The sequence below is a fragment of the Oncorhynchus mykiss genome, chromosome 9 (assembly GCF_057628025.1).
Source record: "Oncorhynchus mykiss isolate SJ-2025 chromosome 9, ASM5762802v1, whole genome shotgun sequence".
Classification (NCBI taxonomy): domain Eukaryota; kingdom Metazoa; phylum Chordata; class Actinopteri; order Salmoniformes; family Salmonidae; genus Oncorhynchus; species Oncorhynchus mykiss.
This window is the reverse complement of record NC_143030.1, coordinates 54809898-54876747: the sequence shown is the minus strand read 5'-3', so window position 1 is coordinate 54876747 and position 66850 is coordinate 54809898. Positions and strand designations below refer to the sequence as shown.

The 66850-nt window shown below is 43.0% G+C and overlaps 4 protein-coding genes across 13 annotated transcripts; 1 reads left to right on the top strand and 3 right to left on the bottom strand.

Moving 5' to 3' along the window:
• Positions 1-16838: 16838 nt before the first annotated feature.
• Positions 16839-33450, top strand: LOC110532296 (myosin-1). Of its 10 annotated transcripts, none has more exons than XR_005053275.2 (42): positions 16839-17149; positions 17355-17458; positions 17844-17987; positions 18222-18378; positions 18555-18582; positions 18919-19012; positions 19549-19641; positions 19745-19808; positions 19910-20008; positions 20162-20265; positions 20408-20546; positions 20666-20784; positions 20926-21075; positions 21216-21386; positions 21502-21681; positions 21815-21947; positions 22042-22118; positions 22741-22828; positions 22954-23071; positions 23379-23502; positions 23728-23864; positions 24906-25161; positions 25383-25625; positions 25830-26006; positions 26121-26266; positions 26483-26573; positions 26924-27313; positions 27477-27603; positions 27706-27824; positions 27951-28147; positions 28274-28457; positions 28574-28739; positions 28900-29024; positions 29182-29301; positions 29426-29618; positions 30798-31001; positions 31149-31274; positions 31393-31563; positions 31947-32051; positions 32398-32493; positions 32617-32760; positions 32926-33450. XR_005053275.2 is itself a non-coding variant. In XM_021616060.3 (42 exons), the coding sequence occupies exons 1-42, from the start codon at positions 17050-17052 to the stop codon at positions 32935-32937; spliced, it is 5811 nt and encodes a 1936-aa protein (XP_021471735.3). In that variant the 5' UTR covers positions 16839-17049; the 3' UTR covers positions 32938-33450. The 10 variants fall into 10 exon arrangements, 7 of the variants coding, with proteins under 7 accessions (XP_021471735.3, XP_090040669.1, XP_090040670.1 ...); XM_021616060.3 differs by having other exon boundaries at positions 29186-29301; XM_090184543.1 differs by lacking the exon at positions 32926-33450 and having other exon boundaries at positions 29186-29301; positions 32617-32908.
• A 1125-nt stretch (positions 33451-34575) lies between these two features.
• On the bottom strand, positions 34576-41644 carry LOC110531195 (short transient receptor potential channel 4-associated protein). Its single transcript, XM_090185812.1, is given in 12 exon segments — positions 34576-35954; positions 36132-36338; positions 36521-36616; positions 36759-36848; positions 36850-36885; positions 37743-37883; positions 37989-38079; positions 38170-38253; positions 38355-38456; positions 40473-40528; positions 41238-41366; positions 41591-41644. Coding segments are annotated over 12 exon segments (1221 nt in total). The 3' UTR covers positions 34576-35819.
• Positions 41645-43118: 1474 nt separating this feature from the next.
• On the bottom strand, positions 43119-58345 carry edem2 (ER degradation enhancing alpha-mannosidase like protein 2). Its single transcript, XM_021616057.3, has 11 exons — positions 58097-58345; positions 55339-55449; positions 49295-49334; positions 49078-49183; positions 48825-48950; positions 48454-48665; positions 48149-48290; positions 47918-48042; positions 47691-47835; positions 47477-47598; positions 43119-47351 (listed from the first exon to the last, which is right to left on the bottom strand). Exons 1-11 carry the CDS (start codon positions 58201-58203, stop codon positions 46875-46877), a joined length of 1713 nt encoding a protein of 570 aa, XP_021471732.1. The 5' UTR covers positions 58204-58345; the 3' UTR covers positions 43119-46874.
• A 152-nt stretch (positions 58346-58497) lies between these two features.
• On the bottom strand, positions 58498-65882 carry LOC110532294 (src-like-adapter 2). The gene is made up of 8 exons (XM_021616056.3): positions 64374-65882; positions 63202-63338; positions 62266-62365; positions 62041-62127; positions 61840-61943; positions 61578-61727; positions 60009-60141; positions 58498-59889 (listed from the first exon to the last, which is right to left on the bottom strand). Exons 2-8 carry the CDS (start codon positions 63290-63292, stop codon positions 59775-59777), a joined length of 780 nt encoding a protein of 259 aa, XP_021471731.1. The 5' UTR covers positions 63293-63338; positions 64374-65882; the 3' UTR covers positions 58498-59774.
• Positions 65883-66850: the final 968 nt, after the last annotated feature.

The following is a 66850-nucleotide window of genomic DNA, read 5'->3' as shown; positions in this document are numbered from 1 at the left end:
ACAATGATCACACCTCCCAGTCAGATGTTTCCCCACCAATTTCAATGTACTTTTGAGCCTTGTGTGTCCGTCTCAGCCTTGTGATTACACTTTCCTCCATCTCTCTCAGTCTGAGGACCTCCCTGCCCCCACCTTTTCCTGGATCTTGCTGTGTACAGGTGTCTTCCCTTTCTCTCCCTGTTCCACAACTCTTTCCATTTATTTTTAACCACTGTTCTTATCAACCCCTTGGCTTTACTGCTTGACAATTCCATCTCACCATTAGGATGTTTAGAGCCTGCTTGGCGATAACATCCACCTCCTCATTCCCCTCTACTCCCACATGAGCTGGTACCCAAAGGAACATCACAAATACCCCCGGTCTCACCCTATACAAGCACTGCAAACCCCCATACAATACATAATGTCTACTCTGTGACACAAATGTATTTAAGCTCATCAGTGCTGTACAGGAGTCAGAGCAGATGACTACTCTATCTGGCCTCACCTCGTCCACCCACTCTGCAGACAATAGGTATGGCCATTGTGTAAACGGATAAATGATCCGTTGCTCTTTTTGTCACTGCCACCTTAAACTCAGGAATACTGAAAGCTGCACCTGTCCTCCCTGTTTTAGGGCCCTTAGATCCATTTGTGAATATATTCAAGAAAGCATAGTACTGTGTTCTTAAATGTTCACTTACAACTGAATCTACTCCTTCCTCAACATCTCATACCCTCTCAAGCAACCCTAGATCTATCACTGGCCGAGGGAGCAACCAAGGTGGGATAACAGGAAGAACCACAGAGGGGCTAAACTCCCTCCCAAACAACACCATCTCTCTCCATGCCATATCCTATCCACCCAAAGCTTGTATTAAGATTTTGTTCATGTTCCCAGCACTCTAGGAGTACCTTTTTGTAGGATGCATAACTGTACGTCATTGTAGATTTACCCAATATGTCATGGCTAGCTGTTGTCTTCTTAACTTCAACAGCATCTCATCCAGCATCGCTGCTACCTGGGCGGCCCTAAGGGCTCCACAACATATTCTTAGGGTTTGGGCCTGGATTACATCTAGCTTTTTTAAAGACGTCTGAGCGGCTGATCCATCTGCTATACCTCAATAATCCAGTGATGACTTTAACAGTGCTGGGGCGGCAGGGTAGCCTAGTGGTTAGAGTGTTGGACTAGTAACCGGAAGGTTGCGAGTTCAAACCCCCGAGCTGACAAGGTACAAATCTGTCGTTCTGCCCCTGAAAAGGCAGTTAACCCACTGTTCCCAGGCCGTCATTGAAAATAAGAATTTGTTCTTAACTGATTTGCCTGGTTAAATAAAGGTAAAAAAAATAAAAAAACAGTGCTCTATATCGCATTTTCAACACCAGTCTATCTGCCCCCAACTCCATTCATGACAAGCAACGCATCACATTCAATATTTTCTTTGCTTTGACAGCTACTCTGTTAATATGCTCCGCCCGTGTCATTCGAGTGTCAAGCCAGACCCCCAGGAACCTAAAACCGTCCCACCCTCACCAGATTCCTTCCATACAGCTTAAAGTATATTTCCTCCCCAACCTTCCTGCTAGAAAAAAAACACAGTCTGTATTTTCTCAACTGAAAACTTGAAGCCCCACCTGAGGGACCACTGCTCAACTTCACTAATCACTAATTGAACTCTTCTGGCTGTATGGGTAACATTTATCCCTCTCTATCCACAGCGCCCCATCATCCGCAAACAATGACCTCCCAATATCAGGTCTCACCTGGGAGAATACATCGTCAATCATAATGGAGAACAACAAAGGACGAATGACACTTCCCTGGGGTTACCATTATCTACCTCATAGCTTTGTGACATAGAGCTCCCCACCCTCACTTGTATTGATCACCCAAAAAGAAAATCCTTTATCCAGTCAAAATCCCTTCCTCCAACCCCCATGTTATCCAGCTTGATAAGTAGGCCTTCCTTCCACATCATATCATAAGCCTTCTCTACATCAAAGAAAATGACAACCACCACCACCTCCTTATTTGCCTTTCATATGACTGACTCAAGGCACAGCACAGGATCCATAGTTCCCCTGCCTTTCCTGAACCCACTTTGATCTGGTGACATTAGTCCTCTACTCTCTAGAAAGTAAGTCATCCTTTCCATAGGTTTATATACGTGAGATGTCAACGCTATCAGCCTATAGCTTGAAGGACTGGTAAGGTCTTTCCCTGATTTCCGTATCGGCACCATTACAACCTGCTTCCAACTTTCAGGCAGTTTCCCTTCCTGCCACACCTTATTGTAAAGGCCCAATACCTTCCCCATTGCAGTGTCACTGAGATGAGCCATCATGATGTAACATGTCTCATCCTTCCCAGGAGATATTACCCCAGTTTTAGCTAATGCTCTCTTCATCTCAGCCTACATAACAGGGCCATTCAATGCATCCCCCACCATTTCTCTCTGATCCAGGACCACCGGATGTTCTCCTCTGACCCTCTCTCTCTCCCACTCTGACCCTCTTCTGTCAGATTATTTGAGTTGTGCAGCTTCACAAATGCCTGGGCTAACATCTCTACCTTCTCCATATCTCTCACTGCAACAATCTCCCCACTTTTCAGCACAGGGAGACCCCAATCTCATCTGACCCCACTGATCCTCTTAACCATCCCCCATACCTCTCTCACAGGAGTGGTACTGCCTATGTTTCCACAGAACCGGCGCCAATACTCCCTCTTAGCTGTCCTAACAATCCTCCTTACTACTGCTTGTGCTTGTTTATACTGAATCAGGTGCTGGTAATTATGGGACCTTTTCAACATTCTGAAGCCCTGTTCCTACACTTCACTGCTTCTCTACACTCCTCAGTCCACCAGGGAACTGCGTTACTCTTTCTCCCCCCTATACCATTAGGAATCACCTGCCTTGCCCTTTCTCGCCCTGTACCCATAGTAATCACCTGCATTGAGGCCCCTACTATTGCTCCTCTCACTCCATCATTAGCTGTTTCTATATCTGAAATGATATCAACCCGAAACAGCTCCTGTTCACTCAACTCCTGAAACTGACCCTTCTCCGCTTTCCCAAATATCCATCTTCTCAATCCATCCACTACTGAATCTTCCTCCCTCAATCCTACACATGATAGGATAATGTACCGTACCCCTATATATTCCTCCAAAACCTCCCAACTACGTCTGCCTGCCATTGAACTTGAGATCAAGGTAAGATCCAGAGCAGATTCCTGTCAATCCTGGTTCCCCGGCCTTCATTAAGAGACTCACAAGCCCTTTCTCATCCAGTAGTTCATTTACATCAGTCCGTAATCCTCCCCAGAGCTTAATATGAGCATTACAATCCCCAAACTACATTATCTGTCTCCTATCTTGACCTTCTACATTCCCAAGGGCAATCAACTCTAGCATCTTACACAGGTTGTAAAACTTCACTATTACCATATTCCCCCCTCCCAACCACTACATACTGCAGTTATTCTTCTTCGTAGTAGTAGTAGTAGTAGTTTACAAATTGGGGAAAAAAAATTATACAAAAAAATATATATTTAATTTTCTTGGGGAGTAGATCAGCTTTAATACTGCTGATAGATTGTAGCTTCCATCAATGTAATTGTCTATCATTTCCAGTCCCCCATATCTTTTTGGGTAAATATATAGACATGAGTATTATTATATTATTGATCGATTGACGATTACTTTTCAAATCACCCAGAAGCGCTATCTGCAGAGTTAGCTCCAGGTAAATGTTGCACTTCTTCAATCATTCCTGGAGCTGCGACCAAAAACAAGCTACATATGGACAGTACCAAAAACTTCACTATTGAAATTCAGTCTCTTCGCAGCAAAATCTGCAGAGCTGGGATGGTTGTATCCTCCATATATACAGTTGAAGTCGGAACTTTACATACACCTTAGCCAAATACATTTAAACTCAGTTTTTCACAATTCCTGACATTTAATCCTAGTAAAAATTCCCTGACTTAGGTCAGTTAGGATCACCACTTTATTTTAAGAATGTGAAATGTCAGAATAATAGTAGAGAGAATGATTTATTTCAGCTTTTATTTCTTTCATCACATTCCCAGTGGGCAGAGGTTTACATACAATCAATCAAATTTATTTATAAAGCCCTTCTTACATCAGCTGATGTCACAAAGTGCTGTACAGAAACCCAGCCTAAAACCCCAAACAGCAAGCAATGCAGGTGTAGAAGCACGGTGGCTAGGAAAAACTCCCTAGAGATGCCAGAACCTAGGAAGAAACCTAGAGAGGAACCAGGCTATGAGGGATGGCCAGTCCTCTTCTGGCTGTGCTGGGTAGAGATTATTTCAGAACATGGCCAAGATGTTCAAATGTTCATAGATGACCAGCAGGGTCAAATAATAATAATCACAGTGGTTGTCGGGGGTGCAACAGGCCAGCACCTCAGGAGTACATGTCATTTGGCTTTTCATAGCCGATCATTCAGAGTATCTCTGCCGCTCCTGCTGTCTCTAGAGAGTTGAAAACAGCAGGTCTGGGAAAGGTAGCACGTCCGGTGAACAGGTCAGGGTTCCATAGCCGCAGGAAGAACAGTTGAAACTGGAGCAGCAGCACGACCAGGTGGACTGGGGACAGCAAGGAGTCATCAGGCCAGGTAGTCCTGAGGCATGGTCCTAGGGCTCAGGTCCTCCTCCAAGAGAAAGAAAGACTCAATTAGTATTTGGTAGCATTGCCTTTGAATTGTTTAACTTGGGTCAAACGTTTCGAGTAGCCTTCCACAAGCTTCCCACAATAATTTGGGTGAATTTTGGCCCATTCCTCCTGACACAGCTGATGTAACGGAGTCAGGCTTTGTGGTGGCCACTCCAATACCTTGATTTTCTTGTCCTTAAGCCATTTTACCACAACTTTGGAAGTATTCTTGGAGTCATTGTCCATTTGGAAGGCCCATTTGCGACTAAGCTTTAACTTCCTGACTGATGTCTTGAGATGTTGCTTCAATATATCCACATAATTTTCCTGCCTCATGATGCCATCTTTTTTTGTGAAGTGCACCGGTCCCTCCTGCAGCAAAACACCCCCACAACATGATACTCCATGCTTCATGGTCAGGATGGTGTTCTTCGTCTTGCAAGCCTCCCCCTTTTTCCTCCAAACATAACAATGGTCAATATGGCCAGACAGTTCTATTTTTGTTTCATCAGACCAGAGGACATTTCTCCAAAAAGTACGATCTTTGTCCCCATCTGCAGTTGCAAACCGTAGTCTGGCTTTTTTTAATGGCAGTTTTGGAGCAGTGGCTTCTTCCTTGCTGAGCGGTCTTTCAGGTTATGTCGATATAGGACTTTTTTTCATTGTGGATATAGATACTTTTGTACCTGGTTTCCTCCAGCATCTACACAAGGTCCTTTGCTGTTGTTCTGGAATTGATTTGCACTTTTCGCACCAAAGTATGTTCATCTCTAGGAGACAAAACGCATCTCCTTCCTGAGCGGTATGATGGCGGCGTGGTCCCATGGTGTTTATACTTGCATACCATTGTTTGAACAGATGAAAGTGGTACCTTCAGGCATTTGGAAATTGCTCCCAAGGATGAAGCAGACTTGTGGAGGTCTACAATTTTTTTTCTGAGGTCTTGGCTGACTTCTTTTGATTTTCCCATGATGTCAAGCAAAGAGGCACTGAGTTTGAAGGTAGGCCTTGAAATACATCTGCAGGTACACCTCCAATTGACTCAAATGATGTCAATTAGCCTATCAGAAGCTTCTAAAGCCATGACAACATTTTCTGGAATTTTCCAAGCTGTTTAAAGGCATAGTCAACTTAGTGTATGTAAACATCTGACCCACTGGAATTGTGATACAGTGAATTATAAGTGAAATAATCTGTCTGTAAACAATTGTTTGGAAAATTCCCTGTGTCGTGCACAAAGAAGATGTCCCAACCGACTTGCCAAAACTATAGTTTGTTAACAATATATTTGAGGAGTGGTTGAAAAACGAGTTTTAATGACTCCAACGTAAGTGTATATAAACTTCCGACTTCAACTGTATATAACATTCTATTGGTTGCAAGAATGTTGTATAATTATTAAAATTGAACAATTCTAAGTTTTGAAATTGCCATTGTTTTACATATCAGTTTATAAGCCATGTGCCATGGAATCAGTACATCGAAAATCTCTTACAACTATTTTGCAATCTATATGGCACAGCTGTCCTTTTTTTTTGTTCTTAAATGAAACTGGTCTACTTTTTAATTTATCACAATTTTCTTTAATCAACTTTGGTCTTTAATGCAGGGCCGACAGACAAGTTCCTTACTTTCTCCTCCTTCCACCTGCCTCTTTTGCGGCAATGCTGCAATTAGTTGGTTGTATTTTTGGGTAGAGCAAACATTTCCATATATTTTTGTTAGCTGCATGTGTGACATAACTCCACCAGTCCTATTTATGATATAATTTACAAAGATGTTTGTGATAAATAATGTTTTAAAAAAAAATCAATTTAGTATATTTGAGTTTAACCATAATATTTGTTGTATTATTTGTCTTTTCTGGTGGATTTAACTGAAATTGCAACCAACGTTCAATGGCTTGTTTCGAAATAGCAATATTTTGGATAGTAACATTAATGCTAATAAAATTATTTTAAAAATTAAATACAAAAATAAAATAAAAAGTACAACAATTCCAACTAACCCTACACTCATTAAAAACCCACTACCCCAGTCCACTACTTTGACCATATCTGCTCATGTACCATGCCAACAGCCTGGGAGGGCAGGACACCACAACTCAACACACCCTGTAACTCTTCTGTAGTCAAATCTCGTGTACCCAAATATATCTCTGCAGTTGCCACCCCAACATACACTACAGTTCAAAAGTTTGGAGTCACTTAAAAATGTCCCTGTTTTTGAAAGAAAATCACATTTTTTGTACATTAAAATAACATAAAATTGATCAGAAATTCAGTGTAGACATTGTTAATGTTGTAAATGACTATTGTAGCTGGAAACAGCAGATTTTTTATGCAATATCTACATAGGCGTAGAGGCCCATTATCAGCAACCATCACTCCTGTGTTCCAATGGCACGGTGTGTTAGCTAATCCAAGTTTATCATTTTAAAAGGCTAATTGATAATTAGAAACCCCTTTTTTCAATTATGTTAGCACAGCTGAAAACTGTTGTGCTGATAAAGAAGCAATAAAACTGACCTTCTTTAGACTAGTTGAGTATCTGGAGCATCAGCATTTGTGGTTTCGATTACAGGCTCAAAATGGCCAGCACTTTCTTATGAAACTCGTCAGTCTATACTTGTTCTGAGAAATGAAGGCTATTCCATGCGAGAACTTGCCAAGAAACTGGAGATCTCGTACAACGCTGTGTACTACTCCCTTCACAGAACAGCGCAAAATGGCTCTAACCAAAATAGAAAGAGGAGTGGGAGGCCCCGGTGCACAACTGAGCAAGAGGACAAGTACATTAGAGTGTCTAGTTTGAGAAACAGATGCCTCACAAGTCCTCAATTGGCAGCTTAATTAAATATTACCCGCAAAACACCAGTCTTGGTGTTGCGAGAGGAAATCCAGACTGAGTTGGCGTGCCGAGAGGACACCCTCTCCTTGGACGTATTTATTGTGATGGCCATCCGTCTGGATAACCTTCTGCGGGAGCGTCGGTACACCATCCCCTCTCTCCCTCCTTCATTAATCAATCTGAGTCAGAGCCTGAAACCATGTTGGTATGGGCCAACCCAAATCTCCACGGCTGAGTGACACCGTCAGAGACAGCTGGCGCTCTGTCCCTATTATGGACAGGAGGGGCACAAGCTTCTGCAGTGTCTGATATGTCCCAACCCGGGGTCCACAAGAGCAGAGGGATGGTCCCGGGATCATCCGTTTCCTGGGTATTCCACATCCTAATTTTCCATCAAACCCTTTCTAGTATCCATATCACTAGCTGGCTGTATCTACTGCTCTAGTGGACTTCGGTGCCGCAGGGAATTTCATTGACGAGGCCCTTGCCTCCTCACTGAACATCCCCTCACATCTGGTCTCCACTCCATTTCCGGTTCAAGTGTTGGATGGTCGACCACTGGGATCCGGGAATGTCACACACATCACTCACCCTCACTGTGGGACCTATGCACCAGGAAAGCTTTCCCTTCCTCATCATCACTGCAACCACGCACATAGTCATCCTCAGCATCCCGTGGCTTCAACGTCATAACCACACCATCTCCTGGTTAAGAATGAGAATCACCGCCTGGGCACCAGGATACTGGAGGACCTGCTTTCCCTCACATTGTGGTTCCACATCTGTTGAGAGTCCAGGTAGCGCCCACCAGCCTCCTGCCTATCCCTCCCTTATCGTTGCCCCCCATGTTTTGGGATGTAGATGTGGACATCTGCCTTGCTCTGGAGAGGGAACCCACGCCCTCTACCTGCCCTCCTGAATGCATCTACGTCCCCTCGAAGATAAGGGATAGGCTGTTGACCAGGGCACACACATCCCTCACCACTGGACACCCAGGTATCACTCACACTATTCACTCCATCTCTGAGAAATACTGGTGGCCCACCTTATCAGAGGACGTGGCTCACTATACCAACTCATGTTCAGTATGTGTCCAAACAAAATCCCCCCGGCACGCTCCAGCAGGGAAGCTCGTTCCCCTTCCAATGCCTCAGCGTCCCTGGTCTCATCTGTCCATTGACTTTGTGACCAATCTCCCCTCCTCTGATGGTTTCACCACCATTCTGGTGGTTGTGGACAAGTTTATTTCTCTCTCTGGTCTCCTTACCTCTCTCAAGGTCGCTGAGGCACTGTTCCAGCAGGTCGTCTGGCACTATGACCTTCCGAGGACATCGTCTCCGACCGTGGCCCTCAATTCACGTCACAGGTATGGAGGGCTTTCATGGAGAAACTGGGGGTCACGGTCAGCCTCACTTCCAGGTACCGGCCTCATTCCAACCGGCAGGTTGGAGAGGATGAACCGGGAGCTGGGGAGGTTCCTGAGGAGTCACTGCCCGGACCGGCAAGGGGAGACAACTTCCCTGGGCGGATCACGCCCAGATTTCATTACGTCACTCCTCAACCGGGCTTACTCCCTCCCAGTGTGTCCTGGGTTATCAGCCAGTCCTGGCTCCGTGGACTCTGAGCCAGACCGAAGCCCCTGTGGTGGATGAATGGTTCCGACACGCAGAAGAAGTTTGGAGGGATGCTCATGCGAAGCTCCAGCGTGCTGTCCATCGCCATAAGGAGAAGGCGGATCCCGTGTTCCTTCCTGGTGATCGCATCTGGCTCTCCACCAGGAACCTCCCACTCTGCTTGCCCTGCAAGAAGCTGAGTCCCTGGTTTGCCGGGACGTTCAAGGTCCTCCGGAAGGTCAACGAGGTGACTTATAGGTTACAGCTTCCACTAACTACCGGATGGCACCTTCTTTTCATGTTTCTCTTCTCAGGCCGGTGGTTCCTGGTCCCCTGGCTGAGGCCGTTCCCCACAACACCCCTCCGTCTCCTCTGGACATTGAGGGAGGTCCCACCTATGCTGTCAGATCCCTTCTGTACTCCAGACCGGGAGGGGTACTGTCCAGAGGAGCGGTGTTGGATTCCGGTGGACAACATTCTAGATGCCAAGATCATCCGAGAAATCCACCTCCACCGTCCGGACCGCTCCTCGCTCTAGGGGCCAACCTCCTGGGCAGTGGCGTCCTGCGGCTGGAGCTACACGTCGGGGGGGGGGGGGGGTCCTGTCATGTCTACTCCCACTGTCCCTCTCCGGCGCTCGACATCGCCTACTTAGAGACAATAACACCTGACGGGAAATGACAACAGAGCGCTATATATAGGGGGAGTAATCAGGGAAGTGATAAGGTCCAGGTGTGCCTAATGATGAGATGCAGGTGTGCATAATAAAGGGTTGCCAGGTGTGTGTGTGTAAGTAGACAGGCAATGTTCTCATGTCCAGACGCTTCTCTTGTTTTTCTATTATTACGTGTTAATTTATATTAAACTCTCCAACTGCACCTGCTTCCTAACGCCCCGCATCTCCATTACAGATATAAGGTACGGCGGAAGATTATGCTGGCAAGCTTAATAAACAAAAAGGTTGCAACCTTACTTACTACTGTTTCTCACTTTAGTTTTGGTAACACTTGAGTACAACTTTAGGCTACAGAATATTACTTTATCTTTCCCTGTTTGAGAGTTTCTTAAATGTTGAGACAAGGTTAAGTTATCTCAGAGATAATGGAATTTGATTGCATCACAATTAAATGGAAATCTCTGGATAATTACATGATTCCTAACAATTTATCATGGGAAATAGAGGGACATTTTGGGGGAAATGAATACACAGTTTTGTAGCTGACGAATGAGCTTTTCCCCGACAAACTGTTTAGCGTCTGACCACCCTGTGTCCTGTTAAGTGGTATGTAGCACTGTAATCTGTGCAGTGAAAGAGGACTACAGTAGCAAATGGCAGCTCAAGTGTCTTGCCCAACACCAGATATTCTTATGTCTCCTCGCAATGTGTCATGCCCATCACAACAGGCAAACCGCCCAGGCACAACTCACGCAAGCTCTTATATGGCCTTTCTACATCCGTGAGAGCAAAGGAAAGGTAGAAAGGAAAGCGAATGATGTTATGTTTCCGTTTCAAAAACATGATCCTCTCAGACAGTCTGGTTTTGTGCCACCACTGCCACGTGCACATATTCTACATGTCTACCACACCATCATGATGCTAAATTATAATTGACATTTGGCTTTAAACGTTTCTGCATCATGTTTCCAATGTCCTTGGTGACCCCATCCTAGGCTTGATGCCCAAAACATGACAAAGTGACAAATGTTTTTTGGGTTTAGTGTGCATTTCACTGTTTTAAATGTTAATGTTGAATGTATGTGTGCATACATACACGCATGTGTGTGTCGGGGTGTGTGCGTCCATCTGCATTTGTATGAGTGTGTATGTGTGTGCACATGTGACAACTGCCGTGATAGACAGGTGCTAGTCTGTCTCATGGGGTCTTGAGCCGCAGAAAGGCTATCACATACTCCCAGCATTCCCTGGTGCTTTAATGTGGAGCCTCACTGGAATGCTGTTCATTGTTAACAGAGATTTCAAATGTAAAGATTGCAGGAAGGCGCACTGCCATGGATAGCCACACAGAGCCACTGTGTTCCATGTCTCTTATTGTCACGGTTTTCTAGGTGTGAAAGAGAGTCAGACCAAAATGCGGCGTGGCTGTTGCGATCCATGTTTAATAGGACAAAGTAAACACAATCAAATACAAAAACAAATAAACGCACCACGAAAACCGAAACAGCCTAGTACTGGTGCAAAGTAACACAGCGACAGAACAAGGACACTAAGGACAATCACCCACAAAACCCAACACCAAACAGGCTACCTAAATATGGTTCCCAATCAGAGACAATGACGAACACCTGCCTCTGATTGAGAACCATATCAGGCCAAACATAGAACTAGACAAACTAGACATGTAACATAGAATGCCCACCCAGCTCACACCCTGACCAACCAAAACATAGAAACATACAAAGCAAACTATGGTCAGGGTGTGACACTTATTCTATAGGCCATCGGAAGAATTTTGATAAGATGACACATTCTCAGTTTATTGTGGGACTCTGTATTGAAGGAAAATCACAGGGTAACACATATCATGCACATCATCGCAGTGCTTTTGTGTACATACTAAGAAGGTATTCACAGTCACCCACAAACCTTTTTCTGCCGGTTTTGGGGTAATTTACCATTTTTATTATCCGAAAGCCTAACAAAAATGTTCAATGACTTGTGCAAGAGAAGTCTATGCCAAACAAACCACTCACCTGTCTCCGCACCAAACAACTTACCTGGGATCAAACAACTCACTCAGACACTTGCTACAGATTTCCATTTATATTTTATATGAAGCAAGGACCCAGTGGCTAGGTTAGAGAAATACAAAAACTAATGAAATGTAATCATTGTTTTGTCCTTGTATTAATAGGTACATTTCCTTCTGTTTGTTTTAGCCGCTGTTGACCCAAGGACTTGTTAACCCTGCTTGTCCTGCCTGGGCTTACTGTGTGGCAGCAGAAGGATTGAATGGGGAATAGCTCTGGTATTCTGTAGTCTGAGTTTTAAAAAAAAGTTTGTAATGTTTATGTGAGCGTGTGTCTATTGTTCTGGACTGGGCGTCGCGGGTGGGGGGGGGGTGGGGGGTAGAGGCATGCCGCTGTCACAGCATGCTCCAAAATAGAAGGACAGCTGTGGGTGCCCATATTAGAGAGGGAGAGTGGCTGGCTGGCTGGCTGGCTGGCTGGCTGGCTGGCTGGCTGGCTGGCTGGGAGGAGCAGTCATGGGAGGCAGGCAGTGGGGATCTGAGGCCAGGACTCAGCACACCCTAATCTTAGATAGGCCGGCCCCTGACTGGAGCTTTAGGAATAATGCCATTGGAATGGTACAGTATCTCCACCAGCCGAGTCATGAAAAGACTGATTAGCTCATGTTATTGCTGCCTCTGAGAGAGTTGGTGATGTTGTGGGGGTAGTGACAGTGGGAGATTAAGACCAGGAATGGAAGGTGGAATTAGCCAGAGTCTGCCCTCTCTGCATATATGGGTCTCTATCTCTGTAGCTGATGACTGATGGGAGTCTTTTGAGGCTGGAAGGGTCTTACTTGCTGTCAGTTAAAGATCAGGAATCATTTCAAACTAAAACTTATAAATTGCATCAACATCAGGGCAAAGCCAGGGGATTCTAGCCAATAGGGGTCCTCTGGCCTCAAGCTTCTGCTTGGCTCATCAATCAAAAACAGACTAGATTAACTGTAGGTTGTGTTTCCATTGGCACAAGGAAATGATTCATTAACAGGTATTAGTATTGGTGATTTTTCATGTTGCTGCTGTATGAAAGTGGATGTACTAGGCCCCATCACGGTATGTTTCCTGGATCAGCACTTTAGCTTAGCAAAGAGGTATGTGCTGCGTATGGCCAACTAGAGCAACTGTAATCTATGAGCAGAAATACACAATCCATTCCTGGAATTCTTGACCAGTAGTATTCCCAGAGGTTCACCCTGGCTACCTAAAAGGAGACCATTGTATCTGTAGCCAAAAATGACTTCGTAGACAAAGTAAAAGTCCAAACTGACACACACACAAAAGTCCATTCTTGAAAATCTCCCAGTCTGCTTTGCTAGTGACACAGAACACAAGACAGTCCCCTCATCTGAAGCACTCAACTCTTGTAGAATAGAGCTGATAGAAGTGGCCTGTATCTAATCAATGTACTTTTGAATTGTGCATTCAAATAACATGGTAATTTCTCTGTGTTGGTGGGAACTGAGGGTTCAATTGACTTTATCGTCTATTATGATGGAATAATCAATCAACGTGTATTTAGAGGTTGACGTATATTCACTTTATTTTCTTTAGTAGTTGTGTGTCGGCCCGGCGGGGGGGTTCTAGTGCCCTTCACGACAGCATCCTACCTCTTTAACTGTGAGCCCTATGTCAGACTGCGGAATGTGGGCTATTGAGAACAGGAGTTGTATTCCGGTCTATTTCTGGGTGCTGTGCTCTGGCCTGTGCACACAAGGTCACTTATCTCCTCTTTTGTTCTCAAGGTTGTGAAAGGGCTTATCCACAACGCTGACAATCAGCCTCTGACCTAAATAACGCAAACACAATCAAACCCAACTACCCTTATATGGAAGGAAATACGATATAAAGTAAGTAATACTACCTCTGAGACTTTTGCACTCATTTTGTAGCTTTGGCTTAGTAGTGGAACAGGTGGAACAGGTATCCTAGATATTTCTATAGGTCCCTTTCTGTCTGGTGCGTGACTTGTTGACATTGTATAAAGTGTACATAGGTGTACTGTACATTGGCACTGCTTGTTTAAAAAATATATATATATATATTTATAATATATACTGTATATATATATATTTCACCTTTATTTAACCAGGTAGGCTAGTTGAGAACAAGTTCTCATTTACAACTGCGACCTGGCCAAGAATAAAGCAAAGCAGTTCGACACATACAACAACACAGAGTTACACAGAGAATAAACAAAACATACAGTCAATAATACAGTTGAAGAAAATCTATATACAGTGTGTGTAAATGGGGTAAGATAAGGGAGGTAAGGCAATAAATAGGCCATGGTGGCGAATTAATTCTAATATAGCAACTAGACACTGGAGTGATTGGTGTGCAGAAGATGAATGTGAAAGTAGAGATACTTGGGTGCAAAGGAACAAAATAAATAAATAAATACAGAATGGGGATGAGGTAGTTGGATGTGCAACTTGCAGATGGGCTATGTACAGGTGCAGTGATCTGTGAGCTGCTCTGACTGTCACGTTCTGACCTCTATTTCCTTTGTTTTTTGTATTTATTTAGTATGGTCAGGGCGTGAGTTGGGTGGGCAGTCTATGTTCGTTTTTCTATGTTTTGGGTCAGTTCTATGTTTTCGGCCTAGTATGGTTCTCAATCAGAGGCAGGTGTCATTAGTTGTCTCTGATTGAGAATCATACTTAGGTAGCCTGGGTTTCACTGTTTGTTTGTGGGTGATTGTTCCTGTCACTGTGTTTGTTTTCACAGGATAGGCTGTATAGGTTTTCACGTTCCGTTTGTTGTTTTTGTAGAGTTAAGTTATTTCATGTATCGTTCAGTTTCCATTAATTAAAGAACATGAGTAACCACCACGCTGCGCTTTGGTCCGCTTCTTCTCCTCCTATAGACGAACAGCGTTACACTGACAGCTGGTGCTTAAAGCTAGTGAGGGAGATATGAGTCTCCAGCTTCAGTGATTTTTGCAGTTCGTTCCAGTCATTGGCAGCAGAGAACTGGAAGGAAAGGCGGCCAAAGGAGGAATTGGCCTTGAGGGTGACTAGTGAGATATACCTGCTGGAGCGCGTGCTATGGGTGGGTGCTGCTATGGTGAGCAGTGAGCTGAGATAAGGCAGGGCTTTACCTAGCAGAGACTTGTAGATGACCTGGAGCCAATGGGTTTGGCGACGAGTATGAAGCGAGGGCCAGTCAACGAGAGCGTACAGGTCTCAGTGGTGCGTAGTATATGGGGCTTTGTTAACCATATCCAGACCAATAGGACCATCAAGAAACAGTCACTTCAAAGAGTTGGCGTCCTGTCACACCATTTTACCCACCTGCTGTTGATTAAAGATAAACATATTTTCTCTTTTGGGGGGATGGTAGGTACACTGAGATCAAAAGTCTTTCACCTGGAATTTGTTAGGCCTTGGGTCAAGCTCCTTAAGTGCTGATAGGCAGATATGTTTGGAAGCACTCCAACCAGTGGTGAAAAAGCACCCAATTGTCATACTTGAGTAAAAGTATGAGATACCTTAATAGCAAGTTACTTGAAGTAAAAGTAAAAGTCACTCAGTAAAATTCTACTTGAGTAAAAGTCTAAAAGTATTTGGTTCTAAATATACTTAAGTATCAAAAGTAAAAGTAGTATAAAGTATAAATAATTTCTTAATTTAAGCAAAGCAGACAGCACCATTTTCTTGTTTTTAAAATGTATGGATACCCAGTGGCACACTCCAACACTCAGACATCATTGACAAAATATGCATTTGTGTTTATTGAGTCCGCCAGATTAGAGGCAGAAGGGATGACCATGTGTTGTCTTGATAAGTGCGTGAATTTGTCAATTCATCAATTTTCCTGTCCTGCTAAGCATTCAAAATGTAACGAGTACTTTTGGTTGTCAGGTAAAATGTATGGAGTAAAAAGTACATTATGTTCTTTAGGAATGTAGTGAAGTAAAAGTAAAAGTTGTCAAATATAAATAGTCAAGCTACAGATACCCCAAAAAACTACTTAAGTAGTACTTTAAAGTATTTTTACTTAAGTACTTTACCCCACTGACTCCAACCCACCATATCCCCACCCTGCAAACTCCCACTGGCTCAGTTTTTCCCCATCTATTTTCACACGCCTACGTCCAACATTACAGTCATCCCCCCTTTCACTGACATATAGCCTTGTCCATTCCTATTTGAAAACCAAATGGTATCATCATGAATTGTCTTTATTGTACAGATTTGATTTAAAAAAAATGTATGCCACTTGTAGTCCAGGTCAATCACTATATGAGTTAGTGGTCAACTTTAATCTGTAACATGGAACATCTTGACAAGCTATATTTTCTAATTGCCACAACAGTGACAGTCAACTTCTGAAGCTCATACCAATTACATTGTGCACCCTGCAGGAACACTAAACTCCCTGACCCACCGAACACATTTCAGCGCACCATTGGATTTAGGGAAAAGTTGGGTGTTACAAAATACGTCAATTCCCTTACTTTGATCACTTTTTTCAAACATTTTTTCCACATTGATTCAATGTCATCACATTAAATGTTTGTGTTGAAATTACGTGGAAAAAACCTTGACTCAACCAGTTTTTGCGCAGATGGGGGCCTTCTGCACATTCAGAAGTTTGTTCCAGTCAGATCGTATTATGTTTCCTGATAAAGACAATCAAATAGAATGAAAACATTATGTTTCATGGCATGGACAGAAAAGAACACCGCTGTTCCAATTGATTTACAGTGCACATCTTCTGCACGTTGAGATGACTATGTACAGTTTATGATTGACAGAATGAAGTCAAACATTGACGCAATCCTCTGTAAAACAATGCCGTTTTAAAAATAACTGGCCTACTGTAGGTTTGAGAAGAGATAAAAATGCAGATTGCTATTCGTGACCGTCCGTGCACAAGGTCCGGGCCAATAGGCTGCTGAGGAAGGGGACACATGGGGATGTCTGACATAGCTCCGCTAACCCTGACCTTGAGGAGGACAATAAAAGAGACGTTAACAGTGCGTTCAACGGTTAGTATACCAGATGCACCAACTAACCATAATTTTCTAATAATAGGCCTATTGATAATCACATTTTACAATTCAAATTGTCTCCGGCAGTTTTGAGCTTGTCTTCAATGTGTTTAAGTTGTTGCTCTTATTCATTGTAGGTGCGTTGGTGCTGTTTTTTCCTGCGGATTTGTCACCATGTCTCGCTTTAATGAAACTAAAGATTTCGGGGATGCAGCCTCGTTCCTACGTCTCACCAATTTGGAGGCTTTGGCCGCCAGGACCCTGGCTTTTGATGGTAGGATAACTGTCAGAAATGCACATCAGTTCAACAATTGTATTTGTCTTGCCATACACTACTACCCATGGACAAAACAAAAACAAGAACATATGGAAGCCGACCATTAGATTTTCTACAGTTTTGCAAGTTTTGATGGTGCACATTTTTTTTGTTGAGTTTTTGCCCCTCTAAATGCCCATAAACGTTCTATTATTTTGCTCAGGTACTAAACGAGTCTGGATCCCGAATGAGAAGGAGGCTTATATCGAGGTGGAAGTCAAAGAACTGGATGGTGACAAAGCCACTGTGGAGACCAAAGATGGAAGGGTTGGTAGGCTAGTTGTTGCAGTTGAATACAACATAATAAGGATAGTTTTAGCACTTGTCTTGTAGTTAATATGGCAGAAAGTGATATCATAATACTGACTCTTCAACACTTGTTGAAACTGACCTCATTAAGTCCATGATATACAGTAGCTAAATCCAAATATACTTATCTTTGTTCTGAAGTGCATGGACTGTTATATATTTTTTCATTTAATAGATTTGCAGACCTAATAGAATGTATATGAAATGTTAGTACCAAAAGTTGAATATGGTGTGGTACAGTGGTGCTTTAAGTCCCTTGAATTAAGTGATATATTATCACCTACCTATTGTATGAATTGACTATAGACTTACACTGTTGTTTTTTCCCCCCTCTCTTTCAAAGACTTTGGTTGTGAAAGAGGATGACATTCAGCAGACAAACCCTCCGAAGTTTGACATGATTGAGGACATGGCCATGCTGACTAACCTCAATGAAGCCTCTGTGCTTTTCAATCTCACCAGGCGCTACAGTATGTGGATGATCTATGTGAGTCACGGTTCTGTACATCACACCATAGAGGGGAGGATAAACTGAGGCTATTCTGAACCAGTGAGACTCTCCCTGTGTCTCACACTACATGTGGCCTATTTGTTTTTGAGTTTCACGATACTTTGACCTTTTATTTATTTAATTTCCTTTCTGTTTAACTCTCTGTCCTTGTCTATATCTCTCACACAACCAATTTGTCTCATCTCTTTCTTTCTCTCTCTCTCTCTGCAGACCTACTCTGGGTTGTTCTGTGTGACAATCAACCCATATAAGTATCTCCCCGTCTATTCGTCTGATGTGATCGCTGCCTACAAAGGCAAGAGGCGCAATGAGACCCCGCCCCATATCTACGCCATCGCTGACAACGCCTACAATGATATGTTGCGCAGTAAGTCTCAACCAATACAGTCTTTGGTCTCAATACAGACTCTAAACATAGAAGCTGTGTCATGTTGGAATTAAGAATCCATGTTCTACATTTAGATAAAATATGTTCAGTGCTTACACAATGCCTAAAAATACTTATTTTTTCTGCTAACTCTGTGCAATATGTTCTCTTAATAGATTGTGAGAATCAATCCATGCTCATCACGTAAGTCAAAGCCCTGCTCCATTTTAACACGGCCACTAGATTGACGCCTGTATTTGTTTTCAAATAACTGAAAAATGTGTTTTCTACAAATTTGTAATAATTCTAATCAATTGTTACAATTCACACAAAAAGCATACAATTCACACTCCCACCAAAGCCTTTATTTGGCGCTTATTATTTAGGTTTCGACCCCTTCCAAGGACCTCTTGCATTACAGTATTTACTGTGCTGATGGAAACAGTTCATTTTTGTCGCTCTTGTCAGAGTGAGGTACATACATTTTTCATTATAATTATGTTGATTTTTTTCAAATACATTTTTGTCTACCACTCCCAGCGGCGAATCCGGTGCTGGCAAAACAGTCAACACGAAACGTGTAATTCAGTATTTTGCCATTGTAGCAGCCCTGGGTGATGCAGCCAAGACAGGAGTAAGGCAGAGAGCTCCCCCCACCCTTTTTTTCAACCTAAACCCCTTTTCATCTTTCATTCCTTTTTTTTTTTTTTTTTTTTTTTTTTTGTTGGACAGGCTTGTTATATTTGGACTATTTGATAACTACTGGTTGTGTGTATTTTACCTGTAGGTAGCCTAAAGCCTTTTCCCCCTGGCTTTCCCTGGTTTGCAAAACAAAGAGTTACCTTTGCCGTTTGTCTTCCTTGTCCCACAACATGCCTGTTTTTTGTCATCCCTTTTTATTCCATCCTTTTTGCCCTACTTTATCAACTGTCTTTTTATTTTATACATCTAAGTTGATACCCTATTTTGTTTTTTGACTTCTACCCAGATGTGTTTTTATCCTCCTTCCATCATCGTGTTACACATTATTCCTATTATGAAGTCCATCCCTCTAATACATTATCTCTTCACATGACAATCAGTGAGAAACATCACCTTGTGCTTTCCTTAAAATCATGTTGCCATCCTTACAGCAATTGGCATCAAGTCACACATCTTTTGCTTCCCCAGGGTACCTTAGAGGACCAGATCATTGCGGCTAACCCCGCCATGGAGGCTTTTGGTAATGCCAAAACACTGAGGAACGACAACTCCTCCCGTTTTGTGAGTGCCATATAATTTATCACTACACAGATGGACTCAACATCTCTTCTGAGTAGAATGGATAAGAATGTGTGTTTTGTGTTATGAATCTCTCTCGACTTAGGGCAAGTTCATCAGGATCCACTTCGGTCCTACAGGGAAACTGGCCTCTGCTGATATTGACATATGTAAGCTGTCTGACATCACACCATGTAGAATTGAGTTTTTCACATCCAACAGTAATCCTCCAGGCCAATGCAAACCTCCTCTGCACTGTCACCATGTGTAGATCTTCTGGAGAAGTCCAGAGTAGTCTTTCAGCAGCCTGAAGAGAGGAGCTACCATATCTACTACCAGATTTTATCTCACAAGAAACCAGAGCTTCAAGGTATTGGAAGGCCACAACCAAAGATCACAGCCAAGGGCATATTTAGGAATGGATACATTAAATGAGACAATATCTATCCCAATAGTTTTATCAGTTCAGAGTTCTCCAAGTGTCCCATGACTTTAACATGATGTCTTCTCGTTGATCTTCCAGACATTTTGTTGATTTCCACCAATCCCTTCGACTACCACTTCTGCTCCCAGGGTGTGACAAAAGTGGAGAACATGAATGACGAAGAGGAACTGTTGGCCACAGATGTAAGCTCTGCCTCTTTCTACGAATGCTCTTTCCTTCTCTCTGCTATGTTGAGTTCCATCTCTATTGTGTGTCTCTCTATCCTGTCTGTTTTCTCCTAACTCACTAGTCTCTGTCTCTCTCCCTCCCTGACCCCTCCCTCAGCATGCTATGGACAGTCTGGGCTTTACTCCTGAGGAGAAGTATGGCTGCTATAAAATAGTGGGGGCCATCATGCACTTTGGCAACATGAAGTTCAAGACGGTTCAGAGAGAGGAGCAAGCAGAAGCTGACGGCACTGAAAGTGAGTCCTCAATTCCATTTACTTAATGGAACATGAATAGAATATATTTACTCGTAACAGTGTCAATATAGGACACCACCCAATACATACAGTGTGTATGTATGTGCTTTGCTCTTCAGGTGCTGACAAAGCCTCCTACCTGATGGGGATCAGTTCAGCTGACCTCATCAAAGGACTGCTGCACCCTCGGGTCAAAGTGGGGAACGAGTACATTATTAAGGGCCAGACTGTTGAGCAGGTGAGCTCTCTTTCTCTGTCTCTGTAAAACACCCGTAGAACAAGAAGGTATTATAGACTTAAAGGAAAGATTATTCACATGACCAATATTGTTTTCTGAGTCTGTGATATACTGTAACAGCTATCTGTTTCCTTTGTGTAGGTGAACTATTTAGTTGGTGCCCTAGCCAAATCCACCTACGACCGCATGTTCAAGTGGATGGTGGGCCGGATTAACAACAGCCTCTACACGGCACTGCCTCGGCAGTTCTTCATCGGTGTGCTGGACATTGCAGGGTTTGAGATCTTCGCGGTAGGCCTACACATTATAAAGCCTGCTTCTGACCAAACTCTGCATGATTTGATATGGTCTTTCTCCAGACTGTTTCAGCTCATAAACCTGTCCTTCTTTTCCACCCCTCCCCCTTCCCCATCTCTCTGTTCTCCGCTCAGTTCAACAACTTTGAGCAGCTGTGTATCAACTTCACCAATGAGAAACTGCAACAGTATTTCAACCACCACATGTTCATCCTGGAGCAGGAGGAGTATAAGAGGGAGGGTATTGACTGGACCTTTATAGACTTTGGCCTGGATCTACAAGCCTGTATCAACCTCATAGAGAAGGTATGTGTCTCTTGTCTCAGCCATTCAAATAAGGGGCTAGATCTGAGGAAACTGACGATGTTGGTGGGGGGTTGTATGTGTGTGTGATATTATACTGTTTGTGTGTTTCCTGCAGTCCATGGGCATACTGTCCATCCTGGAGGAAGAATGCATGTTTCCAAAGGCCACTGATGTCAGCTTTAAGACCAAGCTGTATGACAACCACGTGGGCAAGTCTCCCAACTTCCTCAAGCCACGGCTTGACAAGAAACGCAAATATGAGACCCACTTTGAGCTGGTGCACTATGCAGGAGTGGTAAGTCTTCCAGTCTATGCTGTTGTGTGTGGAATGGGTGTGTTTCTACCCACGGTTCATTTGAGACATTTACTTTTATACAAATCTATTGGATGTCATCGTTGACCCTGCCTCTCTCTCCGCCCCTCTCCAGGTACCATACAACATCAGTGGATGGCTGGACAAAAATAAAGATCCCTTAAATGAGACAATAGTTACCTGCTTCCAGAAGTCATCTAATAAACTGTTGGCAAGCCTCTTTGAGAACTTCATCAGTAGTGATGCAGGTATTTTATTTCAACTTTATATCCTCACATATTTGAAAGTGACTACAGTAAATGGGGAAATGAAGTCCTCGTGATCCACGGTTTGATCTTCCAGCTGCTGATCCAAAGACCGAGGCCAGAGGAAAGAGGAAGAAAGGGGTCTCCTTCCAGACGGTGTCACAGCTTCACAAGGTGTGTATAAGAGGGAGGTAGAGACAGACGGGCATTATAAGAGTGTGTCTAAGTGGCGTATTGTTTAGTAAAGATCAGAAGAAGTGAAGTAGTTAAATGTGCTCTGTTGTTTTCCTGATGCCACCGTGACGTGCCTGAGTTGAGAGGGAAGTATTTAAATGTGCTCTGTTGTTTTCCTGATGTCACAGTGACGTGCCTGAGTTGAGAGGGAAGTATTTAAATGTGCTCTGTTGTTTTCCTGATGTCACCGTGACGTGCCTGAGTTGAGAGGGAAGTATTTAAATGTGCTCTGTTGTTTTCCTGATGTCACAGTGACGTGCCTGAGTTGAGAGGGAAGTAGTTAAGACTTGCAGTGATGTTTAGGTAACTCAACTCATGAACATCACTTTAAGTCTGTGCTACCTCCACTCTTTCATGCCTCTGAGAACGAGGATGAGGTAAGACACACCTTGGAGAAGAGCACCCTCACTTCCTTAATGTAATGTTCCATCAACACATTGTTGTTTTAGGTGAGGTACAGGATTGGATCAAAAGGATTTGTGGGATTTATCACCTAAGACACTTTTACTTGCTGATTGAATTATAAATCATATCCACTTTCTGCCAATCTGCCCATTTGCAGGAAAATCTGAACAAACTGATGGCCAACCTACGCAGCACCCAGCCTCACTTTGTGCGATGCATTATCCCCAATGAGTCAAAGACTCCAGGTAATGGATTATGACATATCTAAAGCTTTAATACAACTGACTTCACCTTGTCACCGTTGGCTCCATCTCTGCTGCTAGGTGTCTCAGTGCTGCAAGGTTGATTCTTTCTGTCCTCTTTATCCCAGGGGGCTTGGAGCCATTCCAGGTCCTCCACCAGTTGCGGTGTAACGGAGTACTGGAGGGAATCCGTATCTGCAGGAAGGGCTTCCCTAACCGCATCCTATATGCAGAGTTCAAACAACGGTGGGCACAGCACCTCTCTGGACAATGTTGAACTTTAACATACAGAGACACAAAGGCTGTATTTAGACAGGAAGCCTAATTCTGATCTTTTTGTAACTAATTGTTTTTTTTTACAAATCAGATCAGCTCTGAAAAAGATCTGATGTGATTGGTCAAAAGACCAATTTGTGGAGAAAAACAATATCAGAATTGGACTGCCATTGTGAACGCAGCAAAACACGTGTGGACCGTCTCGTTATCAAGATGGCAATAATGCAGAATAAATGACTTTCTTTGTCTTCCCTGCTGTGTGTTCTGTCCTGTGCAGCTATCGTATCCTGAACCCCATGGCGATCCCAGAGGACTCCTTTGTGGACAGCAGGAAGGCTGTGGAGAAGCTGCTGGGCTCCCTGGACATAGACCACACCCAGTACAAGTTTGGAATCACCAAGGTGGATACTGTATGACTGGCACTAGTGCACCTGGATGAGTTTGCAGCTGAGAGATACCCTTGTGTTTTGAGCTCTCATCTCCAGGTGTGCCTTGTGTTGGGGCTGAAGCTTATAGTATGGCCACTCCTCATCGGTTGTTGACAAAAACAGACAGTATGTTCATGTGTATTGGGGCAGACTTAGAGAGATCCACTATAACTGACAGTATGGTCTGGGTGTCCTCAGGTGTTTTTCAAGGCAGGGCTGCTGGGCCTGCTGGAGGACATGAGGGATGAAAGGCTATCGGAGATCCTTACCATGCTGCAGGCTATGCTGCGGGGCAAACTCATGAGAATGGAGAGACGCAAGATGATGGACAAGAGGTAGGTAACACAGGTCAGACGGTTCCACTGGGACTGCCGTGTCTTGAGTTTTCAGGCCCAACCCAAAACATTTTTATTGACAAGGTTATTTAGTAGTGTTTTGTGTGGGTTACTGTGTGTATTTGCCCTCAGGTTTGTTGGTATGTACATGGCATGCGTGGAGTGTGGCGAGCGTGTGTCAGCACTTGCTTGCTTTACATTGTGTGTGTGTGTGTGTGTGTGTGTGTGTGGTCCTTGTGGAAATAGCCCGTTATAACCTCCGGGTGCAAATGGTGCTTACAAAAACAGGAGGGGTTGACACATGGCCCTTAAAGATCAGTAACAGCAGCTGTCATGTCCTCCAGCCCAGCCTCATATTAATAATAACACATTCTCCCCCAGCCCCCTTTTGTCCATGGAGCCGGGAGTTTAGAGCCCCCACATAGCTGGAATAACTGGTCAGGTGATAAGGGATTAAGTCTTCGGTTTCACAGAGGGCTGGAGTTTCATATAATAAAGGACCTCTACCTGACCTTTGTCTGGCCCACAGTGAGTCTCTGCCTTGCTTTTCCTGGGATTCACTATTGATTTATTTCCCCGTCTGGAATGCTTGCTGTGTCATAGCACCCGCTATTGTAAAGCAAATGATCCAATGACCAGTGCTCGCTGGGCCATATTTGGTAAGCAGGGCACACACAGATCTAATTTAGAACAGGAGGAAGGGAGGAATCTGGACCACACCACCAGCCCACCAACATGACCAGTTCATTGGACACAAGTGTAAGGGTGGAAAGCCATAGGACAAATAATTATAGCTACCTTTATGGTCTACTGCTTCACAGCCCATTTCCAAAAAGCTCTACTAATACACACTTTAAATGTGTTATCCTCTCACTTCTCTATCCCTAATCAAATCAGGCATATGTTGAAGCATTTTCCCTTTCCCGTTCAGTCTCAAAGGTCATTCGGAAAATACAACTTACTTCATCACCTTAGTGCACACAAATCATTCACCTCATTCACCTGTGTAACCCTGAATGCCTTCCCCCTCTACCTCCACAGAGAGGCTATAGAGGTGATCCAGTGGAACATCCGTGCTTTTGCAGCGGTGAAGAACTGGCCATGGATGATGCTGTTCTTCAAGCTCCGGCCTCTCCTGAGGAGTGCCACGGCCGAGAAGGAGCTGGCCGCCCTCAAGGAGGAGTTTGCCAAGCTGAAGGAGGCGTTTGGCAAGTCAGAGACCAAGCGCAAGGAGGTGGAGGAGAGACAGGTGGCCCTGATCCAAGAGAAGAACGACCTGGCCCTGCAGCTGCAGGCAGTGAGTGTTTACAAATTAGATCAGAGAACACACTGTACAACGGAATAACATTAAGATGAGGATTAATGAGACAGGATTAGTAAAGATGAAGACAATATGATGAGACAAGATTAATGTAGACTTAATAAGAATCGACCAGAGACGATTAGGCAATAAATCAAGATAAGAGATGCTAAGGGGAAGTACTAAACAGGAAGTCTCTGTGTCACCCCTGACCTCAGGAGCAGGACAACCTGGCGGATGCAGAAGACCGCTGTGACCTGCTGATCAAGGCCAAGCTGCAGCTGGAGGCCAAGATCAAAGAGCTGATGGAGAGACTGGAAGATGAGGAGGAGATGAACGCCAGCCTGACTGCCAATAAACGCAAGCTGGAGGATGAGTGTGCAGAGCTGAAGAAGGATATCGACGACCTGGAGATCACCCTGGCCAAGGTGGAGAAGGAGAGACATGGCACGGAGAACAAGGTGAGCAGGGGAATGGTGGCTCACTGCTTGCAGAGACATTATTCAGCATTCCTGTAAACCTCTTGGTTTTACCTGGGCAGTCAATTTACTGTACCGTGTATATTATATTTCAGAGATTATTTCTCACATTGCTGGTATATTTCCTTCCTTTTGTTCTGATATGTTATTTGTTCCACATTGTTTGTTCCCCCTGTCTTTCCTCAGGTGAAGAACCTGATGGAGGAAATTGGTGTTCTGGACAAGTCCATCCTGAGCCTGACCAAGGAGAAGAAGGCTCTGCAGGAGGCCCACCAGCAGGCCCTGACTGACCTGCAGGTCGAGGAGGACAAGGTCAACATGTTGAACAAGGCCAAGATCAAGCTGGAGCAGCAAGTGGACGATGTGAGTAAAGTTACATGAAAAATACACACTTTCACCTCAAACAGTAACCTAACTATCTCCTTAGTTAAGCACACAGCGATATGAGATATCTTATACTGATGTAACCCCCCCAAGTTGGAAGGTTCCTTGGAGCAGGAGAAGAAGGTGCGTATGGATCTGGAGCGGATCAAGCGTAAGCTGGAGGGGGATCTGAAGCTGTCCATGGAGTCTGTCATGGACCTGGAGAATGACAAGCAGCAGCTGGAGGAGAAACTCAAGAAGTGAGAATCATCTCTTCAATCTGTTAGTTAATAAGGCCTTTATAAGTGGTCTGTGAAATCCTTGTTAACTGACCAAGTATAAATAAACTACTTACTGACTGTCAATTAGTGTGCAAATGAATCACTTATCGGCATTTTACAGTGAAATGTTTATCTATGTTAAATATTTTTTGTACCGTCTATTCCTCTGACTCCTCACTATCTCCCCCTGTACAGAAGAGACTTTGAAATGAGTCAGTTCAGTTCGAAGGTAGAAGATGAGCAAGCCCTAGTCATTCAACTCCAAAAGAAAATAAAGGAATTGCAAGTATGTATATCTGCCTCTGTTTTCTCTTCTTTTGTAAAGTTAGTTAGAAAAACGTATTAAAGCATCACTCCACAATGATACAATAGTTGACCATACCAACAAACAAAAAAAGATTTTAAAAGCTACATTGTAGACCACCAGTTTTTCCACACTAAATGCGGTCATAGTTAAACGTGGTATTTCCTTTGGAGTCATCTATAATGCATCACATCTATGTACATCTATGCGTAATCAAAAACAACAAAGTACAGAAGATAAAAGGACATTTAGCACTTATAAAGACATCTCCATTGGAAGATAAGGTATGTTACTAAATTGCTCATGTAAATGTTCCCCTGCCTCTCCCTCAGACTCGAATCGAGGAAGTGGAGGAGGAGTTGGAGGCGGAGAGGCTGTGGAGGACCAAGGCAGAAAAGCAGCGTGGCGACGTGTCCCGGGAGCTGGAGGAACTGAGCGAGAGGCTGGAGGAGGCAGGCGGGGCCTCGGCTGCCCAGATCGCCATGAACAAGAAGCGCGAGCAGGACTTCCTGAAGATGCGGAGAGACTTGGAGGAGGCGGGGCTTCACCACGAGGCCACAGCGGCCGCCCTGAGGAGGAAGCACGCTGACAGCGTGGCAGAGCTTGGCGGGCAGATTGATATGCTACAGCGTGTCAAACAGAAGCTGGAGAAGGAGAAGGCGGAGTACAGGATGGAAGCAGAGGACCTGGATTCTAACCTGGAGCGCCTCTCCAAGTCCAAGGTGAGGGGGTGAGAGGGTTCGCCTGGTCACTGAGATGTGGTGGTCTCCTCAGTGTCCCAGACACAAGGCTAGTTGGGATGGTCTGAATTGCAACAGTATGAGAAGTTAGAAAATACTGAGTTTTATGTAATGTATGCTAAGGCAGAGTTTTGCTTGATAACAGGCTACCACAGAGAAGATGTGTCATCTGTATGAGGATCAGATGAACGAGGCCCGGGCCAAAGTAGAGGAGCTCCAGAGACAACTGACTGACATCAGCAACCAGAGAGCCTGCGCTGTCACTGAGAGCTGTAAGGGTCACACGGGCCACGGCATGGCAGAAGATCAACCGACTTTGGGAAACTCACCAAATGTATCTCTCTTTGTCTCTCTCTCTATCTCTCTGTGTGTAGCTGAGTACAGTCGTAGGCTGGAGGAGCAGGAGGCTATGGTCAGTCAGCTGCAGCGCACTAAGATCTCCTTCAGCCAGAACACTGAGGAACTGAAAAAACAGCTGGAGGAGGAGAACAAGGTCAGAGGTCACACTTAAGTCAAATATTAAGTGATCAACCTGATATGTAAAAATATTAAAGGCTTTTTCCTGTCAGACCCCATAACAAGAATATGAATGATGTGATTTCTTCCTTGTCTGTCCCAGGCTAAGAATGCCCTGGCCCATGCCCTCCAGTCCTCCAGACATGACTGTGACCTGCTTAGGGAGCAGTATGAGCAGGAGCAGGAGGCCAAATCTGAGCTGCAGCAGGCCCTAGTCAAGGCCAATGCTGAGGTGGCTCAGTGGAGGACCAAGTATGAGATCGATGCCATCCAGAGGACTGAGGAGCTGGAGGAAACAAAGTAAGTCTGATGCTCTCAAATGATCTGTTTGTCTACATAAATTAGCGTGAAAAAAGCTTTTGAACAATACTGGCTTATTGCTCTTCTGATAAACTTTCATGTTAACCCCTGACTGTGACCTTAAAGGAAGAAGCTGGCGGTGCGTCTGCAGAACACTGAAGAGGCAGTGGAGACATCTCATGCTAAATGCTCCTCTCTGGAGAAAACCAAGCACCGTCTGCAGACCGAAATCGAAGACCTGATGGTGGACCTGGAGCGCTCCAATGCTGCTGCCCTTGCTCTGGACAAGAGACAACGCAACTTTGACAAGGTAAGCAGTGAGCCCATAGGCATTATTAGTTAGTAAGTAAGTAAGTCGTCGTTGCATGACAACCCTTGTGCACAATAGGTCCTAAACATGAGTACTGACAATGTAAAATGCTGCAGGTGCTGTCAGAGTGGAGGCAGAAGTATGAGGACTGCCAGTCGGAGCTGGAGAGCTCTCAGAAGGAGTCTCGCAGCCTGAGCACTGAACTCTTCAAGTTGAAGAACTCCTACGAGGAGGCCATAGACCACCTGGAGACACTCAAACGGGAAAGCAAGAACCTGCAAGGTAAACACTGCTCTAAATAATACCAGTAAACCATTGTCGTTTGAGGAACGAGCGTGGTTGTAGGAGTGACGCCACCTGTTTTAAGACAATGCTAATAAACGTCACAAGAGTGAACACAAAGGCCTGTCTATCTAACCCATAGTGTTATTTGTTTCCCCAGAGGAGATAGCTGACCTAGCTGACCAGATCAGCCAGGGTGGGAAGACCATCCATGAGCTGGAGAGGATGAAGAAGGTTCTGGATGTCGAGAAGAGTGACATCAAGGCTGCTCTGGAGGAAGCTGAGGTGAGCACACAGAACTGACTGTGGTTGGAAAGTGTCTATTCTTACCACAAGGGTACAGAGACACCAGTGGAAACCTGAGAGGAGTGATCTGACAGGGGTGTTAGGTTGGTGTGACCCTGTAACTCCGCTAAATGTGACACTGTTCTATTGCTCCGAGTCAGGGCACCCTTGAGCATGAGGAGAGCAAGACCCTACGTGCCCAACTGGAGCTGAACCAGTTCAAGACTGAGGTCGACAGGAAGATAGCCGAAAAGGACGAGGAAATTGACAGCCTCCGGTAAGGACTAATGATCCATGATAGTTTTCCAGTATGCTTTTAAAAGCAGCACAGATTTGTCATTATTCATGATGGTGTTATAGGCTCCTCTCTCTAAGCAGCCTTTTTGTCCCTTTCCCTGCAGCCGGAACCACCAGCGCTCCCTGGAGTCCCTGCAGACAACCCTGGAGACCGAGGCAAGGTCCAGGAACGAGGCAGTACGGCTGAAGAAGAAGATGGAGGGAGACATGAACGAGATGGAGGTCCAGCTGAACCATGCCAACCGCCATGCTGCAGAGTACCAGAGACTACTGCACCACCTGCAGGGCCAGATTAAGGCCAGTGGAGAACTAACACAATTCATGCTTTTAAATGATCAACATTGTCATAGATTTTTCACACAAACACGTGTAAGGAAACACAATTCATACTTAGGGTAGATATTTAACATTTTAGACATTAAATGCTCTTATCCAGAGTTACTTACAATTAATGCATTCATCTTAAGATAGGTGAGACAACAAGTGTTGGAGTGGTTCAGCTAGTAATTTAACTACATTCTGCAGTAGCTTGGTGGAAGATGACAGTGGTGGAAAAGGACTCAATTGTCATACTTGAGTAACAGTAAAGATACCCTAATAGAAATTGACTCATGTGAAGGTCACCCAGTAAAATAAGACTTGAGTAAAAGTATTTTAATCCTTAAGTCTATTGATGCACCCATGTCTCAATCTAAGTAACATAATAAAGAAATCCCCATCAATATCTATCAGTTTAAAATGGAGATATCAGTTTTTTTTTTTTTTGCATGGGCTGCGTCTCAATCCACCACATCCTACTATGTCATCCTTCCACATTTTCGGTGCAAGGTGGCCGAGCTACAGCGGTGTTTGTCAGACCATGAGACATCCCAAAATACGGTCTTCTCACAAAAACGTCTGTAGTGTCTGAACTCTATGGACAGGGAAGACTCTCACAAACACGATGGTGTTCTCCATTTTGCTCTACGATTCCCACAAATGTCACGGGACTCATCTGAACGTAACCCATACGAACAAATCAAAGGCAGTAGGGATGACAAAACGTTATATTGATAGGTGCGTGAATTGAACAATATGGCTGTCCTGCCTGAGCATTTGAAATGTAACAAGTACTTTTGGGTGTCAGGAAAAACTGTATGGGAGTAAAGTACATATCCCAACATATACGTATGGGAATAAAAGTTGTAAAAAATATAAATAGTACAGACCCCCAAACAACTACTTAAGTAGTACTTTAAAGTATTTTCAATTAAGTACTTTACACCACTGGTAGTTGAACTCAAATCAAATCTAGGTAGTGTTTTCAGTAGTTTGTTTTTTGCCATGTAGCTGTGTAGCTAACTACTGGAACTACACATTACTTTTTTAGCAAAAAACTAAAGAAAAAATGTGTTAAGTAGGCAAGAATTATGAATCATTATTAAGAAACCATTTGTTCAGTGACCATTAACCAATGTTGTCTGATGGGGTCTACAGGACCTGCAGTTGGAGCTGGATGGCCGCATCCACCAGAATGAGGAGCTGAAGGAGCAGTGGGGCCTGACGGAGCGCAGGAACAACCTGCTGGTGGCCGAGGTGCAGGAGCTATGCATCATGGTGGAGCAGACTGACCGCGGACGCAAGATGGCCGAACATGAACTGCTGGAGGCCACTGAGAGAGTCAACCTGCTGCATGCCCAGGTAGGAGACGCCTCAGGGAACTGGCTGGTTAGGGCCTGACATGGGATGGATTAGAGGACGAAAGGTTTGAAGGATGTACATTGTTACAGGATTGTTGGATATATCTTAGCCACATAGAAACCCTAGTATTTTATTCTGCTTGAACAGAACACAAGCCTGATCAACCATAAGAAAAAGATGGAGTGTGACCTGTCCATGCTGGCTGGAGAGGTGGATGAGGCAGGACAGGAGTGCCGTAATGCAGAGGAAAAAGCCAAGAAGGCCATCACAGATGTGAGTTACCTAGACAGTAACCCCTGATCTCACAATATTCAATGCTTTAATTGTATGATGGGGTAACCAGTCCATTTTGAAACTATGGTTGTGATAATTCCCCTCATCTCCTGTCCAGGCGGCCATGATGGCAGAGGAGCTGAAGAAGGAGCAGGACACCAGCTCTCACCTGGAGAGGATGAAGAAGAATATGGAGCAGACCATCAAGGACCTGCAGCTCCGGCTGGATGAGGCAGAGCAGATCGCCCTCAAAGGAGGGAAGAAACAGATCCAGAAGCTGGAGATCAGGGTGAGGTTCACATTAAAGTGAATAAGCCATGCAAATTCAATTAAATGTCTTCACTTCTGAAATTGTCAACATTTTACTGAAAAAATTGCACAATTAAAGCAAAAATAATGTCCTCATGCTTCCAGCAGAAAGATGCACAACTTAATCTTTGATTATGGCTGAACTATGCATCTTCCAGCCTTCCCAAGAGGCTAAAATCTCATGATTAGGTTGCAAGGCTTCTATAGTATTTTAACAAGGTCTACTTTTTGGGGGGGTTCGCTTGCCTCACTTTTCAAAAAAGTGAATCCCTTAAACATTTAATAAAATGTATATTGGAGTAATGGATTTCACACAGCACAACATCAATGAATGGCTAACTGACCGACCTCTGTGACCCACAGATGAGGGATCTGGAGAGTGAGCTGTTGTGTGAGCAGAAGAAGAGTGAAGAGTTTCAGAAGGGAGTACGCAAATATGAGAGGAGGGTCAAGGAGCTCTCCTACCAGGTAAACAACCACAGCAGTCAGTGCCCACCCGTGGAGGCTGCTGAGGGGAGGACGGCTCATAATAATGGCTGGAATGGAGCGAATACTATCAAACATGTGCTGGATACTATTCCATTCACTCCAGTACGCTCCACTCCAGCCATTATTATGAGCTGTCCTTCCCTCAGCAACCTCCACTGCTGCCCACCTACACAGTACCCCCATTTCATAGCAACATGTTGTTGATGAACCAGAAGAATAAAAGCAGTTGTGGACCACTTTCACTGCATCAACAGATGATTGGGGACAATTAAGGTAGTAGATGCCTTGACAGTCCATTATTGAGTGTTTGTTGCTGTTTGTTCAGGCTGAGGAGGACAGGAAGAACCTGCTGAGAATGCAGGAACTCATTGACAAGCTGCAGGCTAAAGTCAAGAGCTACAAGAGGTTGGCTGAGGAGGCGGTGAGTATTATAGGTTATCTTCAGTCACACACAACAGCCCATCTGAACCAACAATCTCTTACCATGACTGAACAATAAATTGACATTTTGTAATATTAAGTAATTTCCCTCTCTCCCCACTAGGAGGAGCAGGTGAACTGTAATGTCACGAAGTACAGGAAGATGGTTCATGAGCTGGACAATGCAGAGGAGAGGGCAGACATGGCAGAGACTCGGGTCAACAAACTGCGTGTGACTGTGCGCACCCGGGACCCAGGGCCAGCCAAGGTGAGCCCTGATTTCAGTTTAGTTAAACTCACTTTATAATGTGTTTATGTCCATGGCTAGCACTTCAGAGGGGTTGGGTTAAATGCGGAAGACACATTTCAGTAGAATGCATTCAGTTGTACAACTGACTAGGTATCCCCCTTTCAACCTTGCTTGTCCTTCCAGATTGCAGAATGAAATGGAAGCCTGGTAGTGTTCCTGTACGAAACTCTATCAGATGACTGCAATGTGTGTTAAAGGTCCAACGCAACCGTTCTCTCAATATCAAATCCTTACTGTGTTTGTTTCCAATTCAAATTCCTTATTGGTCTATTAACTACTTTACCGCCTGGTGATGTCACCACGCAGGCCAAAACCTCATCTGACCAAAACAGGCTGTAATTTCAGGTGGCCTTTTCAAACAGCTCCTACACTAAAAGGGACATTATCACAATTTCACAGCATTATTCCATTCACAGTGTGGAAATATATTTAAAAATTTGACTGCACTGGGCCTTTAAGTGTGTTTTGACTAGTGTGTGTTCAAATAGCAAAAATGTGTGATAGACCAACACAAGCCAATGCCTTGTTGAAATACTGAAATGTCCTTTAACATGACTGTTCACTGTCAACAATAATACATTGTATAACCTACATCCATGTAATGTAGTGCGTAAAAGCACTTAAATAAAGAGACAAGACAGATTCAAAGTTGTTCTGTTTTTTTCTTCTCATTCGCTTAACAAAGTGAAGTTAGAGGGTGGCAGTGATACCTGTGTATTAGATGAACAAACACCCTCTCTGAGCAGGGCTCAGACAGACCAGGGGTTTTTCTGGATCAAATTGGGGCTTAGGTGGTGGGCGTGCTCAGTCGCTAACCGGAATTTTCTGAGGCCCTCTTGCTAGCAATGTTGCAGTTTTTAAAGCTAGTGGTGCTCCCATGTCATAATAAAAATACTCATGAAAGAATATTTTTATTTTAGATTGACTTGAATTTATATTTGTGATTTTGTAGTTCTCAAAGATCATTTAAAAAAAATATATAGGTCCATTATCTTTTCTACATACTTTCTGCTTTTTAATTGTTTTAAGTTTACACTGAAAACATTTCACCATCCTGATTGTAAAAATATTTATACTGTTTGGTCAGCCCAAGACTTTTCTATGCAGAAAAAAACCCGGTGGGCCCAGTGTCACATTCAGACCCACACGTCCTGAGAACGGACACAACGTTTAGGAGCCTCATGCTGTAAGTGTAGCACCTTTCCTAACGTTACTAAGGATGCCAGTCAGGACTCCTGTGTGTGTTGGACATAACTGATTGATTCATCTGGTGAGTCCTGAGCCTTGTGTCCAGCTCGTCCTAAATCCTTTGTCATTTACAGGAATCATGTTATGATGGATTTCTTTAAATAGCCTCTTTTTAGAACAAAATAAAACTATTGCTTGTCCCTGAAATATTGGTCTTCTATTAAGGACTCTATTAAATTAGATCCACAGTGGTTGTTTTCTGGTCAGTGGAACTGCGTTAAGAGCTGTCAAATCCACAAGCGGCTCCAGACATTATACCTAAAGCGGACATTGCCATTGGCTGCACGGAGTCCCACACAGCCTTGTTTAAGTTTGAGCACTGGAATGTAATCTACACCTCCATTAAGCAGATAGACATCCTAATTTTGGTGAATGATTTTCAATGTGAGCGTCGTTATTTCTATATAGCCTACACGTTCTTGTTCTGAACATTAAAGCAAGTGGGACGTTGTGGCTTTGTGACAAGTGTCGTGGAAATTTCCTCTATTTACCAAATCATGAGAGCAAACCACACACAAGTCAGAGTTAGTTATCACAAAAGTCCATCTTTAATTATATGAGCTCTATCACAACCCTGTGACTCTCAGATCAATTCAGTGTCTATCAATCAATTCTCTGAGAGTCCCTTACACATTGTAACTGAGATCCTTTATAGCAAAGACACACACATAGCCAGACAGCATAGGCATAATTTATCGTTCAGCTTTGTCTCCTAAACTATGTTATTTTCTCAAACTCAGAACCATAAACCAATCCTCCATATCAACAGGCATATATCAAATCCATCCTATCTTCACAAGATCACAGAGACACACTGACTGGCACACAGACATTGTGGAGCCAAGAGATACACGCTTGACCTCTCCCCGGCCCAAGTAACTTAGTCTTGACATAGAACAGATGACTGCAAACCCCGCCACAGTATTATACAAAAACAACATTCTGATGAGAAGTAACTTACAAACATATGATGAATATAAAACATCTTACCTATGTTACCAACTAATTCTGATTATTCCCCAACACAAGGATCACAAGAGCACCAATTTGACAGCTTCAACACAGTTACACCTCCCAAAGAAACATCAGCCATCACCGGTTAACACTCGATCTGATTGAATCTAGGTCTCAATGTCCCTAAAACATTAACATACTGGTATGGTAATGCATTTCTTTCAGTCAGTGTACTTACACATCATGTTCGTGTGACTGCACATCAAAATGTAATTACATGCATTACATTGGCATACAAACTCAAATTGATTGTTATAACCTTTCCTTACTGTAGAACTATGACACTAGACAATTTGCGAATCTCTGAAATTGTGCCACAAAACAGTATACCAGTTGTAACTACTATGCACAATCTGCCAATGTAATTACCATGTACATTTTGGCGACACTATGAAGTGGGTGTGGGGGTTTGTTTTTTTAACCAGAGGGTAGGAGAGATCCTATCCATACTATTAGTGAAAGGCTGAAGGAACCTCAGTCCTCTGGGGCTGCCGATTGGCTGACTGTTTCTCCTCCACAGCTACATGGAAACTCCAATTCCGGCATGTTATACACCCCAACACGGCTCCATACACACACACACACACAACACAAGTATCCACTCCTACACCTAACACACACACAAGCCCAAAACTATGCACACGGTCATTCTGTAGACCTAAGGATGTGGAGGAGTGAGAGCTCAGATCTGTTCAGCTTGTAGGTGAATGGAGACATTGACTCTCCTCTCTTCTCTATCCATCCATCCAGAAGCATTAAACTTCCAGAAAGTTTTTGCCCAGATCCATGTAGGCCTCGATGTAGCTGGCTATGGCACATAGTGAAGTCGAGTCAGAGTCCAACAGAACCGACACAGTCTCCTTCCAGTAGGTAAATGATATACAGGGACTCTGATAGAGAATAGGAGAGATACAACAGTGACATAAGTTCCCTTGAAAACCAAATAGGATGGAGAATGGTCCAATGTACAGGTGACCCAATACAGAAGTACCACCATAGCAAGCAATACAGAGTAGACAGCATTAAAAGTAACAACGGGGTGTGTGTGCATTGTCGAGGACACTCACGTTCTCCAGACAGGTGCTGTCCTTGTCCTTGTTGAGGTAGTGGCGCTGCCAGAAGCACAGCAGGTTGTGTAAGTTGTTGAGCAGGCAGCCGGGGTATTTCTCAGCGTACTCCTCCTCCCTCAGGGCGTTGAGACAGAAGGCCAGTTTGTCCCGCGTCCTGGCCAGCATCAACACCACCAGGCTGGTGTTCAGACAGCTCACATTCTCCTAACATTAGGTTCAGCCACCATCAAACAGGCAGGATCACAGTTAGCCGATTATGCACATGAAGACAAGTGTACATGTCTGAATATGAGAAACAAGTACAGGAATTTAAAGTCTATATTAGCTAGCAGGATGCCATCAGTATTACAGTGAAATGGTCAACAGAGCAGAGGATCTCCTTTTGCCTGAGTGAGTATCTGCACATTGATGACGAGCCTAAAGAGGAAGGCTTGTCTCTTCTCCACGCGGGCCATGTAGGACAGCAGACTGCACCTCCACAACTACAGCATAGAGGGGGATGGGAGAGAAACATGGAGGAGTCAGAGGAGGGTAACTAAGACTACCGAGAGTAGAAATGACCAAGAGCAGCCATATTTCACTACCATAAAGCCACCAACAAAGCAGCCACAAACGTGTGTTAACCAGAAGGCCTCAGCCTATTTCTATGGACCTACCGCTCTCAAAGCGATCCAGGGACAGGATGATACAGCACACCAGCATGTTGGAGTCCACCCAGAGAGCTGTTGATCTGGGTCATAAACGTCTGGAACTAACACAGGAAGCAGAAATGAAACCAAACACGTAACAGGACTTGAAGGTTGTCCATCGAAAGGGATAAGGTTTTAACTGAGGGCAGTTCCAGTGCAGATGGGTCATTTGCATCTGCACTGTTGAAGTGTTTTAACATTTTCTGTGGAAATTGTTAAAAGTAGTCATTGCGCATCGAGTTGTATGGTCTGTTTAACTTTGCAATCATTGTTTTTTTGTTTGACATGCACTACCGTTCAAAAGTTTGGGGTCACTTAGAAATGTCCTTGTTTTTGAAAGAAAAGGCCAGCATCCCGGAGTCGTCTCTTCACTGTTGACGTTGAGACTGGTGTTTTGCGGGTAGTATTTAATGAAGCTGCCAGTTGAGGACTTGTGAGGCGTCTGTTTCTCAAAGTAGACACTCTAATGTACTTGTCCTCTCGCTCAGTTGTGCACCGGGGCCTGCCACGCTTTCTATTCTGGTTAGAGCCAGGCAATTTTTCACATGGAAGAGCCTTCATTTCTCAGAACAAGAATAGATTGACGAGTTTCAGAAGAAAGGGTTTTGATTCTGGCCATTTTGAGCCTGTAATCGAACCCACAAATGCTGATGCTCCAGATACTCAACTAGTCTAAAGGCCAGTTTTATTGCTTCTTTATCAGCACAAGTTTTCAGCTGTGCTAACATAACTGCACAAGGGTTTTCTAATGATCAATTAGCCTTTTAAAATTATAAACTTGGTTTAGCTAACACAATGTGCCATTGGACCCTTAACATGGAATTGCCCCGGACTGACCATCTATTTATATATACTCTCCTTGCTTCTCAGTGGTTTGAAGTCTTGACCCTAAACCCTCTGCCCTGTCCACTGACCTTACCTTCTCCTCGGTGTTGACGTATTTGTTGAACTTCTTGAAGGCGTCAATGTTGAACTTCATGAGTTCCCCCAGCAGGTCAAAGTAGCTCTGCAGCACGTCCCTGGATGTACAGCCACTGTCTATGATGCTGAACAGAATGTGCTGGAGGGACAAAGTAGAGGGATTATTGGGAGGTTTTAAATGAATACTAGAAAGCTGTTATATCATAGGTGTGTCCCCTCACTGGCTTGGCAACAGCCTCTGTACCTCCAGCAGGCCTCTCTTGAGCAGGAACACCTGGTCAGCGTAGGTGGTGGCCCCTCTCAGGAAGCTCTCCACCGCCCCCGCCTGCCAGAAACTACAGACAGAGACTGGGGTTTCTCCCTCTTTCTATACCTGTAGCATGATGTTTCACTCATTAACTCCTGGAGTAAACACACACACTCACCTCAATGAGGATTCAGCCGGTTCTTTCTTCATGACTGAAAGTAGCCGTGTCAGGAGGCCCTTTTTACCACCACAGATTAGATTTCTATATAGTAGAGCGAAAAAATAATGCAAAATGGGAGATTTTGTCAAATTCAGAACAAATTGTCCTCCATCCCTGTGCGTCAGCCTAACTATGCGCCCTACCTGTCCGTGTTGACAAAAGCCTCCACCTCAGGGATGCTGGCTTTCAGAGAGATGGCACTGAGTTAATTCAGCTCCTGAGCGTTCAGGAGGAGATACTTGTTCCTGAGGAGAAAAGATCAGACATGACCCAAATGGCAGATTCACTGAGATGGTACCAAACTCCATTCCCAATGTCTTACGAAAAAATAAAATCGAACTCAAGTCCTATAAGGGGCCTGATTGGTGTCACACTTTTGCCCAAGCCCCAGCTAACACACCTCACTCCAATCAACTAATCATGATCTTTTTTAGAATGAAAATAGTTTTATCAGTTGTGTATGCTATGGGAAAAAAAGCTTGACACCACTCTGGCCCCCTGAGGACTGGAGTTGCCTATCCCTTTTTTACATACACTGAATGTACAAAAGATTCTAAACACCTTCCTAGTTGTTCCTAACAGCTTAAATTCATTGGGGCATGATCTACAAGGTGTCAAAACAGTTCCACAGGGAGGCTGGCCCATGTTGACGTCAATGCTTCCCACAGTTGTGTCAAGTCGGCTAGATGTCCTTTGGGTGGTGGACCATTCTTAATAGACACGGGAAACTGTTGTACGTGAAAAATCTAGCAGCGTTGCAGTTCTTGACACACTCAAACCGATCACCATACTCTGTTCAAAGACGCTAAAATATTTTGTCTTGCTCATTCACCCTTTGAATGGCACACATACTCAATCCATGTTTCAAGGCTTAAAAATCATTTTTTAACCTGTCTCCTCCCCTTCAGCTACACTGATTGAAATTGATTTAACAGGTGACATCAATAGCAGGGATCATAGCTTTTCACCTGGTCAGTCAGTCATGGAACGAGCAGGTGTTCCTAATGTTATGTACACTCAGTGTATATCTTATCTGACAGCGTTTTCATGAATTTGAAGATATAATCTTGAAGTCCTTTCAAAAACAGTATGTGATATGAGTCAGGAAGTAGGCAGTACTTTCATCGTGTATATCAGGCGATGTGTTAACTTCCCCAGCAATATAGTTTCTTTCATACACCTAAGTTGTGTTTGAATACGTATACTAACCGTACTATTTGGGAGGTGACTAGAGTAAATAGTATGCTTATTGGTCATAGTATGGATATAGTTAGTATGCCAAAAGTTACCTGGTGGCGTACTAAATGCGACAAAATACGAAGTATACGTTCAGTGGACACTATTTTCATGCTTTTAGGGCCCATAATGCATTTCTTCAGAAAATGGGCGTGGCTTCCTCGTTTTTCAGATTTTAAGAAAATGGCCGAAAATGTGGTGCCGACGTGTGACTAGATAGCGGATATAAATTCATTGCTTGAACTAATAATACATGTTAAGAAATGTAATAAAGTAATGACTTTTCAAATAAGTTACATTACACGGTATGTTGGCTTTTGTTAGCTACGCTATCCTTACAGTATTACAGCAGTACTTTACCTAACATTTTACCTAACATTAGTTAGCGATTAATACATTGAACCTGCCAGGCAGTATATTAACTACTCAACGTTTATTGACTTGATTATTCACAATTCTTAGCTAAGTGGTATAGTTGTGCAATTCAATGGACTTTGTTGATTCTGGCTATCTACGCCGATTTCAGAGCACTCGCGCAGAATAACTGATCAATTTCCGAACGTCGGCAAAAAGCGCAATTGTTGCCAGCAGCAGTTAAAGTCACCAACGCTTTGCTAGGACAAGTAAAATGGTCAGTGTGAGGTGTTCTCTCATTTGTGTCTGAAAGTAGCTAGCAAGCTAACCAACGTTAACCAGTTAGCTTGGGTGCTTCACTGCCGTTGTGAGGCCAGAGCGCTCGGATCAACCCTACTCCTCCGCAAGGGCGTCCAGTGTGCGCTCTGAACACCCCGAATGTACGAACGCTCAGACCACACCCAGGCACTCCTGTTTGAATTTACGAACACACCCGGAATCGTAAAATGTTTAGCTAGTCATTTGTTATGCTAACAAGCTAGCAAGAGGTTGCATAGCAACAGCATCAACTCCCAGTAGACAGGCGAAGCTATTGTACGTCAACTAATAGTATGTAGTATACAGTATGTTAGTATGGGTATTCGAACACAGCTCTCGTCTAATGTACTCACTCATGATGGTTGCTGAAGTTCTGGAGTAATCGTACAAACTGGATTTTAAAGGAGATCTGTGTGTGAGAGACGATGATCAATAGCAGTGATTAGTGCTACAGTGCCATTGACACATTCGGCCCTTTCACACGGCATCTTAGCCCCAGGCTAGACTGGCCCTGGGCTAGCTTTTCCTGTGTTCACACAACAATGTGTTAACCCTGGGCTAAAGATTCACACTTGTATTCCAAAGCACTGGGCTAACGGACAAACAACCAAATGTTATAAGCAATAAGACATTTAGTAACATTTATTTCCTCTTGATTCTGGTCTAGCATGTTAATTCCAACAGTGATGGTTTGTATAAACCTAGCTTGTCTGCCTGTCCGACATTGAAAAATGTTTAAACTTTTAAAATTCGATCTCATCGCTGTGCAGAGAATGCTGTTCCAGGCGAAATCATGCAACAATATCATCTTCATGGATATATGCAATGAAATGTCAATAGAAAAGCTATGACAATTAGGAAAAATTAGCTTTTGCTTCCCTTCCAGCAGTAGAGTTTGTAGCTTTTTTATCCTCAGATGGAAGGATTCAATATTACGAATTGAATTAATGTGCAGAACGCATTACAGGCATCACAAGCATATGTAAATTAAGTGAAAGTGATGCTTTTCACATTGGCTATTTTGGTACCGAGTTTCTGGTGCTAATCCTGCTCTTAACCCTGGCCTAAGGTGCAGTGTGAACGTGCCCATTGACCCAGTCCCAGAGCGGAGTTCTTACCGGGCTGCAGTCACAGTTTTGGTTCTGGCCATGGAGGACATGGGAAGATGTTTGCTTTCTCCAGATCAGCTTGTCAAACAGGTTGTTAAGTCCTGGAATCAGTTTGAACTCGGCCAGCATTTTGTGAACCTGTTTACAAGGCACGATACGTTTACGAATCAAATCACATGTATTTGATAATGCCCTTTTTATAACAGCAGTTGCAAAGTGCATTGTAGATACCCAGGCTAAACCCCCAAAGAGCAAGTACTGCAGAAGCACAGTGGCTAAAAAAACCCGAATTGAACTAATTTACTAATTGAACCCATTTTTCCAAACCAACTGTTTGTAAACTCCAGATACCTGGCTCTCACCTGGTTCCTCTGGCGGCCAATGAGTAGCACACAGAGCACCTCCACCTTGTACATGATCTCATGAACAATCTTCACGGACTGGGGCAGACGGTGTCTGAGAGGGCTTGGTGGCCAGATAACTCTCGTCTGAGGACTCTGAGAAAGAGCACAGTGTACGTAACAAACTGAGATTATGACAACATATGGTACTGTACACAGGGCCCTATGCCATCAGTTTTATTTTCTGCCTTACTCAGTTTTTTTTTCCAAAATTCCATTATGTTTTGTTTTTCCAGGTGTCAAATTGTCCTTATTTTTTCAGGTTGTTGGGTCTCAAAATCACACCTAATTAAATAAAAAATAATTAAAAAGGATATTCTAAGTCAACAACAATTCCAGAGACCACTGAAAGATCTGGGAAAAATATAATACAATTATATTTTTGGAAGTAGTTACCCTTTAATGTAAGTGCCACCAGCAAGAGACTGTTTGGTTAGAAATGTTTTCCGTAGCAGTCATGTGATTTCAGAGTTTGGAAAACAATTGGCCACTGGATTGATGCAAATCATTATGATATACCAGGTAGGCAAAGGTTACTTTGTAGTTAACATTTAAATGGAGGTTATCATTAGCATCATCGCTGACAGCTACACAAAGTGTAGACATACCACGCACCACACACAGGGAGGGGCATTCCTTCACCGTTTCAGAAAGTTGCAGGAAAATACAAATAACTATTGCATTTAGTTTGTGTCTTATGATTAACTAAGTTCAATACATTTAGTTGACTTAAATCCATTTTAGAATATTATTGAATAATGTCTGGATTCTGTGACCCTGCAGATTATATAGGGCCCTATATACTGTCTCACTCTGAACCTTATTACTAAAACGATGAACAGTCTTTTATACTGTAATCCATGGAGGGCCTAGTGTCTGCGGGTTTTTGGTTTTTCCTTTCAAATAAGACCTAGACAACCAGGTGAGGCAAGTTCCATACAAATTAGTGACGTTAATTAATCAATCAACTACAAGGGAAGAGCGAAAATCCGCAGACACTCGGCCTGTGTAAGTAATACATTTCCATGCCTAAAATGACTGGAGCATGACGTGCGTTAGGATTGAATGGCGGGAACCTGGTTACCGAGATTTACCGCCCAAAACTAGAGGTTGACCATTATGATTTTTTTCAACGCTGATACCGAATATTGGAGGGCCAAAAAAAGCCGATACTGATTAAATCGGCCGATTTTTATATATATTTGTAAGAATGACAATAAGAATACTGAATGAACACTTATTTTAACTTAATATAATTCAATAAAATCTATGTAGCCTCAAATAATGAAACATGTTCAATTTGGTTTAAATAATGCAAAAACAAAGTGTTGGAGAAGAAAGTAAAAGTGCAATATGTGCCATGTAAAAAAAGATAAGGTTTAAGTTCCTTTATGTGAATTTGTGCAAGTTGATAAGAACCGCAATTCTCCTTCAATAGCGAATGCCACCATGAGTTTGGACTTCTGAACCATACAAAAACATTGAAGACTACCATTAAGTATTTTATTAGGCCTCAAAAGGAACGAAAATACAATCACGTTGACCCACTTTTATAGACACTATACCAACGCACTGCGCAAATAAAAACAACCCTAGCAAAGTCAACTGTAATTACTTGGGTCATTACTGAACTTTGTTGAAAAAAAATATTTGAATGGGAAGAGACTGTCACTGGCAAACATGGTTACAGGCCCAACAACATATAGTATTCGCTCCTCGAGGAGAAAGGCACAAGAGCTAATTATAATACACAAAGTAAGCAAAACAATGAAATAATTCCAGCACTGCCTAAAATGATTAATAAGATAGACCTATATGAGCAATATAACAATTGAGATGTACAAACTATGACGAGGGAAGAATGAGCGGATAAGATGCAAGCCGTACATTTCAATTAAAACATAGTGCATTCAGTATTCAGATCCCTTGACTTTTTCCACATTGTTACGTTACAGCCTTATTCTACATTTACATACAATACCCCATAATGAAAGTAAAAACAGGTTTAAAAACTGAAATATCACATGTACATAAGTATCTAGACCCTTTACTCAGTACTCTGCTGAAGCACCTTTGGCAGTGGTTACAGCCTCGAGTCTTCTTGGGTATGACGCTACAAGGTTGGCACACCTGTATTTGGGGAGTTTCTCTCATTTTTCTTTGCAGATCCTCTCAAGCTCTGTCAGGTTGGATGGGGAGCATTGCTGCACAGCTATTTTCAGGTCTCTCCAGAGATGTTTGATCAGGTTAAATTCCGGGCTCTGGCTGGGCCACTCAAGGACATTCAGAGACTTGTCCCGAAGCCACTCCTGCATTGTCTTGGCTGTGTGCGTAGGGTCATTGTCCTGTTAGAAGGTAAACCTCTGCCCCAGTCTGAGGTCCTAAGCACTCTGGAGCAGGTTTTCATCAAGGATCTCTCTGTACTTTGCTCTGTTCATCTTTCCCTCGATCCTGACTAGTCTCCCAGTCCCTGCCGCTGAAAAACAGCCCCACGGGATGATGCTGCCACCACGCTTCACCGTAGGGATGGTGCCACCGCGCATCACTGTAGGGATGGTGCCAGGTTTCCTCCAGACGTGATGTAACGCTTGGCATTTAGGCCGAGGAGTTCAACCTTGGTTTCATCAGACCAGAGAATCTTGTTTCACATGGTCTGAGAGTCTATAGGTGCCTATTTTACAAACTCCAAGAGGGCTGTCATGTGCCTTTTACTGAGGAGTGGCATCTGTCTGGCCACTCTACCATAAAGGCCTGATTGGTGGAGTCCTGCATAGATGGTTGTCCTTCTGGAAGGTTATCCCATCTCCACAGAGGAACTCAGGAGTTCTTTCAGAGTGACCATCGTATTCTTGGTCACCTCCCTGACCAAGGCCCTTCTCCCCCGATTGCTCAGTTTGGCCGGGCAGCCAGCTCTAGGAAGAGTCTTGGTGGTTCCAAACTTCTCCCATTTAAGAATGATGAAGGCCACTGTGTTCTTGGGGACCTTCAATGCTGCAGAACTTTTTTGGTACCCTTCCCCAGATCTGTGCCACAACACAATCCTGTCTCAAAGCTCTAAGGACAATTCCTTTGATCCCATGGCTTAGTTTTTTCTCTGACATGCACTGTCAACTGTGGGACCTTATATAGTCAGGTGTGTTTCTTTCCAAATCAGTAGAATAGAATCTACCACAGATGGACTCTAATCAAGTTGTTGAAACATCTCAAGGATGATCAATGGAAACAGGATGCACCTGAGCTCAATTTCGAGTCTGAATACTAATGAATACTCAATCGCACTCCACACTGCCCTCTCTCACCTGGACAAAAGGAACACTTACGCGAGAATGCTGTTCATTGACTACAGCTCAGTGTGCAACATCATAGTGCCCACAAAGCTCATCACTAAGATAATGACTCTGCAACTGGACCCTGGACTTCCTGATGGGTCGCCCCCAGGTGGCAAGAGTAGGCAAAAACACGTCTGCCACACTGATCGTTAACACTGGGGCCCCTCAGGGGTGTGTCCCCTCCTGTATTCCCTGTTCACTCACGACTGTGTGGCAAAGCACGACTCCAACACCATCATTAAGTTTGCTGACGACACAACAGTGGTAGCCCTGATCACCGACAACGATGGGACGGCCTATAGGGAGGAGGTCAGAGAACTGGCAGTGTGGTGCCAGGAAAACAATCTCTCCCTCAATGTGAGCAAGACAAAGGAGCTGATCGTGGACTATAGGAAAAGGCGGGCCGAACAGTCCCCCATTAACATCGACGGAGCTGTAGTGGAGCGGGTCGAGAGTTAAGTTCCTTGGTGTCCACATCACCAACTATCATGGTCCAAACATACCAAGACAGTCGTGAAGAGGGCACGACAAAACCTATTCCCCCTCAGGATTCTGAAAAGATTTGGCATGGGTCCTCAGATCCTCAAAAGGTTCTACAGCTGCACCATTGAGAGCATCCTGATCGGTTGCATCACTGCCTGGTATGGCAACTGCTTGGCATCACTGGGGCCAAGCTTCCTGCCATCCAGGACCTATAAAATAGGCGGTGTCAGAGGAAAGCCCATAAAATTGTCAGAGACTCCAGTCATCCAAGTTATAGACTGTTCTCTCTGCTACCGCACGGCAAGCGGTACCGGAGCGCCAAGTCTAGGACCAAAAGCCTCCTCAACAGCTTCTACCTCCAAGCCATAAGACTGCTCAATAATTAATCAAATTGCCACCAGACAATTTACATGGACCTCCACTCTTTTTGTACACTGCTGCTACTCGCTGTTTATTATCTATGCATAGTCACTTCACCTACTTGTACAAATTACCTCAACTAACCTGTACCCCCACACACTGACTCGGTACCGGTACCCCCTGTACATAGTCTCGTTATTGTGTTACTTTTTATTATTACTTTTTATTTTAGTCTACTTGGTAAATATTTTCTTAACTCTCCTTGAACTGCACTGTAGGTTAAGGGCTTGTAAGCAAGCATTTCACGGTAAAGTCTACACTTGTTGTATTCGGCACATGCCAAATAAAGTTTGATTTGATTTATATAAATAAGCTTTGTTTTCTTATTTATTCTATACATTTGCAAAAATGTCTAAAAACCTGTTTTCGCGTTGTCATAATGGGGCATTGTGTGTGGATTATAAATTTTAGAATAAGGCTGTACTGTACCAAAATGTGGAAAAGTACTTTCCGAATACACTCAGTAATCAAGAGTTTATATACATCCTTGGTTCCATCACTTGAGTATGAAAATGTTTAATGCATACTATTATTTATTCATACCTTTCCTAACCACATGCCTATATTACAATGTATTTTAGAAACCAAGCTCAATGCCATGAATCAGAAAGCATTTTGTATAATGGAAACCACAGTAAATAATCTTTAATTTTCAGTGTTCAGTTAAAAGCTGGATACTTCAGGATTTTGGCAATGATGCCCTTTATCCACTTCCCCAGATTCCGATGAACTCGTCAATACCATTTTTATGTTTCTGTGTCCAGTAAGAAGGAAGTTAGAGGTAGTTTCGCGAGCCCATGCTAACTAGCATTAGTGTAATGACTGGTCTATGGGTAAAATGAAAATAGTAGCTCAAACTTTCTGTATATCCTGTTACTATCATACATAGAATATCTGCTCCCCATCTCTGCTTCGTTGACAAAAACAAAAAACAACCGTGGTTCAGACAGAGGCGAGATGGATTCCATCTTTAAGTGTAATCTTCAAAAAGTGAAAACATTTGTAAGTCCATGTCATGTGCCGTCTGTGAAGACTTGACCCATGACAGCTAGCCGTGCGCTGAAGGGCTGCATAGGGCAGGAGAGGAGAGGGGCTTTCCTCCTGCTCCCAGGCTTCAGTGCTATACTTTCTGAAGGATCCATAACAGGTGGCTCGGTCTCACTGTCTGTCTCCTGTGATTGGGTATCCTGTGGACTGGCAAGGGGTTCTGATAGGTTAAGGAGGATGTCCTGCAGCTCTCTGCGTTCCTCCTGCTTGCGGCTGCAGCAGTGAAGGGCAGCAGGGTCCAGCGGGTGGGCCTCTGTGTTGAAGATGTAACCCCCTGCCCCCAAAACACAGTCCTCACTGGGGCCAGTGCCCAGCTCAAAGTCCAGGCCACTGTTGTGAAGGAAGTTATCTGGATCGAACAGGAGGTAGAGGTACTTGATGGTTTCTGCCAGGAAGAAGGACTCCATGCGGTTGTCCAGCTTGTGATCTCTGATGTCTTTCACCTGAGGGAGGAGGTAGTAAAACAAAACAATTCTCAATCACAAACAACTTCTGTACGGAACATTCTGAATAGTCATAAATAAGTATTTGCTATCCAGCGGAGTCTTGAGGAGCGTGAACCACTCACACTGGCATAGCCACAGGGGACCCGTGTAATCTTCTCAATGGACTCCACAGCATCTCGACCGAGCTGCAGAAAGGTGTGGTCACCAGTGGCTTTGTACAGGTACATGGCACTCTCTATCAGCTCTGAAACAAGAAAAGGAGCAAAATACAAATACCAAGAAATATTCAGTATGACCCTTATACACTATTGTAAGTGAGCAGGTTTTGTCTGGTACCTGGCCGTAAAGGGTATCCTTCTCTCTTGTCTACAGTGTACCCCTGTGGAATACTGTAGAATTCCGGGAGTCCTCCAAATTGTCTCCACACTGTGTAGTAGTTATGGAAAGTCCTCAATGCACTGTCCAGCTCACCGATCAAACTCTGAAACATTCACACAAACAAATTATATTTTCTCGGTTAAGAGGGAATACAGTAGATAAGCAAAATGAGAAATGTAGTTTACCTGTAGCCCTGGCCAGAAGGCCTCCAGTGATTGGAAAACAGGCATAGAGACCGTTCCCTTGTGCATCTGGACCCACAGGTACCAGTCATCAAACTTGGTGTAGTTTTTAATTGCCTTGTCATACTCTGTGGATGCCCAAAAATATAAACATCTATTACTAATGTGCTTGCAATGTAAAATGTGTATCCATCTACCACATGATCAAGTGGTCTGATGATAAACTAGTAATACCTAAGAACATTGATAGCAGTTCCTCATCTTGTAGCATGATAGAGCCCTTCACCAGGTACTCAAAGTACGAGTCCACACCGGCCCCTATACCTGCGTCCTGGGCCACCCATTTCTTGGAGAGCACATCAATGTGGTTCCCCACCTGGAAAAAAGAAACAGCTCCTAGGTCACTGGGTCTGACAAAGTGTACCAAGCAATCTAAATGTTTCAATAAATCTACTGTATGAATATTACACAAATCATAAGAGGACAGCATAAAACAGATTGTCACAGGACTAAATCGGCAGCTCTTTTTGCCGACTCACCAGTCCTATCTCAGAGCGAGTCTTCCACAGTGACCGGAGGGCCTTGCGCGCCACGTCCTCAAATACGGGGTCCCCAGTGAGCCGGCTAAGGGCTGAAAACTCCAGGATGAAGGTGCCCACCCCAGCAGTACAGGTGACAGGGGTCTCTGTAGGGTTCACCCCTCTAAGCAGGTTCACCGTGCCATAGGGCATCCCTGTGGGCGTCTGGAACGCTGCAGACGAAAATAAAATATGAGCCTAAGTCTGGTCATATACAGAGCCAGGCAAATGCAATGTCAGAGCCATATGGCCATATGTTAGTGTGCATATGTATGTCCTGGGCATCTGGAAGATGCAATAATAAAATAAATCAAATCATGTAGACGGCCCACCAGGGAGGAGTTTTCGTGCTGCGTCCTCAGCCATCCTGAGGAGGGGTCCAGAACAAGGCCAGCCAGGCTCCACCTCCATCCCAGCACGCTTAGACAGCAGGTGGGCTGAGAGAAGACCACCCACCACTGCACAGAAACCCAGCTCAGTTACAACCAACAAACACAGCTAAAAGCCTATATACATCTCCTAGACAAGAGCATTGTTTGACACTTTTTCATAGCTTAAATTTGAACCTATTCCCTGTAATCTCACCTCGAATGTTAGTCTCAAAAACAGATGCATTGACGTCGATGTCAAAGTCCACAGTGTCCTGAAGCAGAGTTGCCACACGCTGAAACTCAGTGTGGTTCCCCAGAATCTGAAAAAAGCAAATTGAGGCAACAAGATTGGGAGACCATTTAGTAACTCATTGTCACAGGTGTTGAATGACAAACTTAATATAAGATAATGATGACAAGAAGGTGCATACCAGCAATGTATCCAGGGCATCTATCAAAGTCAGTGAAACACTGAAAAGAAATGAGAGGTGCAACGTCATAGTCAAGTCAATACACTGCGAAATTATTTAATTTACATCTCAGATTGGAAAAGTGTGCTGTGGTACTGCATTCACAATTTAAAAGACTGAATGTATGAATTCAGTGTATTGTTTGGTTTTTGGGGATATCGCCTAGGACAATATGATCAAGACTATTTTCTGAGTAAGACAACATGAAACCTTTAACTTCTTATGGCTGCAGGGGCAGTATTGAGTAGCTTGGATGAAAGGTGCCCAGAGTAAACTGCCTGCTCCTCATTCCCAGTCGCTAATATATGCATAGTATTATTAGTATTGGATAGAAAACACTCTGAAGTTTCTAAAACTGTTTGAATGATGTCTGCGAGTATAACATAACTCATATGGCAGGCAAAAACCTGAGAAGAAATCCAAACAGGAAATGGGAAATCTGCAGTTGGTTGATTTTCTACCCAGCCCCTATTGAATACACAGTGGGATATTGGTTATGTTGCACTTCCTAAGGCTTCAACTAGATGTCAACCATCTTTAGAAACTTGTTTGTGGATTCTACTGTGAGGTGGGGGCTCATAAGGGCTGTTTGAGCCAGGGGTCTGGCAGATGCAGTCACGAGAGAGTTAGCTCTCGTTCCATTGCTTTTCTACAGACATAGGAATTCTCCAGTTGGAACATTATTGACGTTTTATGTTAAAAACATCCTAAAGATTAATTCCATACATCATTTGACATGTTTCTACGGACATTAACGGAACTTTTTGACATTTCGTCTGCAACTAGGGAACGCGCTTCATGACTTTGGATTTGTTTACCAAACGGGCCAACAAAAGTAGCTCTTTGGACATAAATTATGGACATTATCGAACTAAATCAAACATTTAATGTGGAACTGGGATTCCTGGGAGTGCATTCTGATGAAGATCATCAAAGGTAAGTGAATATTTATAATGCTATTTCTGACTTCTGTTGACTACCTGATATGGCAGATATCTTTTTGTCTGCTTTGTTGTCTGAAAGCTGTACTTAGATTATTGCATGGTTTGCTTTTTCCGTAAAGTTTTTTGGAAATCTGCCACAGTGGTTGCATTAAGGAGAAGTGTATCTATATTTCCATGTCTAACAATTGTATTTTCATCAACATTTATGATGAGTATTTCTGTAAAATGTGTCTCTCTGCAATATCACAGGATGTTTTTCGAACTAGTGAACATAATGCGCCAATGTATACTGAGTTTTTTTATATAAATATGCACTTTATCGAACAAAACATATGTATTGTGTAACATGAAGTCCTATGAGTGTCATCTGATGAAGATCATCAAAGGTTAGTGATTAATTTTCATCTCTATTTGTGCTTTTTGTGACTCATCTCTTTGGCTGGAAAAATGGCAGAATTTTTCTGTGACTTGGCGGTGACCTAACAATCGTTTGTGGTGCTTTCACTGTAAAGCCTTTTTGAAATTGGACACTTTGGTGGTATTAACAAGAAGATTACCTTTAAAATGGTATAAGATACATGTATGTTTGAGGAATTTTAATTATGAGATTTCTGTTTTTTGAATTTGGCACTCTGCACTTTCATTGGCTGTTGTCATATCAATCCCGTTAATGGGATTGCAGCCCTAAGAAGTTTTAACCTGTCTTATCGAGACTGAAGTGTTTTACTGCAAGATATGAATTGCCACAATTGAATGTTATTCAAATTATGTATTAAAACAGAACAATTAAGTAAATAGCCCAAAGGAGCTTGATTTTTTTTATCTACCAAATTGTGTGATGGGCACTTTTTCAAATGGAAAAAAAATGGTCTCTAAAATAAAAAGAATAGTTCTGGGTCCATACATGTTAAGAGAAGAGATAGAATGACAGTTTAATTAGTTAAAGAATTTCAACAAGTGTTTGCAATTGTTTGTGAATTGCAGCATGTAATTTATTCCCAAAAAATACTTGTTTAACTACTGATCCCACAGGCTTCAAGCTTCCTTTTAAAAAGGCATTTTCTCAGCTATTTGCAATACAGGTATGATTGAAGAATTAAGCAAGTGTTAACCATGGGCTTTGCTACACAGAAAGCAGCAGTTTACTATTGTCAACACTGATTAAATCAGTAGACCTATATCCATACCTTTGAAAATACCATATACAGTGTATTCAGAAAGTATTCAGCCCCCTTCCCCGTTTCCACATTCTGTTACATTAGCCTCATTTCTAAAATGGATTAAATGAAATATCATCAATCTACACATAATACCCAATAATGACAAAGCGAAAACAGGTTAAGAAATGTTTGCCAATTATTTACACAAGTATTCAGACCCTTTACTATGAGACTCGAACTTGAGCTCAGGTGCATCCTGTTTCCATTGATCATCTTGATGTTTCTACTTCATTGGAGTCGATCTGTGTTTTTTTGTGTTGATTGGACAACATTTGGAAAGGCACACACCTATCTATATAAAAGGTCCCACAGTTGACAGTGCATGTCAGAGCAAAAACCAAGCCATGAGGTTGAAGGAATTGTTAATTGAGCTCCGAGACAGGATTGCGTCAAGCTACAGATCAGTGGAAGAGTACCAAAAACATTTCTGCAGCATTGAAGGTCCCCAAGAATACAGTGGACTCCATTATTCTTAAATGGAAGAAGCTTGGAACAACCAAAACTCTTTCTAGAGCTGGCCGCCCAGCCAAACTGAGCAATCGGGGGAGAAGGGCCTTGTTCATGGAGGTGATCAAGACCCCGATAGTGACTGACAGAGCTCAAGAGTTCCTCTGTGGAGTTTCCTCAAAAGGCACCTAAAGGACTCTGACCATTGAAAAACAAGATTCCCAGGGTCTGATGAAACCAAGATTGAACTCTTTAGCCTGAATGCCAAGCGCCACGTCTGGAGGAAACCTGGCACAATCCCTACGGTGAAGCATGGTGGTGGCAGTATCATGGTGTGGGGATGTTTTTCAACAGCAGGCACTGGGAGACTATTCAGGATCGAGGGAAAGATGAATGGAGCAAAAGTACAGGGAGATCCTTCATGAAAACCTGCTCCAGAGCGCGTTCAAGACCTCAGGGGCGAAGGTTAACCTTCCAAAAGGACAACAACCCTAAGCACACAGCTAAGATAATGCAGGAGTGGCTTCAGGACAAGTCTCTGAATGTCCTTGAGTGGCCCAGCCAGAGCCCGGACTTGAACCTGATCGAACATCTCTGGAGACGTGAAAATAGCTGTGCAGCGACGCTCCCCGTCGAGCCTGACAGAGCTTGAGAGGGTCTGCAGAGAAATATGGGAGAAACTCCCCAAATACAGGTGTGCCAAGCTTGTAGCGTCATACCCAAGAAGACGAGGCTGTAATCGCTGCCCAAGGTGCTTCAACAAAGTACTGAGTAAAGGGTCAGAATACTTACATTTATGTAAATGTGATATTTCCTTTTTTATAATTTTTTTACATTTTCAAACATTTCGAAAACCCTGTTTTTGCTTTGTGATTATGGGGTATTGTGTGTAGACTGAGTGGGAAAAAACAATTTAATACATTTTAGAATAAGGCTGTAACTTTGTTGACGTTTTGAAAATGCATTGAAAATGAAATACAGAAATATCTAAAGTATCATACTTGACTCAATACTTTGTAGAAGCAAGCACCATTGGCAGGATTACAGCTGTGAGTCATTGTGGGTAAGTCTAAGAGCTTTCCACATCTGGATTGTACAACATTTAACCCATTATTCTTTTCAAAACTCTTCAAGCTCTGTCAGATTGGTTGTTGATCATTGCTAGACAACCATTTTCAGGTCTTGCCATAGATTTTCAAGTAGATTTAAGTCAAAGCTCTAACTCGCAACACTCTAGGTAAATTGTTCTCTTGCTTAGCAACTCCAGTGTTGATTTGGCCTTGTGTTTTAAGTTAGTGTCCTGCTGAAAGGTGAATTAATCTCCTCGTGTCTGGTGGAAAGCAGACTGAGACAGGTTTTCCTCTAGCATTTTGCCTGTATTTAGCTCCATTACATGTATGTTTTCTCCTGAAAAACTCCCCCGTCCTTAACGATTACAAGCATACCCACAACATGATGCAGCCACCACTATGCTTGAAAATATGGAGAGTTGTACTTTGTATTCAGGACAACAAGTTAATTGCTTTGCCACATTTTTTGCAGTATTACTTTAGTGCCTTGTTGCAAACAGGATGCATGTGTTGGAATATTTTTTATTCTGTACAGGCTTCCTTTTCACCATGTCAACTAGGTTAATATTGTGGACTAACTACAATGTTGGTCCATCCTCAGTTTTTATTTTTACCCATCTACCAATAGGTGCACTTCTTTGCAAGACATTGGAAAACCTCCCTGGTCTTTATGGTTGAACCTGTGTTTGAAATTCACTGCTCGACTGAGAGACCTTACAGATAATTGTATATCTGGGGTACAGAGATGAGGAAGTCATTAGAAAATCATGTTAAAATCTATTATTGCACACAGAGTGAGTCCATGCAACTTATGTGACTTGTTAAGCACATTTTTACTCCTGAACTTATTTAGGCTTGCCTTAACAAAGGGGTTGAATACTTGACTCAAGACGTTTCAACTTTTAATTTTGTATTAATTTGTAACATTTCTAAAAACATTATTCCACTTTGACATTATGGGGTATTGTGTGTAGGCCAGTGACAAAAAAAAAATCTACATTTAAATCGATTTTAAATTAAGGATGTGACACATTTTGGAAAAAGTCAAGGGGTGTGAATATACTGTATCTGCAGATTGTTGCCCCCAAAAAACTACAAGTATGCAAACTAGGGAGCCAAATCAACAGCTACTGATGAGTCACTTACTTTAAAGTCACTGTCTGGCAGGGCCTGATGGACTTCATATCGAAAATACAAACGAGATCTTTATTTTATTTGTCCCAATGCGATGCCATGGACATACTATGTAGTTGTATGATTTATGAATGGCAAGGATGTATGAGATTGATTATAGTCTATCAGTCAGTTCGACAGCATTTATAAACTAGTCAAGCTTGCTGTTAGTCAATCAAATCACAGTAAGCCTATACGCCAGCACTTCGTAGCTGCATATGAAACACAAAATAAAATAAATTAATGTGCACAAACACACCCAGGTACCGGGAGGCAGGACAGACAGCAGACTGTCAAACCAGCAGGGTTTCCCTGTCATCGCTCACTTTGTGCAGACAGGTGCCTGTCCAATCAATAGATCACTAGGAGATGCATAAATCATACAACTACATAGTATGTCCATGGCATCGCAGAGAGGACAAGAACAAGAGAGGCCCAACTCGGCGGAAAATCTGTTTTTCCCGTTGTGTCGCACACAAAGCGTTTTTGTGTAGAGGTCAACGAGAGTGTTGAATTTGGTCAACCAAAAAATGTATGGCTTATTTGCTACCTGAGGTTTATTTGATCAAATAGAAGTTTCATAATGCTTAAGTTGTTACGAGTGTACTGATATAAGTAGGACACGTGACATCCCGGAAACTTTGAGAAAAAACACGACAACTACGATATCTCGAGATGGCTATGCTTATTCATGGTTTGAGGCTAGTAGCACAGCATCTCTATCCATTGAATACAGGCGGTTGACATCAACAACCCTCAAAGAATATTAAAAAAAGGATTACAATAATGAGATGTATCCAACAATCCAAAGAAAGGATAGGAGGGAGCTAGCTGTGCCGCTTTGTGGACAACTCCCATTGGTAGGGCAGAGAGACATGTATATCCAAAATATTTGATATAGTTCATTCTAGCGGGAGTGGGCCCGGCTGACTTTTTTTTTTCAGACTTGCGAATTGAAAAGTAGCCTAGTTTATTTAAGTGGAAAAAGACCCACGGCTGAAAATGAGTGTATAGGACAGCCGGTGCTAGTGGAAAACACTGAGGTTCCAGGTGGTTTGGGCTATTGATTGTCCAGGTATCTTGGCTGTGTCATTCACAGGAAATTACAACATTGGTTTATTGCAAAACAACTGCAGAGGCAACAGTCATACCTGCCCCATGTATCCTGGCCATCACAGGTCAGGGGCCGCAGTTCGTCATATGGATAAGCATGATCCAAGTAGCTGTTGTATGCATGATAAAACATGGACTTGATTTTCTCCCTGTCAGGAAAGAACAAACCCGAGTAGATAAGGTGTTAAAAGAGCCGATCAAGCGGAACCCCATGACTAATTCTAGCCCCTGATCACGATTCGGTTCCATTACACAATTTACTGGACTAAAGCCCAAATCTAATGAAAAGCTGATTATTATTATTTTTTTTACATGTGTGAACGAGCACGTACACGCTGGAATTACACTGAACACAAAATAGAAATTCAACATGCAACATTTTAAAATATTTACTTACAGTTAATAAGGAAATCAGCCAATTGAAATAAATTAATTAGGCCCTAATCTATAGATTTCACATGACTGGGAATACAGATAACCATCGGTTGGTCATAGACTACCTTAAAAAAAGGTTAGGAGCGTGGATCAGAAAACCAGGCATAATATACAGAGAGTGAACATAACATTTTATTGATGGCAATTTGAATGCACAAAGATACCGTGATGAGATCCTGAGGCCCATTGTCATGCCATTCATCCGCCACCTTCACCTCATGTTTCAGTATGATAATGCATTGCGCCATGTCACAAATCAAATCAAATTTTATTTGTCACATACACATGGTTAGCAGATGTTAATGTGAGTGTAGCGAAATGCTTGTGCTTCTAGTTCCGACAATGCAGTAATAAGCAACGAGTAATCTAGCTAACAATTCCAAAACTACTACCTTATACACATAAGTGTAAAGGGATAAAGAATATGTACATAAAGATATATGAATGAGTGATGGTACAGAGCGGCATAGGCAAGATGCAGTAGATGGTATCGAGTACAGTATATACATATGAGATGAGTATGTAAACAAAGTGGCATAGTTTAAAGTGGCTAGTGATACATGTATTGCATAAAGATGCAGTAGATGATATAGAGTACAGTATGTACGTATACATATGAGATAAATAATGTAGGGTATGTAAACATGATATTAAGTAGCATTGTTTAAAGTGGCTAGTGATATATTTTACATCAATTCCCATTATTAAAGTGGCTGGAGTTGAGTCAGTGTGTTGGCAGCAGCCACTCAATGTTAGTGGTGGCTGTTTAACAGTCTGATGGCCTTGAGATAGAAGCTGTTTTTCAGTCTCTCGGTCCCAGCTTTGATGCACCTGTACTGACCTCGCCTTCTGGATGATAGCGGGGTGAACAGGCAGTGGCTCGGGTGGTTGATGTCCTTGATGATCTTTATGGCCTTCTTGTGACATCGGGTGGTGTAGGTGTCCTGGAGGGCAGGTAGTTTGCCCCCGGTGAAGCGTTGTGCAGACCTCACTACCCTCTGGAGAGCCTTACGGTTGTGGGCAGAACAGTTGCCGTACCAGGCGGTGACACAGCCCGACAGGATGCTCTCGATTGTGCATCTGTAGAAGTTTGTCAGTGCTTTTGGTGACAAGCCAAATTTCTTCAGCCTCCTGAGGTTGACGAGGCGCTGCTGCGCCTTCTTCACGATGCTGTCTGTGTGTGTGGACCAATTCAGTTTGTCTGTGATGTGTACGCCGAGGAACTTAAAACTTACTACCCTCTCCACTACTGTTCCATCGATGTGGATAGGGGGTGGGTCTAGGGTGTCAGGATCTGTACACAATTCCTGGAAGCTGAAAATGTCCCAGTTCTTCCATGGCCTGCATACTCACCAGACATGTCACCCATTGAACATGTTTGGGATGCTCTGGACGAAGTGTACGACAGTGTGTTCCAGTTCCCGTCATTTTTCATCAACTTCACACAGCAATTGATGAGGAATGGTGGGACAACATACCACAGGCCACAATCAACAGCCTGATCAACTCTATGCAACGGAAATGTGTTGCGCTGAAGCAGATAGTGACTGGTTTTCTGATCCAAGCACATGCCCTTTCTTTAAGGTATCTGCGATCAACCGATTCATATCTGTATTCCCAGTCATGTGAAATCCATAGTTTAGGGCATGATGAATTTATTTCATTGTGACTGATTTCCTTATATGAACTTTAACTTGGTAAAATCTTTTTTTAATTGTTGTATGTTACTTTTATATTTTCGTTCAGTTTAAATTCAAGCGCATGATGCCATTGACGCTAGCAGCCCGTGTTCTCTCTCATTCACTGCCTTGCATTGTAATTTCAGCATGTGCATAAAACACTTCGTTTGATTTGTGTTTTAAAAGGCATCATCTGTACAGGGGGTTTGTTAAGAGACCAGATGCTCAATCTGGACATGAACAAGCGTCACTTGCGGTACGGATTTAGGACCGCAAGTGACATTGATACACATCCTTGATATGGTTAGTGTTCTCACACGGCTATTTCTCCACGTTACAGCACTTGTTTATAAAAACAGACGTAAAACAAGAAGCGACCACCTGTGCTGATTAGCTATATCGAGTGCGCCGAACATCAGTGTGTAAACGTAACTCGGGAAGTGTAGTTTCTTCGGATGGAAGCAGTCGAATATTTTTTATTTGAAGGATAATGTTTCGAAATCCGACGAAACCTTAAACACAGCATCGAGATTGTAGTTAACATGAGATAGTCTTGGGCTTAGCCGATGGCTGAAAACTGTAGGGAGAAGGCATAATATCGCCTAGTTTGAGAGTTACAACATAACGTTAGCTAACAGACGTGTGATAAAAGCCTAACGTCACTAGATTGTCATTACTGTACCTGTAGTGTGCCATCTCCAGCTCTGTAAACTCTTGTCCTTTCGCATTGCTGATCAATGTAAAAACGTGAATTACGCACAAAATAGTAGTGCACAGCAACCTAAGCATGAATAAACGAGGTATAGCTAGGATAACAGCTAAAAACACTGATTAAATGATCAAATGCAACACCACCACACACTAGGGATCGCTAACAGGAAGTAAATTGAATAGACATGACGCGTGCGTCGTGGGTGCTGAAGTCTTCCGCAACCTGACGACCTACACATTTCCTCCAGCAGGCAGCGATGTTACACAAGCTACAGTATGATACTGCAATTTCCACTCAATCTTCTATAAATTGCATTTGGTTATTTGTTTAAACTTCTCTGATTTGAAGAAAAAAATATACATAGAAAAATGTTTCAACATTTTTAAAATTATTTTTTTAATGTAGGATAGTAAAGAAAACATTTCCACAATTGGTATTGATCACAAAGCTCAATATTGAGCACATAATGTATACAGTCTATTGTTTCAGTTGATGAAACCACATAAGAACATTTAAGTGTTTTATACCATATTAAAAACTGGGTGGTTCGAGCCCTGATTGCTGATTGGCTGAAAGCTGTGGTATGAGACAGTACACCATATGGAATGAAACATTTATTTGTACTTTTCTAAATACGTTTACGTGTTACGTCTTACATAATAACAGCCCTTAGCCGTGGTATATTGGCCATATACCACAACCCCTCTTGCCTTATTGCTTAAATATTACACATAACTTTGAGATGCTATTCAGCACAAATCATAACTTTCTGCTGTCTCTGCCGCACTATATTTTTTTCCACTGCACCTTGACCATATCCTGTGTCAAAGTTATACTGCGGTGCGGTGGAGAACAAGCAACAGCTAAAAGGTGTTTCTGTTCAGGACAGGAAACCCATACAACAAACATTTCCTTTTTTTTCAAGGTAGCTCAACAAAACCAACCAAATAGTCTGTTTACTGATGATAGGGGATCTATTTGAAACATGCAGGTGGTTATGCCTTTCATATATAGGGCTGTATACCTACCATCACACTACTTTCTGTAAGGAACATTGCAATCAGCTGTGGTTACTTAGAATCACGAGTAAGGCTGAATGGAACATTTCATTATGAAGTTAGCAGCTTTTCAAAAACCATAATAAATGGTAACATATCGTGTCACTGTCTTTAGACCTACTGTTCTAGTTTAACATTAGAGATCATGTACACAATCTGACACAGTGAGGATCATCATCTCATTCCGGACACTTTTTCCATGTTGCAACCTGTAATTAGTTTGAATGCATGATCTCTTTAGAACACTGTGTTCCTATGGGCACAGATACTCCCTTATTTCTGTAAAGTATTTTTTAGTCTGCCTCCAGGATCTAAAAATGTCTTCTGATCATGAATCCAAGCAAATATGGGTCTCGTCTGCTTGGCAATGTGAGCACTTGACAACCATAGCTTTGAGAACAATGGTTGTCTGCAGTGCTTGAGTTGTGAATCCCAGTTCCCTCAACAATGTTCAAGATCCACTAGGTTCATGGCCACGTGATCTGGTCCTCAGGTACCCTCTGCCCCAATAGGTAAGCTCCTTGCTCTGTTTTACTCCCCGTTTTAGTCTGTGTATCTCACTATTTGTCTCTCTGAGGACAGCTCCAGTCTCAGCTGTCCCATTTCTGGCTGCAGTCCCCTGTCATGAAGAGGTAGGAACTGATGGCCTCTCTCAGGCCCTCACTCACCAGGGAATCCTCATTGACCTTGCCAAAAATCATGGAGCTGCAGACAGATAGAGAGAAAACCCATTAGTGAGGAAATGCTGATAAATAATAGATTTATTGGCAGACATGCATACACAGAGACTGGCATCTTATTACGACAACAGTACATGACCTCACCTGTCCGCATCTTTCCAGTTGAGGGTGGCCTTCCTGACGGCCATGGGTATTGGGCCAGTAGCCACAGGAATGCTGTTGGACCCCTGGATGAAGCAAGGCTCCCCCAACAGACAGCACAGCCCATCAGTGACCTCTGGAAGGAAACATAAATCAGTCTGTTGCAACTCAGGTTTCACATGAATACTACAGTACAATGACTGAAGATGCCCCCAGCTTTCAACCCACTGCTACCTGTGCACAGTGGTGTGAAGTACTTAAGTCAAAATACTTAAGTCGGGCCTCCCGAGTGGCGCTATGCGCCACTAGAGATTCTGGGTTCGAGTTCAGGCTCTGTTGCGACCGGGAGACCCATGGGGCGGCGCACAATTGGCCCAGCGTCGTCTGGGTTAGGACGGCAGAGATGCCCTAGTCCCAATTTACACTAGCGACTCCTGTGGCGGGCTGGGCGCAGTACACGCTGACACGGTCGCCAGGTGCACGTTGTTTCCGCCGATACATTGGTGCGGCTGGCTTCCTGGTTGGGCATTGTGTGGGCATTATGTCAAGAAGCACTGCGGCTTGGTTGGGTTGTGTTTCGGGGGACGCATGGCTCTCGACCTTCGCCTCTCCCGACTCCATATGGGAGTTTCAGAGATGAGACAAGACTGTAACTACCAATTGGATACCACAAAATCGGGGAGAAAAAGTAACCCTCCAAAACCAAAAAAGACTTAAGTTGTTTTTTGGAGTATCTGTACTTTACATTTCTGACTACTTTTACTTCACTACATTCCCAAAGAAAATAATGTACTTTTTACTCCATACATTTTCCCTGACATCCAAAAGTACTTGTTACATTTTGAATGCTTAGCAGGACAGGAAAATGGTCCAATTCCCACACTTATCAAGAGAACATCCCTGGTCACCCCTACTGCCTCTGATTTGGCGGACTCACTAAACACACATGCTTTGTTTATAAATGATGTCTGAGTGTTGGAGTGTGCCCCTGGCTATCTGTAAATAAAATATTGGTTTGTTTAATATAAGGAATTTGAAATTATTTATACTTTTAATACTTAAGTATATTTTATCAATTGCATTTTGTTTAACCTTTATTTAACTAGGCAAGTCAGTTAAGAACAAATTCTTATTTACAATGACTGCCTACCCTGGCCAAACCAGGACGACACTGGGCCAATTGTGCGCCGCCCTATGGGATTCCTAATCACGGCTAGATGTGTGTTACAGCCTGGATTTGAACCAGGGACTGTAGTGACACCTGCAATACAGTGCCTTAGACCGCTGCTTCACTTGGGAGCCCATTTACTATGGATACTTAAGTACTTATTTAAAACCAAATACTTTCAGACTTTTATTCAAATAGCATTTTACTGGGTGACTTTTACTTGAGTCATTTTCTATTAAGCTATCTTTACTTTTACTCAAGTATGACACATTGGGTGCCTTTTCCACCACTCCTTGTACAGAGGTTCAAATGTGTGGGTTGGACACAAAAGGGTTTGAAAAGTTGTATCTACAGCATTCAACATGTTCTAAACTGCTGTATACGCTTGAACCACCTCTACTGACCTGAGTAGTGGTCCACTAGGGCTGTGAGGGTGGGGAAGGTGAGGCAGGGGGAGATGAAGTGCCAGCCGTTCTCCAGTTGTTGGATCCGGTAGTGTTTGACTGAGCAACGGTCCTGGTCACTGGTCTTACGCACTGACAGGGAGTGGGCACCTAGAGTGGATCGTGTACACCATACTTCAGTTGTATCCCTTCGGGTTCATCAATTACAACTTTAAGCTGCTTTCCCTGTTCTTGTTAGCATTTGATTGTGAACTAAACTCACCAGGGCGGGTCTGACTTTCCCGGACCAGAAAAGAGCCAGTCTGGTTGTTGGGCAGCAACAGGAGCTCCTCAGCCTTCTTTCTGCTGAGACCCTCATACTGACACCTAGGGAAAGAGAATAGAGAAAGAGTTAGAAATAGAAAGACAGATCCGTGTAAATAGAGCTCCAAAGGAGAATAGTCAGATGGATCAGCAGACTCACCTGTGGTACACCCTGGCTGTGTAGCTGCTGGGGATGTAGCTCTCATTGCCTGTGGCAGAGGATCTCACTTTCCACCATTCCCCCTCGCTACATAGACATGCACATTCACAGAAACACATAAAAGCGATACATAGGTTTTATAGAAAAAGCACAGTACAGTTGTAATAACTGTAGTAGTAGTAGTAGTAATTGTGGTAGTTGTAGGTAGAGGGTATGGTTTCTTACTCTGAAAGCACATTGATTCTCTCTCCCGCGCGGATACTGCTGTTTGCTGGATGTCCAGTGGGATAGTTATACAGGGCCACTACCACATACCTGCTGCTCTCTATGGACAATACAGAGACAAGGAAAATGACTGTCACTCTGACTCTACTATAAGAACCTCAAACCATGTACATTTATACCTTTCCAAGTTACAACAAATAAATGATTACAAATTATTACTGTGATCTTCATAAACTAACATCTTGAGTGACAGCTCAAAAAGTAGGACTTCTTTGTCACCCAGCCTGGTCTCAGACAATTCATAACATATTGTACGAATTGCAATATGTAACATATTATATGAATGGTAATTCATAACATGTCATATGAAATGAATGATGGACTTCCACAAATTAATTCATACCATACAAAATGTAACATATACAAATTGGAGTGTCATAGATTTATATGTACTATGTTACGTCTACCCCAGAGTCCAGAGTGTGTCACCTGGTCCCTGGTCACACCACTTCTAAATATAGGTCTTTCGCTTCTTGCTTTTTTTCTTTTCACACCTCTTGTGGTTTAACAGAAGACCAGGCCAGTAGGTTTTTTTTTCTCTTTTCTGCACACCAACTACGGTGACATTTAATGTAGGGGCTAATCACCACACCATGTATGTACAGAAACACTAACTACATTTTTTCATCATTATATTGGTCACATTGTTTTGATCTATAAATTTACATCAGATGCAGGCCATCCAGTGATTGTCCTTTAAAATGGACCTAGCTGTCGTGCACATTTTTAATTCCCTGGCCTATAGGTTTCAGTCCAGACAAACCCAGAGCCATTGACCCTTGGGGACACTGCCCATCTGAGATATGCTAGTACTGGCTTGTTGCCCAGAGCCTTATCCTTTCCTGTGCTCAATCTGACATAGAGCCCAGGCCTTACCCAGTATGACCGGCTCAGCGAGCTCTTCCTGGCCCAGCAAGGCTGCATGAGTGCTGGATCCCTGATGCTCTTTACTGGGCCCACTGCCCATGGCGATGTGGAGCTCTTATGGAAGGGATACCAGAGAACTCTGGGGGCTGGAGGGAATCACAGGTATGGATTAGTAGCCCATTTGGTTACTGAAGTACATCTGGGTGGGCGTCATGTCTTCTTGATGTACTGTTGCATCAATCACAATTCATTGTAACTTATGCCAGATAACATATATCAAAACAAACACTATTAAGGGCATTTCAAATAGCCCTGTATGTCATTTCTTTCTCCATTTATTGTCAGAAAGCTGGATCAGCGATAACTTGAACAAAGGGAGGGAGGAAGTTGAAAACCACACTTCTTCTGAAAACCCTTTAGTTTCCAACCAAATTCTTGTTTTTACACATGGGCTGCTGGAGTGTCGAGAGTGCTGGTTGGGAAGGAAAATAAGGGGCTTTCATCTGAATACATAATGATAGAACATGCAGTCTTTTGTGTGTCACTCTCTAACTGATGTAAACACGAATGCACTAACGTGCAAACTAGTTCAAGTGTTAAAGGTAAAAAAGGTAACAGTACTCATTTTGGGTGCAGGAAATCTGCCATATTTCTAAGCCAATATTCTATAAGAAGCGTCAGTACTCAAGCATTAGAAAATGTGAGGGGCCGGTACTCAGTACCAGTGTGTTATTGCCCAAGTTGAACATTTCATGTAGTACAATCATTGAGTGCATACATTTTACGTATGGGTGGTCCGGGAATCAAACCCACTATCCTTGTGTTGCAAGCACCATGCTCTACCAACTGAGCTACAAGGAATCATCTAATGTTCCATTATAACATACAGAACAGATGACCATTATCAACCATAGCAGTCTGCCAACCAGGAGTCAGGAAACACAGCAGGGGCATAGATCTGGCTGGACAATAAAATAAAAAAAATACGTATTTATAAAGTCTTCATATAAGATCAGTTTGTCCTATATATTTATGTGACCTTGTCCTCTTTCTGTTAAAGCAAAAAAAACATGCTTTTAATGAGTTAAATCAGGGTCGAATAAAACAACAACTTTTTACATGTACATTAAATACAGTGAGATCAATTAGACTTGACAGCTTCAAAAAGAGTTAGTACTCACAGCATTGCCCTGTTGTGGCTCTGGTGACGATCAGCAGCACTCTGATGCTGTGGAATGAGTTGATGTCAGAGCTGTAGAGTACCGCAGGGATAGAGGTATAACCCAGTGAGGCCCAGAGGTCGAGTCCAGGGGGTCTGGGTGTTTCACACTGCTGGTAACATTCACATGTGTAATGTGAGTATGACGTGTGCGTATTTGAGAATCTGTGTGAGAGTCCTTTAGACACCAATGGAGAATGAGTGTTCTCCTCCTCTGTGATGTTCCAATGGGGGAAAGGAGCCAGTGGTGATAGATGGAGGATCTGTAGGTGTAGCACAGCAGAGTCCTCTGTAGTACATCTGAGTGGAGAGATGTGAGAGGAGGGGGGTTTATATTCACCTCTTACTCTGACACTCAGTTTCCTGTTTCAACAAGACCTGAACTTTCAAAGACAGAGCGAAGAGAGGGAGATGAAGAGGGAGGGAAGACAAAGATAAAGGGTGGCACAAAGAGAAAGGAAGAAAGGTTGTATTCAACAATAAATCAAATCAAATTGTCACATGCGCTGAATACAAAAGGTGTAGACCTTACCGTGAACTGCTTACTTACAAGCCCTTAACCAACAATGCAGTTCAAGAAATAGAGTTAAGAATATGTTTACTAAATAAACTAAAGTATAAAAAACAAATCAAAAAGTAACAAAAAAAGATGACATAATAACAAGGCTATATACAGGGGCTACCGGTACCGAATCAATATGCGGAGGTACAGGTTAGTCAAGTTCATTTGTAAAGTGACTATGCATAGATAATAAACAGGGAGTAGCAGCAGTGAGCTGTCGGTGTGGCAGTAGTAATCGACACAGACTGAGACATTTTACATCAATGACTTGATCAGTGAGTCATCAGCAATTGCGATGAGATTCACCAGCTCTGTGCAAATGTACTGTTTTGCAGCATCTGCATGAGCCGTGGTATAAAACACAGATGCGTGAATTGACGTCACAGCAATTTTTGAGCTTCATATTCTTTGTCATTCGGGTAAAGGGTGTTGGGTGGGTCAAAGAGCTGAGCAATCCGTTTTCTCTTCATAACATTCACAACTGGTGTAGCCATTTTAATTGCCATAGTGATGACTGCTATATAATCAAAAATGTAGACTCTTTAAAGCTAGAGTCCTTAATTGAAACAATAACAAAGTAGGCACCTGCCTGTTTTGGTATAAAAAAATAAATAAGCTGAGGGATGGGCCTGGAACGATGGAACCACTCAAATCAAACTCAGAGCTATAGATATAAGGACTGACCATCCACAATATCAACATTATAGTTTTAACCATGTTTTGAAGATATATAGTGTTTGTTTAGACTTACATTGTTTACAAAAATTGGAGTAAAATAAGCTTAAACAATTGAAGTCAGAAGTTTACATACACTTAGGTTGGAGTCATTAAAACTCGTTTTCAGCCACTCCACAAATGTCTTGTTAACAATCTAAAGTTTTGGCAAGTCGGTTAGGACATCTACTTTGTGCATGACACAAGTAATTTTTCCAACAATTTTTAACGACAGATTATTTCACTTATAATTCACTGTATCACAATTCCAGTGGGTCAGAAGTTTACATACACTAAGTTGACTGTGCCTTTAAACAGCTTGGAAAATTCCAGAAAACGATGTCATGGCTTTATAAGCTTCTGATAGGCTAATTGACATCATTTGAGTCAATTGGAGGTGTACCTGTGGATGTATTTCAATCCCTACCTTCAAACTCAGTGCCTCTTTGCTTGACATCATGGGAAAATCAATAGAAATCAGCCAAGAACTCAGAAAAGAATTCTCGACCTCCACAAGTCTAGTTCATCCTTGGGAGCAATTTCCAAACGCCTGAAGGTACCACATTCATCTGTACAAACAATAGTACGCAAGTATAAACACCATGGGACCATGCAGCCGTCATACCGCTCAGGAAGGAGACACGTTCGGTCTCCTAGAGATGAACGTACTTTGGTGTGAAAAGTGCAAAACAATCCCAGAACAACAGCAAAGGACCTTGTGAAGATGCTTGAGGAAACAGGTACAAAAGTATCTATATCCACAGTAAAACAAGTCCTATATCGACATTACCTGAAAGGCCACTCAGCAAGGAAGAAGCCACTGCTCCAAAACTGCCATAAAAATTGCCAGACTACTGTTTGCAGCTGCACATGGGGACAAAGATCGTACTTTTTGGAGAAATGTCCTCTGGTCTGATGAAACAAAAATAGAACTGTTTGGCCATAATGACCATCGTTATGTTTGGAGGAAAAAGTGGGAGGCTTGCAACCTGAAGAACACCATCCCAACCGTGAAGCACTGGGGTGGCAGCATCATGTTGTGGGGGTGCTTTGCTGCAGGAGGGACTGATGCACTTCACAAAATAGATGACTTCATGAGGGAGGAAAATTATGTGGATATATTGAAGCAACATCTCAAGACATCAGTCAGGAAGTTAAAACTT

What these genes read in the sequence shown, in the direction of transcription:
- LOC110532296 (XM_090184543.1), top strand. Translation starts at nt 17,050, where the DNA reads ATGTCTCGCTTTAATGAAACTAAAGATTTCGGGGATGCAGCCTCGTTC. An exon ending in ACAAGTTTGGAATCACCAAG is followed by an intron (nt 23,503 to 23,727) that starts GTGGATACTGTA and finishes GGGTGTCCTCAG; the next exon opens with GTGTTTTTCAAGGCAGGGCT. An exon ending in TCCAGAAGCTGGAGATCAGG is followed by an intron (nt 31,564 to 31,946) that starts GTGAGGTTCACA and finishes TGTGACCCACAG; the next exon opens with ATGAGGGATCTGGAGAGTGA.
- LOC110532294 (XM_021616056.3), bottom strand. Translation starts at nt 63,292, where the DNA reads ATGGGCAGTGGGCCCAGTAAAGAGCATCAGGGATCCAGCACTCATGCA. An exon ending in GGAAAGTCAGACCCGCCCTG is followed by an intron (nt 61,728 to 61,839) that starts GTGAGTTTAGTT and finishes GATCCACTCTAG; the next exon opens with GTGCCCACTCCCTGTCAGTG. An exon ending in AACTGGAAAGATGCGGACAG is followed by an intron (nt 59,890 to 60,008) that starts GTGAGGTCATGT and finishes ATCTGTCTGCAG; the next exon opens with CTCCATGATTTTTGGCAAGG.
- edem2 (XM_021616057.3), bottom strand. Translation starts at nt 58,203, where the DNA reads ATGCTTAGGTTGCTGTGCACTACTATTTTGTGCGTAATTCACGTTTTT. An exon ending in CTGGAGATGGCACACTACAG is followed by an intron (nt 55,450 to 58,096) that starts GTACAGTAATGA and finishes CTTTCCTGACAG; the next exon opens with GGAGAAAATCAAGTCCATGT. An exon ending in GGCCAGGATACATGGGGCAG is followed by an intron (nt 49,335 to 55,338) that starts GTATGACTGTTG and finishes ATTTCTTTTCAG; the next exon opens with TGTTTCACTGACTTTGATAG.